The sequence below is a fragment of the Bemisia tabaci genome, chromosome 4 (assembly GCF_918797505.1).
Source record: "Bemisia tabaci chromosome 4, PGI_BMITA_v3".
Classification (NCBI taxonomy): Eukaryota; Metazoa; Arthropoda; class Insecta; order Hemiptera; family Aleyrodidae; genus Bemisia; species Bemisia tabaci.
Window position 1 is genome coordinate 17,174,509 of NC_092796.1, and position 72,089 is coordinate 17,246,597.

Here is a 72,089-nt window from a genome sequence, read left to right on the forward strand (position 1 = left end):
GGGCCAATGAACGACCTCAGCTCTAGACTTCTCACACAGACCTTCCTCACGCGCGAAGGTTTCGGCCTTCCGTTCAAACTATGCCTCAAATTCTGCAGTTCTCTGTAGATTAGCCTAAGTGCACCCTTTCATCATGGCAAGTTAGGCCCCCCCCCTTGTCTTGCCACGCGGTGTAACCCTCAAAGCGCTCTCTGTGGTATTTTCTGAGCAACTTCTGGCTATATTTAATACTCGTAATAAATAAAAGAGAAAGAAGAAGAAAAAAGCTTAGCATGCAAAATTGGACGCATTTAAGTTGAAAGGAATTGTGTGAAAATGAATTGATGAATCAAAAGTTATTTTCAAGAGTTTTTAAAAAGTGCTTTAAAGCGGTCGGTTACTAGGGCTGCGTCGTAAAATCAAATTTGAAGAAGTCACGGTTACTTATAGATTTCAACCGTCATTGGGCCAAAAAACGTCGGAATCTGACATTATAGATGGCAAAATTTAGCAGGAATTCCATCATATAGAACGAGTTTGGGTTGGGGTGAATCTCTACGTCGAAGAACTAAATAATTAAATTACAATGTCCGTCTTGCTTTCCCTAGAACATTTATTAGTATTATTATTAAAGCCGTAATTTTCAAGGTTTACACGTATCTGATCATGAAATTTCTCCCTGCGTAACCAAGCCACTATGTTAAAAAATTGCCCCCCCCCCTCTCTGTCTCGCATATAGCTGCTTATTATCCGTCGAAATTTTGAACTGTATGTATTGAACTCCGCCATTCTCAACCCTATTTGCGCATCGTGTTAAACTTTGCTCAAATAAGTGCTGGTTAACATATCCTTTGCTACCTCTCTGACTGGACTCATCATCGATTGTAGACTTATCGTTGATTATTAGACTTATCACCCGGATGATACGAGTGCCTTGTTTGTTAAAAATAGTTTTTCAACTGAACTTAAACACTCAATAAGTTGTGACGTAGTCCGTAACTGCTCGATTGTGATCCTTCGATCCAGTAGAGAATGGAAGCCAGTTTACATAGTGATAGTCGCAGCCATATTGACCATATACGAGGGCTGTCCCAAAAGAAACCGGACTTTTGTCATAGAAGGCGAGCCGAGCGTCGTAATGAAGTTTTCTTGGGCTTGTTTGAAAGCTGATAAGCTACTGAAGATGCTGGTTTTTACAGAATTCAAAAATTCGTCTTAGTAAGGAAACTACACGCTTTGGAATGAAGGAAAGTCAAACTCGAGTTGCGATTTTTATTTTTATTTCGAGAAAAAATTAGATATAACTTAAAGGAAACCCAGGTTTTAAGTTATAAACTTCGTTGCTCTCTTATTCAAATGCTTAAAAATAAGGAAATTAACATTTTAAGCAGCTTACCAAGTCATCACCAATCCCCTTCAAAATACTCGCCAGCTTTGTCGATGCATTTTTGCCACCGTTTCTGCAATTGGGAGAAACACTGTTGGAAATCCTCAGGTTTGAATGATCGCAATTCCTTCGAGGTGTTCTCTTGAATTTCCGGAATGGTTTGAAAACGTCGACCTTCCGAGGTAGATGTAAGTCGTGGAAATAAGAAAAAATCACACGGAGCGTGAATAAGGGGGACGAGGGAGGACACTCATGGCATTCTTTGCACAAAATTCGCCAATTTGGAGGGATGCATGGGCAGGTGCATTATCGTGATGCAGAAACCAGGAATTCTCTCTGCAAAGCTCAGGCCTTTTTCTGCGGACATTTTCGCGTAGGTAATCGTCTCATAAAACCATTGTATAATATTCGCGATTGACAGTTTCGCCTTGAAGGGATTGCGATCATTCAAACCTGAGAATTTCCAACAGTGTTTCTCCCAATTGAAGAAACGGTGGCAAAAATGCATCGACAAAGCTGGCGAGTATTTTGAAGGGGATTGGTGATGACTTGGTAAGCTACTTAAAATGTTAATTTCCTTATTTTTAAGCATTTGAATAAGAGAGCAACGAAGTTTATAACATAAAACCTGGGTTTTCTTTAAGTTATATCTAAATTTTTCTCGAAATAAAGATAAAAATCGCAACTCGAGTTTGACTTTCCTTCATTCCAAAGCGTGTAGTTTCCTTACTAAGACGAATTTTTGAATTCTGTAAAAACCAGCATCTTCAGTAGCTTATCAGCTTTCAAACAAGCCCAAGAAAATTTCATTACGACGCTCGGCTCGCCTTCTATGACAAAAGTCCGGTTTCTTTTGGGACAGCCCTCGTAGAAGTATCATGATAATGATGCGAAACTGCATAGGAAAAAGAAAATGATTAGTATTAGTAGACTATGTAACTTTGTATTTGGTTCATAGGAAATTGTGTGGCCAGTACCTGACCGTCCTTATGGTGTAAACCATATCTGTCTAGTAGATTTTCTACGCGCAAAGTTCGCCAAGAAAGAAACGCTAGCTATATTTGATTTCTTGCCGTACAAAGTAGCAACACACAAATAGTCCTCCAGGCAGACAGTCTCGTAGCCGTTACAATTTTTTTTATCTGTTTAGGTTTCAGGGAGATTCACCTATTTCTAAATTACCTCGATTGTTACGGAACGGATAATTGTAGGTTTTTTTTCGCCCTTGAATACGTTCCTGTAATTGACTGCTGTACGAAGCGTACCAGCCGTATCATCCACCTTTTAGTGCCTTATTTTACTCATGAAGGTAATGGCGCATAACGCCCCAGGCGCGAAGCCCCCAAGTTAGTCAAGTATGCTTCCTAAAGCAATGTGGATCTTCCCTTCCCGAGATTGATCGGATTAATCATTCAACAAAGAAAAAAAAAGAGAAAATATCAAGTTTTTATTGGCAACAAGCATGGTTGAGCTGAGGAGAATACTTGAGAGAGGGCACGCGCTTTATCATACCAAAGTATTTGAGTTGTGACGATGGAATGGAGGTTCCGTTGCAATGAAATTTCGTTGGTTATCACAGCATAAATAAAGTATTGCCCCAAAGAAAATTTCGCTGTCACAACTAAAATTTTACTCGGCGTAGCGAGTTTTTCCCTCAATGCAACCAAACGTCGACAAAGAAACGCTTTCTTTCCTTTAACGCTCCCGAATATTCTGACTATGAGTTTGTTGCAGTAATTTCGTCCTCCTGGACGAAAAGACTTAACTCCATTCCAAGGTTGCAAAATTGACTCAAACAATTCAATATTTAACAACAATAGACCTGTGCAATTTTTTTCGAAAATTGGTCTGATTTTTGCATAAAATTAGAAGAAAAACCAGTGAATTTTTCAGTCAGGAATGCCCAAAATTCTCCTGGTAAAAATGCAATCTGCGCAAGGTAATTTGGCAACATTGAAATTCAGTTACGTTCCTACGTGCGGGAAACGACGATTTGACTTATGCGTGGGCGATTCCACAGAGTGACGTAATTTCACCTTATCAGTGTTAATTTTTATCAGGGAATCAATACGCAAGCGCCAAGTTTGAATTTCCTCTCCCGGCGCGGATGACGCGACGAGGCAGTGCGTGTCAACACAAATCGAAGGAAAGTCCTATAAATTGATTTATTTCCGGAGCAGATCCAGCTTTAATGCGTGTCAATCGGTGAACTGTGAAACTGTGAAACTGTCAAGTGCATACGGCTTTTCCACACGGATTCGTGAGGCCACAAGTGCCTCGTCCCCTGCTTCTTGTCGAGTCGATTTTTCGAACTCCTCCCCGTTATGTTGCGCAATTTAACTAGTTCGTGCGCCGCGCCAAAGACCCAAGTCCTCCTTGTGTCCCGATAAACTATAGTGCATCCCTGCAGTTATTTGGATTAACGTTGCACCGGACCCTCCTACTTAAAGCGGCAACATGTATATGCGACTCAGGTGAGTTTGGACGTTTTTTCGACAAGTTTTTAAAGGTTCAGTTACACGACCAAATTGAGCCATCAAACTGAAGCTCTGATTGGTGGAAAAAGACCTGAGGTGAGGATGCGACCAATGAGAGGCCCAATTTGATGGCTCAATTTGATCGTATAACTGGGCATTATCTGTATCGCGGAACGGTCTCGTTAAAGCGAGTCTCGAGGAAGAATTTTTCTCTGTTTTTCTGCCTACTCTTCCTCCCTTCCTCTTTGCTTTCTTCCTCCGTTTTTGTAGTTTCTTCCTTAATTTTTGACTGGATGTGAATAAGTTTGACAAATCGTAAGATTCGTAAGACAATCGTAAGAAGAGCAATTAGTAAGAAATGTGCTTTCAGAACTACGAAGCAACAACCGTACGACTACTTATTTCTTTGCAGAAAGATGATGTATTGGCTGACATTGAATTGCAAAGAGCAAAAGATGAGGAAGAAAAAGGAAATTCCGAAAATTTTGCCGTGTTTGTTTTACATTCTTTTGGTTTTACATTCTTTATTATCATGTCGTGTCTAGCGCGCATTACGGTTCTATGTTCCTGGGAGTCATCAAGATTCCAGTTTTCCCCATTATATTGTTCCATTTCTTTTATCTTGGCCTTGTTTCGCCAATATTTGTATTTTGCTTCTCATTAAATTTTGTCACCCATTTAGGTAAATGTTTTAAAAAACTGTGCTCCAATTGGAGGGGGAAAAACCCCCTGCGTGTATCAAGCTATTAAAAGTGAAAAATGCGAGTGCATGATGAGTACAGTATTGCCTTTAACAGCTACTGTGTCACTAACTTAAATCATTAGTAAGTCCCAATCAAAGTATATGTAAATCATAATTATTTGCGTTTTTAGTTGAATTAAAATAAATAGAAACTCGAGCTTTACCTTGATTATTATCTTTTTGCCGAATATGTGAATTATCTTCATTACTTAAAGTATATTTAACAAAAATTAAGTGAAGCTTGGAAACTAAAAGCATGATTCTCGGGTTGAAGTAAATTATTTCAATCGTTTGTATCGCCTGGAGATAGTACGACCTTATCGTGTAGTCTTCAAAAACTGCGCAAATGTATATTTACTTAACGGAATGAATGCTGAAGGATTTTAATCAAGGTATTCTTAAGTGTCGCCTGTATATGATCTGCGAAGAAGTATAGAGGGCTAGTATTCCTTCACTCACTATAACCCGCACTATTTCTTGAATTTTTAATTTCGTTGGATACATCTTGTAAACAGGCGAATCAAATCACAAGCAACATAACGTTCTAAAAGTAATTCCATCCAAAAACTCGGAATCTGTAAAGAAAACCGCCTTTTCTATATCTGATTATCACGAGAACAATATTAATTTTTGGTTCTTATCAATTGCTAAAATTCAGATGATTACTAAACATTGCGACAGCCTTGACTTGAAAAAATTTGTGTTTCTCCGTTTCCCAACCACGTCGTTTCTAAACTGCCGTTGACCTTAATTTAAATTTTTAATCACATTTCCGTTTTGATGACCGTTTGTTCATTTGTTTCACGAATACGCTCTATGATGATCTTTCTCAGCACATGCATGCGAATGCATAGCACAGCTAACTGCGTTTAGGCAGAAAAGCGGACAATTCGGTTTATTCACATAGTTTTACAATAAAATATTGTCCCCGTACTATCAGACATAGGTTGTTTTTTCACATAATTTTCAATTTTAGAGTCTCTTTGTACAGAAATAGACCACCGAGTGTCTCTCTGTTGTGATTAATCGTAAGTCTGAAACTTTGACGCTATTGGATGTTTGAAAAGGCTGGCCAGTTGGGGTTACTTAAATTGTGACAGTAGCGTTCATTCAAGGGATAATATTGTAATGCCTGACTATGTGCGGTTTCTCATCTAAATGTGCATTTTTCCAGAATTCTTTTTTAAAATGATTGTACACAAAATTCTTCATACAAGAAAGAAGCACTAAAAATTACTCAAGTCTGCTACGAATGTTCTAGGGCAAATGTTTATCTAAATGTATTGTACGCGCGTCACATCTGTTGAAACAATGCGCGCCACAATTTTTGTTGACACTACCTATCAAATGTAAATGTAACATATTTCATTTATGAAGTGCTTTCGATCTTTAAGTTGATAAACTCGGATGAAAGTCATTCTATATGAAGTACAACTATACAGCACAAAATCCATATTTCCTCGCGGGTTTACCCACCTTAAAATTGACCAAACTCGCAGTGTATTTTCCTCCTTATTTTGTATTCTTTCTGGTGGCAAGTCAACCAATTTCCGAAGTCCTTCTTCTGACCCTCAGGGTTACAACTAATGTCCTTTTCATGATGGTATGTCAAGGATATCTCTATACTGCCGTGCTAAGGAAGAACACCGTATGATCATTCATGCGTTTTCAAATTTCCTTTCATAAAACGGGAATTTCCTGGTAGATTTATGAATATTTTCCTCCCAATTTTTCGGATTATTTAGTTCACAATTTTACCTAAAGGTTCTGAAAATTGAAAGGAAAAATATTCGTAACTTTCCTGCAAAATGAACTTTTGATCGAAGGAAATTTGGCGACTCTCGAATGTTCATACGGAGTTCTTCCTTAGCACGTGGCAGCATAACTGCATAAACCTCCCTCAATCACGATGTACACCATATCGATGCCTTAAGTGCGAAACCACATATCTCCGTTTGCGACGTTGCAAACTTCTTCTCATACTTTAATTTTCCCCTGAAAAACTTGTCAACGTAATTTCTTGAAAACTTTCTTGATTATTCTCTCTGTTAGCAGAATATTCTGTACATATTTTCAAGCTCTGAAATTGACTTGTTCCTCTTTGAAAAAATCAACCAGGAGCGGAGATTTTTAACCATTGCAATGGAGATACGGGGTGTCTCACTGTATAGTCATCGATATGGGGTCTTCCAAGGAAAGGAGCAAGGTTGCCACAGCCAGGGAATAACGGAAAAAGCCGGAAAATGTCAGGGAAAACCTTGGAATGTGAGGGGAAATGATGAAAGTGTGAGGAAAAAATTAATAAGGAACCTTTATTTGCTTTATAGAAGGGGGTTGATGACGTTTGGAAAGATATTTTTCATGAAACCTATGTCTACTTGTGTGTTTTTGAGCATCTGGCATAACTTGAATTGAATCAGTGAGAACGCAAACACACTAACTCGGAAAAATGAAAATGATCAAGGCGCACAAAAAACTGCACAGTAGGTGAAGAACTTAGTTTAAGAAGAAGATTTTTGCTGCCAAAAGACACGTATACTTATAGACACTTTTAAAGGTCCAAGTTGGAACAGACGCGCTAACCTCAATGGCTTTATGTAACTGTTTTTAATGGAAATTGAGCATTTTCGAGTTACCGAGTTGGTGTGTTTTCGCTCTCACTGATTGAATGGAGATGTTGCATGTGTGAGGAATTTGCGATTTGACTATTGATTCTTATGTAAAAGTTTGCAAGAAACACGATGGTGCCACTGGTTTTCTCTGAAATCAACTCCCAAGCTCAAAAACAGCTCTCAAATTGAGGCCAAAATGGAGGGGATATCCCACGCTATCCTGAGAGTCCACCTCTACATCAAGATGAACTCTCCATCCAAGGATAGGGAGCAAATACATTGACAGGGCTGCCACTTTATTTGGGGACTCTAAAACTGAAAACACGGCATCACTGCCAATGTATTTGCTCCCTATCCTTGCATGGAGAGTTCGTCTTGGTGTAAAGGTGGACTCTTAGGATAGCGTGGGATATCGCCTCTATTTTGGCCTCAACTTGAGAGCTTTTTTTGAGCTTGGGAGATGATTTCAGAGAAAACCAGTGGCACCATCGTGTTTCTCGCGAACTTTTACATTGGAATCAACAGTCAAATCGCAAATCCCTCACACATGCAACATCTCCATTGTCAGGAAATTTGCGCGAAATATGTTAGACAGAGCAGGGAAATGTGAGGGAAATGAGTCTTTGAAAGTGTGTGGCAACTCGGAAGGAGTTCCTCAATGAACGGCTATGAGTAGGAGCCCTAATGGAAGACAGCGGCACAGCCCATTGCCTAACTAAGGCAGAAATGCGCTTCTAAGTGCATGGACTTTATTCCCAAGCTCCGAGGCGAGCGGCACTCACTGGGTTCTGCCGGAGTGGAGGCGCGATCCCTGGAGGAACCCGAGGGCGACGTTGCGGGCCTCTCTCCGGCCTCGACGCCGACCTCCACGTCACACGACTCAGAGTCGCTCAGACTTGTCTTCGGCTCGGTCGTCGTCCTGCGGCCGGGGCCTCGTGCCTCAGATTTTTGCTCCAGTTTCCCAGTCGCCGCGCACAGTGGACCGAGTCATTCGGAGAGGTCCGATAAAATGTGCCAACTTTCATAGCTTATAACTCGGTTTTTATAAAGCTTTGAGGTTCTGAAAGTAGTTCCATTGGTTTTCTCGTAAAATTTTCTTGCAGAAGCACCCTTGAAATTTAAAATGTGACGAAATTAAATTTCAAGGGGTCCTTATCAATATATAAAAATTTCACGAGGAAACCAATGGAACCACTATCCGGACCTCGAAGTTTTATATAAACGGAGTCATAAGCTTTTAAAGTTTGCAAATTTCGTCCGACCTCTCCTATTGACTCGATCCACAGTGCGGCGGGACACGCGCCCGCATCGTCGTTGTGCAAACACAAGACCCCGTGCCCGAGCTCACAATCAGCTCCGCCGTGCTAACGAAGAACTCCGTATGAACATTCGAGAGTCGCCAAATTTCCTTCGATAAAATGTTCATTTCGCAGGAAAGTTACGAATATTTTTCCTTTCAATTTTCAGAACCTTTAAGTAAAATTGTGAACTAAATTATCTGAAAAATTGGGAGGAAAATATTCATAAATTTACCAGGAAATTCCCGTTTCATAAAAGGAAATTTGGCAACGTCTGAAGGTTCATACGGCGTTTCTCTTAGCATGGCAGAGCTGTTCCCTCCAACTCGATCCAAACATAGTCAGTTGTAAAATACCCGCAGCGCGCAGCGTCTAGACCTGCCTCCAGTTACGTCATATAGTACCCATGACGTTCTCTCGCTTGAGCGTGACGTCACTAGAATCACGGCTCCATCAACGACGTAAACTCCGACTCGGTTCAGCTGTTGGGAAACTCGCGCGCGTAGAGTTGATTGACTTGATTACGCGGAGGCAGAGGGGCCCACTTTCTTGACCCTCCCCCGAATGACACCTTTGCCTATACGACCTCTGGGTTGATTATTGATTTACATAGATAAAGCGATAGACAAAGAAAACGAAGGGGAAATGGAGCTATCCAGGTTGAAACGGGTGGTTGTTTTAGTCTCAAGGATGGACTAACTCAAGGGTCTTTCGTTGGTTCCCGCAATTGGACTACATTTTCCAGTTAGGAATTATACTATTTTTGACTCATATCTAAAAAATGTTTATGCCCAGGTAAACATCATTTTGCAATAAGGAACCACTATCTCTGGCTCTCCCATAAAAGCACGTATCTGCATAGGGAAACCAATGGCATGTATGTTGTTTCTAAAACGGGCCAGAAATAAGGGTTCCCTATCGCAAAATGTGATCCAACTAAAGGTGTATAGTATACGTTATCTCTAAAATGAGCCAGATTTGCAGTTCCTAGTTGAATCTTAGGAGTTTAGTTCGTATGGATTAGCTACCGATCAAATTGACTACATTTTGCAATTCGGAACCATAACTTCCATAGCTCATTTGTAAAAACACTTATGTTCATAGGAAAACTAATGCCACGTACGTCGTTTCTAAATTGAGTCAGAAATTATAGTTCCTAATTGCAAAATGTGGTCCAAATTTTATAAACCTTTCTGGATGTCTATATGAACATAATTATAGCGAGTGTTCAGACCTCATAGCATGACACGATTTGTGTCACAATGCTTTCAAAGTGTTGATTTCTTATTGAATAGCACTTCATAATGGTGCAAAGATGGATTGAAATATCTGAAGTGTTGTTCAGTCATCTAATGTAAATATGCGCAGTAAATCATTAGTGGTGGTAACGATATTTGAGTATTCTAATCTAGACCCCAGGGGATTTTTCTGTTGCAGTCGTATAGATTGTTGCCGTTATGGGCAAAAGTTCTATCCTTTCATAAATACAATCTGCATCTGTGACAGAAAATTGTCAGGGCCCAAGGAATGATCTCTCAAAACTAGTACAGATTTCTTTTATTTTTTATTTTTTTTAATATTTATAGATTAATGTTTATTTAGTCGGTATGCTCGGTGGCTCTATAACAGTAGAGTTCTTGCTCTTTTCTCGCCGTAATGGTCTTTGATCCAGTTTGATTCTGAAATCCTAGCTAGTCAACAAAAACTTGGTAATCAGGAGAATTGACAGAAGAGGATAAATATAATATAATAGAATAAAATATTCGCCGGGAGCCAGGCCAGATAGTCATTCTCGTGATGTGACCGACCGACATGCTTCCTTCAGGATGGAGAGCTCACTCAACTCATGGACAGACCTTGAACTCTAGGCGTGGCTGAAATCCAAAGATGAATTTCGTACGCTCTCGCGAAAATCAGTCATAATTCTGACACTCGTAATAAACTGAATCCATTCACGATGGCTGGAAACTTGTTATGCATATTCTCATTGCTGGAATCATGCACATTTATCTGCGCCTGGAGACATTGGTGAAAAAATAGTGCGTTTTCATGCATATCTATTGGTCAGTTAATCTCCTGTATTGAAAGAGACGCGTGGAAATAGACAGGTATCGTTGGACCGAGTAAACAGGGGCGAAGCGTGAATAGTCGATGATCGATTTTCCCGTTTTGAAGCTGTGGTGGAGAATCCATCATTCAGGTGATCCTTGCCAATACCTGTTTATCGATTCTTTTCATAGGTTTAAATGACAGATCAATCGATAAATGCAAAACCATACCTTGAATTTTCATGCCCGCCTTGAATTTGGAATAGCTATGATCGCACGCATAAGCTTTATCGATATTTTTCGTACCTCGCACAGGGTGAGCAATTGAGCATCCTCGAAAAGTAAGAGAAAATTAGGAAGTCTTCTCCAAAACCTGGAAAAGCGAATCAATTTGAGGGGTCAAGAAAAAAAGAAGAGACATCGGAAAAAGGGCGAAAAATTTGAAAAATTTAATAAAATTGCACATTCCAAGAATAAAGGGGAAGGCCCAAAGGCCAAAATTGGTCTAATCCTAGAATCGTGAGATTCCTCGATTTATTGCAGTTAACGAATATTTTTCGGGAATTTTAAGGTTTTAGCGATACACTCGTCTGGACTACATTCTGCAATAAGGAACTACGATTTCTGGCTCATCCATTGGCGGATCCTGCAACTTGGCAACGTTGTTTATTCTCCTTTCGAACCTATGGAAATGTATCGATTCTTGGAGGGGCCAGGTGCTTCGACAAGAATCGATTATTTAACATAGGATTAAATGTAGGAAAGCCGGGTTGCCAAATTGCTGGATCCGCTTTCGGGCTTATCCATAAAAGCACTTACACACATCCTTTGTTTTCAAAATTAGCCAGATAGTTTAGTTCCGTACTGAAAAAAGTTTTTTTTTTTTTTTTTTTTTTTTTTTTTTTTTTTTTTTTTTTTAATTTTCGAGTCGGAGGCCCGAACTTTGGCTCGAAGGCCAAAATCGGCGAAAATTAATGTATTAATCATTCCCTGCTTTACTTTTCATGCTTGACCCGAAGGTGACAGTCGATGTGCTTTAGACATGCTGTTAGAGACCTTTAATAGTGGCAAGGCGTACTTTGCGATTTATCGATTGATCTGCCTTTTAAACCTATGGAAAAGGATCGACAAACAGGGTGTTCGCCAAAAACGCCTTAATAATCGATTCTTTACCACAGATTTAAATGGGGAAATATCGGTAATCGATCATTCACGCCTCGCCACTGACCTGTAGGACGTGAAATGTGTGAAAGACGGTCAACTTGACTTCCTTTTTTAGTATGAAACGACTATTTCAGGCTCATTATAGAAACAACATTTGTGCCTTTAGATTCACCCTGCAGAAAGCGCTTTTATGAATGAGCCCGGAATTGTAGTCCCAGCTTGGTTTCATTTTGCAATATGGAACAACTATATTTCTGGCTCATTTTAGGAACAACATATGTGCCTTTAGATTCAACGAGCAGATAGGTGCTTTTATGAAGGGCCTTATCGGTGCCCTCCTTCGCGCTTCGCCGAAAAATGACATACTGCAAAAAACAATGGAAACAGTGGAATTCGAGGAGTAGCGTGAATAACCGATTGTCCATATTTCTTCAAATAAAGCCATGGTAAAGAATTGATTATTAAGATGTTCCTCGCCAACACCGTGTCTATCGATCCTTTGCCATACACTGAAAAAAAATCTCTGTGTATTTACTAAGAAAAGGGTAAAATTTCCAAGAATTCAGAGTTCTATTTGATCCCAGTTTTTTCTTGGTAAAATTACCATTTACGGAATTGGTAATTTTACCGCGAAATCTTGGTAAAATTATTGACTTTTTCGGTAATTTTAGTGGACCCCGGTAAAAACGCCAATATTTTTTATCGACTGTGGTAGAATTACCGAGATAAAATGGCAAAGTTACCGGGAATTGATTACCAATAAAAGTGGTATCCTTACCTGAAAAAAAAACAGTAAAAATACCGGTTTTTAGGTAAGCTTACCAGTCTGTCTTGGTAAAATTATCAATAATTGGTAAAAAAAAAGTGAGATGGTAAATGTACCAACGGACCTTGGTAAAAACGCCGAGAATTTTTTTCAGCGTAAGTTTAAATGACAGATCAATCGATGTATCGCAAAGCACGCCTCGCCACTGAACTTGAGATCAGACAGTGGAAGGTCAGCGCCGGGCTTCCAATAGTGCAAAATGCACCAAGGTGACGTCAAAATGATTCCTCAGCTATTTGCCTAGGTTTTTTATTGCTGCGCAGCGGTTTCTGCGCAGCGAGGCTCTTTGGTAGTTTTCGCAGCCAATAGGGAACTCGGAAAACTGGACTATTTGCTTTTGAAAGTCAGAGAAAACAACTCAACAGTTTGTTCGCACTCATCCTCCCCGGTGCAGTCTCATTTCGGTGGTTTTTCCGGTGGACGCTCCCCTTCATTGCGACACCGAGTCGTTTTAAATTTTAATCACGTGCTTCCGTTTTTTTTTCAAACGAATTAGACTGTGCTCTCACAGAGTTTTAAATTTAATCCAATCAGGGGCGGAGAACAATTTAAACGGAAACTCGTTCTCTTTACCACCAGGAATCGGGTTCTAAACTGTAGCGTCACCAAACAGAAATTTAATTTTTCCGTAGCACTCGTCGGTTCAAAGCGCGTTTATTCTAAATTTTTATCGTTTTAAAGTATCAGGTTGCTTCATTCGGTCGATATGGATAGAATCCCTTTGATGTCGCGTTTTTCACGTGAATTTCCAAAGTACGAACTAATCACCGAGGATTCTAGATTCTCCGAGTAAGAACTGATTTTAATATATTACTAAATTTTGTCACAATTTATCTCGTTTTTTCCGTTTCTTATTGTATCCGAACACAAGACGATTTTTTTATTTACAAATGTGCAGTTCAAGAGTCATGTGCATTTGCATCCATCAATGTTATCTGCCGCACCATGTTTGTTGCACGTTCTCATTCATATTGGTTTTTTTCTTTTTTTTTCCTTTTTTCTTTTTCTTTTTTTTTCTTTTTGAGGAGAATTCCACAAAAATCTGTATCAATGGGATTTCCGTTTTTAAGAAAAAAATGGTTGGACAGCTTCCCCGAGGTTCATGCATCCGTGTAAGATTTTAGATCACAAAAGTTGTTATAAAATAGTTTGCCTTGTGCAGAACTTAACTCAGCATTTTCCAGAGGTTTCCTTGCATTGTTGAAAACAACTGTGGTATACTGCCGGGCTAAGGAAAAACGCCGTATGAACCTTCAGGCGTTGCCAAACTTCCTTTCATAAAAGGCGAATTTCCTGGTAAATTTATAAATATTTTCCTCTCAATGTTTCAGATAATTTAGTCGACAATTTTACCTAAATATTCTGAAAATTTAAAGGCAACATATCCAAAACTTTCCTCAAAAATGAACATTTTATCGAAGGAAATCTGGCAACTCTCGAATGTTCATACGGCGTTCTTCCTTAGCACGGCAGTATAATAGCCGCGCAGAGTGTATTGAAATATTACAATACAAGTTAAAAATCTAATCCCGCAGTTCTCTTTAATTTCGAAAGTCAATTGTTTCATCGCATTTTTTGATGTCCATTTCGTGGCACATGACCATATTCTAGATTTTTCATAACTTAAAATCCACCAGTGTCTTCACGTCTACTCTCGACTCCCAGCTTGTTTATATGGAGAGAAGGAGTCAGTATCAGTTCCTTTTTAAATTTATAGTAAATTTATTTGTCCTTTTTCAATTTACTTTACTTAATTTCATCATCACGTCCGTATATTTTATCGGATTTTCGTCCGCCATTTTTCAATTTAACACGAATCATCCCTCAGATCTTGCCAAGTTTTTATTTTTCGACTCCAGTGCACGATACATGTTGTTCTGTCTTATAAAAAGAACAAGGATTGTGAGAGAAGTTCTTAGGCGGTAAAACATTGTGACATTAATCTGGCATCCCATTGACACTATAGAAGAAGTCGGACATGAAATTTTTGATGACAATTTTAAAATTTTACGTTTATCTCCTCACAATTTCAATTTTACGGGATGCTTTTTACAGAAAATTTTACGAGAAAAGCAATAAAACTACTTTCAAAACATCAATATTGCATATTAATGGAGAAATTTGAAAGTTTCAAAATCATATCCAACCTCACCCATTGACTCGATCTACTGTGCGCCGTTGTGTTCGTTTTCATCAATTCGCGACTTTCCGGCGCGGCGCAGCGCACAGTGCATCGAGTCAATCAGAGAGGTCGGACGTGAATTTTTTGACTAAAACTGCAACTTTTGTGGTTAAATTGTCACATTTTACATTTGGAGGGACGCATAAAGAAGAAAATGTCACGAGTCAACCAATGGAACCACTTTTAAAACCTTTAAGTTTTGTAGAAACGGAGTTATAAGCTTTCAAAGTTTCCAAATTTTGTCCGACCTCTCCCATCGACTCGATCCGCTGTGCGGCGCGGCGCGGCGGTTCTGAGCCTGCGGGATTTACGCTGGACCCCATTTTCTGGGATTTTACTCACCTCCTCTATCGGCCATTATGGCTTCCTCGGATGGAATGAAGGATTCCCAGCGCTTGGGTTTTCAAGTTAAAGTCTATCTACGCAGGATAATGCCTAAGAGAGCTCAATAGAGCAGCAACGGTGCCGCGCCGTCACGCGTCGACCAGAGCGCGGCGAGGAATAACAGTCTATTCAAACGTAGCGCGAAAAATTCCCGTCAAAGTGCACCTGGATTAATCAAAGTCCACGTGGTATCGTTGCAGGATGTCAACAAACCCCAACTCCGATCATAAAGTCTCTATTTGCAAATTCTCATGTATGTATACAGAGTGTTTACTAGTCCGGAAATAGTACTTATTTTTGAGGGCGGTCCGCGCGGTTACTGAAAAAGCCTGGAAATTCCGCAAGAAAGTCCGGAATTTCGTTTCGTGCCAGTGGTGTTTTGCTCGCAGTGCTAAGGAAGAACGCCGTATGAACATTCGAGAGTTGCCAAATTGCCTTCGATAAAATGTTTATTTTTGCGGAACGTTATGATTATTTTTCCGTGGAATTTTCAGGCACTTCAGGTGAAATTGCGAACAAAATCATTTGAAGAATTGGAAGAAAAATATTCATAAGTGTACCAGGAAATTCGTGTTTCATCCAAGGAAATTTGGCAACGCCTGAGGGTTCATACGGCGTTTTTCCCTAGCACGGCAGAGTTGGTCTTGAAGCTACCAACCAATGAGCTTTAATTTCCCGAGTGCGTCAATTTTGTCGCCATTTCCGTGTGAATTTTAAACTTTTTGGAATTTTCCCACTTACAGGTACTGTAAATGAATGGGACAAGAGTCAATTTTGTATTTATTTCGCCCAAGCTGGGCATGCAAATTAAGAGATTTTTATTTTCTTTTAAATTTCTAATTTATTTGTTTCCTGGCATTCGACACGCCAAGGATTTAAAGAATTTTATCATTTCCCTTGATGGTTGCATAATGAGGCCGGGGCATGATAAGCGGTTGTATAACCAGTTGCGTAACTGCCAGGCCAGTTATCACCTATTATGTAACCACCCTTATAAATACCGCGGCAGGAGCCACTTTGAGTTCAGTTGCTATTTCTCTTTCAAGCACTCACAACGAAGCACGCCCGTCTAAGGTTGCTCTAGCACGCCCGTTTAAGGCTGCTTCTCTATGCTTCAAAGGGCACGCCTGTCTAAGGCTGCCTTACTCATGCTCTACAGGGACACGCCCGTCTAAGGCTGTTTCCTTCCACTGGCACGCCGTCTAAGGCTGCGATTCTACTCACTTCAGAACTCTTTTTATTTCATTATATTATTTTCTCCATTCGTTTCTCTATGATGAATTTAGAGTTTCATTTCTATACGGGCTCTGTTACTATCCCGTCCTTATTCTGAGAGAACTTTAACAAACCTAGCAAATTGATCCGGCAATTTCATTTTCAAAGGAGCCTTGAAAAAAGGCCCATTCCGATTCAGTAAAAATACGAAATATTCTGTTTATAAGGCTCTGCATTCTTAGGGAAGCATCGAAAGAGTGCTGTAGAAGTACCGGTTTTTTTGCCATCCAGTTTTAATAGACACCCTGGCATTTCTTTTACACTTTGCGACTGGTTTTTGAAAATGAAGCCATCCATGCCCTTCTAAGTCTTTCCATCGGGCGTCCGAATTCCGGAAGTTTTATAGTCTTCAAATTTTAGAAGAAAGGTACCAAGCTTATGGAGAACGTAAAGGTTCGTTATTGTTTAGCTTAATTAATAAACGCACTTTCTCACGTTCTGGAAATCTGTCTCCAACGATAACAGGGAAAAAGGCCGAAAGATTAGATAGTAAACTCGAATGAGATTGGCTCCTGTTCGAATCCTCTCTGCTTGCGATCGTGTTGCATGCATCCGGTGAAGCGCAGTGGCGACCTTTGATGATAGCTATATAAATTTAACACGCCTGGGATTTTGATCACTCCGTAGGAGGAAAAATTTAACATTTTCGATCGATTCCCATACTTGCACTTTTTCTTATTTCTTGTTGCTTATTTCAACCGTGAAACAAAGAAGCGTGTATTTCTCAGTTTAGCTTGTCAGCGTGTGGAATTTTTTAAATTATATTTCCCTCTTTGAATAGACGACCAATCACCCTCATTCCACTTAATTTTTGAGCGTCATCATGAAAATCTCAGTAGTTTTCAGCATTGTTAAATTATAGAGGAAATTCAGTAAAAGTTTTAACGAATTCCCTGCATGTGCCTTAATAGTTATGAAACGTTAACGAAGAAATGCCTTTCCGTACGCAGCACATCAGTTATGCAAAAAGGAGCTATGTGCAAATGAAAAAAAAAAAAAAAAAAAAAAAAAAAAAAAAAAAAAAAAAAAAAAAAAAAAAAAAAAAAAAAAAAAAAAAAAAAAAAAAAAAAAAAAAAATTGTGTAGCCCGCTAATACTAGCAATTAACCCAGTACTGACTCAATTCATTTTCGAGTATAGTTTCCATTTGTATACAAATTAAAATCTCTTCTTTTAGCAGTTATTTTTTTGTGTGGGTTCCTTCTTGCCGATGTGAACTTGGTCCAATTGTTCTCTCTTGAGCAAGTTTGACCTTGCCCAGAAGCCGGTATTTTTGCAAGAGCAAGGATTAACTAACTTTTAAACATAAGCGCACGGTATGGAGCAGCTCCACAGCTTGACAGTCTCCTTCTTGCTCACTGCACGAAAGCGAGCGTAATTTTGAAGTGAGCGGCAACCGTCACTATCATGGCGAGTGGAGACAACTATTGCCGCCTCTGGCGTGGTGGCGCCCTATAAACATTGAAGTAACTTCTCATCGTCCACGAATGTTGCCTGTCGAGGTCTTTTGACCTCCCCCCCCCCCCTTTATAGATATAGAGTTCATTACTGTTTGCCGCTCTCCATTACGTATTTCTAAGTTGACTCGAATAAATGCACTCATTCAAACTTGTCATCGTATGTCCAACTTGAACGCCGATTCGTTGCTGTGAAGATTTGATGAACATTACATCTCTATTCTTAGCAGCTCATAATTAATTGCAGCATGTATTATTGGCAGTTTCCTAAGTAATTGTCTCGATAGGAGTGAAAAAAAATTGTCTTGCTGCATTGGCACTTTGCGGCGCACTGTGGATCGAGTCAATAGGAGAGGTCGGACAAAATTTGGAAACTTTAAAAGCTTATAACTCCGTTTATATAAAACTTTGAGGTTCTGATAGTGGTTCCATTGGTTTCCTAGTGAAATTTTTATTTTTAAGCACCCCTTGTTTAAACATGTGACGAAATAAACATCAAAATTTGCAGTTTTAGTCAAACATTTCATGCCCGACCTCTCAAATTGACTCGATCCACTATGCGGCGCGGCGTTCATAGTAATCGGAGCACGCCCTACTCGGCCATCGCTAGGTGCATCTCTAGACAAACTCGTCTCTCGACATAGTTATTTCCCAGTAGATGTCGACACGAGAAGACGGAAGAGTGCGTGATCATTTGCGGAGAATACATGCTAGGCGGAATTCACTTTGCTGCATTTTAAGACGATCTTTTGGGGAAACCTCGGTCAAAAGAACCGTTTACTTGCCGTCCACACTGACAGCATGCTTCTATCGAAGAGGAGGAGAGGTGGTCAAAGGCCGTCTGACATGTACCTGAAAAGGAGGAATTGCATGCCGGTCAAGCTAAACCTGACAGGCTCAGGTTTCTAGTGACAAAGCTGCCCGAGGCCTGAAAATTTTGAAAATTCAAGACGTTAAAAGAGTTGAGACTCTCATAATGACACCAAACAAGGCATGAAGAAAAATGTCTCGGCCGATAATGGAGATGTCACATGTATGAGGGATTTGCGATTTGACTATTGTTTCTTATGTAAAAGTTTGCGAGAAACACGATTGTGCCACTGGTTTTCTCTGAAGTCAATTCCCAAGCTCAAAAAAGGCTCTCAAGTTGAGGCCAAAATGGAGGGGATATCCCATCCTACCCTGAGAGTCCACCTCTACATCCAGACAAACTCTCCATGCAAAGATAGGGAGCAAATACATTGTACAGGGCTGCCACTTTATTTGGGGACTTTAAAACTGAGAACACGGCAACCCTGCTAATATATTTACTCCCTATCTTTGCATGAAGAGTTTGTCTTGATGTAGAGGTGGACTCTCATGGTAGGGTGGGATATCCCCTCCATTTTGGCCTCACTTTGAGAGCTTTTTTTGAGCTTGGGATATGATTTCATAGAAAACCAGTGGCACCATCGTGTTTCTCGCAAACTTTTACATAAGAATCAATGGTCAAATCGCAAATCCCTCACACATGCAACATCTCCATTGCCTGAAGGAATAATTTTTGAGGGGGCCGGAACTCTCCTTGTTTGGATAAGATTCTTATTAAGATAATCATAAGCTCGTTGGAACAACGGGAATTCCGGTCCTCTCTTGAATTAATCTGGAATTTTTTAACTCGACATCCCCACCGGCGCTTTGGGAAATCGTTCCTCACATGGTGCGGGTGACTGCTCCCATTTCCAAGAAAAATCCCTAATTCTTCTGAGAGAGTTCCCGGACTTTTTCTAGGAACCCCGGTGTCCATTCCTGATACTCAGTTTTCCCGGGAAACTCGATTCAAATGAGGATAGACCGACTGCAATTTCGCGATTTACGACGACTTTTTACCAAAGTGTGGCGTACTTTGCGATGTAGCAATTGGACTGCATTTTGCAATTTGGAGCTATAACTTCTAACTCATCTGAACAATCACTTATGTGCATGGGGAAGCTAATGGCACATACGTTGTTTTTTAACCGGCCGAGATTTATAGTTCTGAATTGCAAAATATAGTCCAATTAATCCAACATTCAAGCCTACACTGCCGTAAGCAAGAACGCCGTAAATCCATGAAGATTTTTCCTCGTTTTTTGGAACTTAACACTTTATAAAATTGAAACTGTTTTACTCATGCACCTCAAAATTTCAGGTTAAGTTTTTGATGATATTTGTTAAAAAATTCTGTAAAAACATTGCCCCAAAGGTACACAAGATTTTCTGCGGTGATACATTGATTCCAAAAATTGTAAGCTGGCGTTTACGGCGTTTCCGCATTGCTCGGCAGTATATATAGATAGGATGTTGGCAACGAACACAGTAATAATCGATTCTTGACCAGGGTATCAAATGGGGAGATATCGATAATTGATCATTGACGCCTCGCCACGACTTTTTACCCCACTCGCCATTGTGGTCGCAAGAAACCAGTGGCGAGTCGTGAATGATCGATTATCGATATTTCTCCATTTGAAGCTATGGTAAAGAATCGATAACTAAAGTGTTCACTGCGAACGCCCTGTTTATCGATCCTTTCCCATGGGTTTAAATGGCAAATCAATCGATATATCGCAATTCACGCCACGCCACTGCAAGAAACATCTTGGATGCCCATTCCTAGCTGGTTAATCGCTGATTCTCAACCGTTATATAATTTATTATTTTTAATGTTATAATTATATTTTAAATTGTTTAATATGATTTATAAGTTTTATAATTTACAATTTTATAATTTTATGTTTCAGGGAAGATGAGGACCCGAGGATGAAAAAGAGAAGGAAGAAGCGGGAGAGAACGAGAAGGCTGAGGTGGTCATAGGAATAAACGGAATGAAATGTCAGTCATGCGTTCGGAAGATCACCTCAAATCTCATGGACAAAAAAGGAGTGTCAGAAGTTACAGTAAGCACCTTCGCTCTTTTTCCAAACTGTCAAACGTGTGTTTTTCTTCCAGTCTGTCGGCTGATTATTGATTTTGTTAGACAAAGAAGTAGACAAGGAAGGCAAACTGAAAATAAAGCGATCCTATTGGTGGAGGCGGGTGGTTGCAATGGACGAAGGAGGTAAGTGATAGACTAACTAGCGACAACCCACTAGAAACCCTGTAGTTAGTCTATCATTTTCCCCCTTAGCCTATAACAAGCACCCGTTTGAACAAATAGGAGTAATCCATGTCTCCTGTGTCTTCTACACCTAAAATAGCTTTGTCTATCAATTTCAAAAATCAGCCCGCCGTTTAGATACAGACCAAGTGGAATGACAGTGAGCTCAAATTATAAAAATCCACCAAGTCGTATCAAGTTTAAATGCCGGAAAAGAGGTTTAAAGTTTTAAAATACCCCCGTTAGGCTCTATGCTAAGGGTGAATTTTAAGGACAGCCTTACTCGCCAAGAATATTTTTTCTTGAGTTTGAATTTTATGAGAGGATAGAAACGATGAGTTGGATTGAAAACTTTTCCCAACTTATTCCCCTGGTAAAAATTGGCAGTAGAATGTGTGTTAATAGACCTAAAGCCGGCTGTAAGATTTCCAATAGCTTTGTAGCCAGCTGTACAATTTCTTATAGCCCTTTATAGCCGATGGCGATTAAACAACAGCCAGACGATAAAGTTTATGCTAAACGTTACTAAATACGGATACTAGGACTTAGTTAGTTTTTGGACTACCGCTCTCTTTTTGTGCCGCAGTATCTTGATTTATTTTGCGAGGGAAGCTCCGTACTTTTGAAGGATGCCTGTCATTCTTAATATGTTGGAGCGCCTTCAATTTCGTATGATACTGTGCAATACATCTGGTGTGAAATAGTTGCTTCAAGCGCCGTGCACGCTATGCGGCGCGGCGGAGGGCAGAGAGCGCAATGCGCAATGCGTGAAGTATCCCTGTTAGGTTTGTAGGCGCCAGTGCGTCCGCCGCTCTGCTTTGTCTAATATTTAATCTCGCGGAGTCAGCGTTTTTCAACTCATGATTTTGAAATGTTTGCACACTGTGTGTGGACTATTCTCATTTTAATTGATGAAAAAAAAAATATGTTTTAAAGGAAAATATAATGTGTTTTGTAAATATTAAGGTAGTTTCGTATCAACCTCAATGATTTCCAAAGCACACGAATTTCTACACAATTTCTTATAGCCTTTTATAGCCAATGGCGATAAAGTGTAAAGCCCGGCGATATAGCCTTTTATAGCCAATGGCGATAAAGTGTAAAGCCCGGCGATAGGAACTGTAGCCCGACTGTATAGGTACTTTTTATAGCTTCGTATAGCCCGGCTGAATGATTTGCTCCGCTTTCTACAGCCAGCTTTATGATTTTCAATAGCCTTCTTTAGACGGCTATAAAAACTCCTATGGTATTTTGAAACGCAGCTCCTATCGCCAATTTTTACCAGGATCGTTTTCATAACTCGACTTGGTGCATTTTTGTCGAACTTGGTCCAACTGGGACACTATAGTATGCAGGGTGAGAACTTAATACCTTGCCCTGATAAAAAATAGTTAAGACGGTGCGGACTGGTCGAAAAATTTCCTAATCCATTTAATTATTTGTAAAACACCGTGAGTCGATTTTCGGTGAAAAGGTCTATAGGTCTATCAAATTCGACCCTCTGATTTGAGTCCAAAATGAATTTGTATTTTTATTTTTGGAATAAAAGAGGTATAGTGATTGCAGCCAAGTCCACAAAGTTGCTCTGTCTTGTAGATCAACTTCACTAAACTTTTCTGACAGTATCTATTTCCCCCTCCACTCGGTCACAAAAATTATTACTTTCTCGCGGGAAAAGCTGACCCGGTCGCGCTATGCTTGTGGTCGTCTGTCATTTTCTCATATATTACCTTGTAATATGTTTCCGTCAAGCATATAAATCATGTATAAGTATAATCATTCATAGATTCTCGATTAATTTCGAATATGGAAGCACGAAACATCCTACCGTTCAGCGTCCCGAATTTTTAATGCAAATATTTACTCTAGAACTATGTCGGCAAGACCACTGTTTACTTAGTTGTTACTTCTCCCTGGTTCGAACCATGTGCTGTTAAAAATTATCCGATTAAATTTTTTTCATGGTCGCCGGTCATACCGTAGGTACACAGATGTTCTCTATCTATTCAACTCTTGAAATTTTCTTCGTAAATGAAAAAAAGGGAGACGAATAGAAAAAGAAGAAGAAGAAAAAATCACCAATTACTCAGAGTGCCCGATAACGTAATAGTTCATAGTTGTTCACTTATAACGTGGTTATCTGAATTATATGTAATTACTTACATTTACTCCATAATCATAATCAATTGCTTTGTCAAATACATAGATAAAAAATAGCGTTAGTGGTCACTAGATACCCGGTTTTTATGACCTGAAGGAAATCTCGTAGATAGTACCCAGATTTTCTGGAGATCATATCGATGACCATGGTGTGAAACCATTTATTTCCGTTTGCGACTTTACAGACTCTGTCAAAATGTATTTCTTCTTTGGAAAACTAGTCAACGTAATTGCACGCATACTCCCGTAAATTCTTTTCTGTTAGCAGAATAATCTGTATAAATAAGCTACACAGTTTATTTATTGCTTCTCCTCGAAAAGGTAAAATACCGGACGTTTGAAACATCGCAATGGAGATATGTGGTTCCGCACTGAAGCCATGGATGTATGTAGAAGCAGAAATCCAGTAGACCAGTAACCATCAACATTTTGTCCCCGTGTAGCACCTAAAGTTTATCCGCGAAAGATGGATGAAACTTTGCAGGTCCAAATCAGGTCAATTAAAAAACAGGCCAACATGTGTTTTTCGACGCCTTGTCTCTTGAGAGCTTTCTAAATGTTGCGGAAACCCTACTCTGCCGTGCTAAAGAAGAACGCCGTATGAACTTTCAGACATTGCCAAGTTTCTTCCAATAAAAACAGAATTTACTGGGAAAATTGTGATATTATTTCCCAAATTTTTTTGACAGTTTCGTTCGCACTTTAATCTAAAATATCTGAAAATTTCAAATATAAGTGTGCACGAATGTCGTCAAAAATACATGTTTTATCAAGGGAAATTTGGCAACTCTCGAATGTTCATACGGCGTTCTTCCTTAGCACGGCAGTACTGCCATCCTAAAGGAAAAACGCCGTATGAGCCTTCAGGCATTGCCAAATTTCCTTCGGGAAATCACGAATCTTCGGGAAAATTTGTAAATATTTTTCCTCCAATTTTTCAGATAATTTTGTTCACAATTTCACGTAAAGTTCAAACATTTCAAGGGAAAATAGCCATGACTTCCTTCAGAAATAAACATTTTATCGAAGGAAATTTGGCAACTCTTGAATGTTCATACGGCGTTTTTCCTTAGCGCGGCAGCCTATTCCACTCGACGGCGACGCGACGTTTCCTGTTGTTTCGGTTCACACGGATCGAGGTGGTCGCTCGATAAACTCAACGAGCTTAACCTGAGATAAAGGCAGCGCATCGATCGATAAATCGTTATCGATCTATCGAATGAACTCGATGGATAACTCCCTATCTTCGCAGTGCTTTATATCGATCAAGGTCATTCGATAAGGGTTCAGCAATCGACTCGGAGGGCTGAGTGCGGGCGCGGGCGGTCGTAGAACTTACACCCACCAGTATCGTGATCGCTAGCTTTGAGCCCATTTATGCACGCGATTTGTGTCGCCGTGTCGCCGGCGGCAGTTGTCGCCGCGACATTTTTTTGGAATCGCGCGATCCATATTTTTGTCGCCGCGGCACCTTTTTTCTGCCGCCGCGACACCGTTTTTTCTGGAGCGCAAAAGGTCCAAAACACGTGCTCAAGAAGTTCAATTCCAAGCGGCGGTCGCCGAAATTTGTCGCGCGCATAAATGCGCTCATATGACTCCGTGTAGTTACAAACCGCGGGCGGCAGGAAATCGCCGGGCGGTTTCTAACTACAAGCGACATGATCTAGAAATCGCCGCGGCAGTTTTGCCGCCGCGATTTGCTGTCGCGCGCATAAACGCTCCATAGCCTCCCGTGTAGTTTGAAATCGCGCGATCCGTTGTAGCCGGCGACACGGCGACAAAAATCGCGTGCATAAATGGGCTCTTAACTTTCCCTCTCGGAATAATAGTCCATTGACCACGACCCAAAAATGGCAAAAACCCTGCAGTTTTTGATTGGAACATGCCGCTTTCAGGGCTCATTGGTGGTACTCTCAGGAGTAATTCTGGAAGGGCCCTAGTAGCAGAGGTTGCAACAACTTGCAACAAAATCGTTTGATTCTTGCAACCAATAGATTGATGTGCAGATTGCATACTCTCTCCCCCGAAGGAGCTATCATTGTTGGAACTAGTTGCAATTAAGTTGAATCATGGTTTAACTTCAAAGTATTGCTGGTTGCCTATCTTTAGATTTTAATCAACTTTGGTTCAGCACTTTTGCAATCTCAGCAGGTTGCAACTTTGTCTTCCGATCAGATCGCCGAAAATCGGCACTCATTGATCAAAAGTTGACCGAAAGTTACAACTTTTTTGCTACTAATACCAACATTGTTTCAACTTGTTGCAACTTTTGCATTCAAAAAATTCTTAGTCGGTATCCTGAAAATAATTTTTTGTATTGATTTTTTGGGTTTCAGGTCAATCTAGAAGATAGAAACGCAAGGATATCATTTAACTCTAAGGTGACAAACCGGGAGCAGCTTAGAACCTATGTAGAGGAATTAGGTTTTGAAGCATCCTTACCAAAGGAGGATTTGCAAACGATTATAAGCATTTCAGGAATGAAATGTCAATCCTGCGTACGAAAAATCGAGTCAAACATATCAGAAGTGCCGGGAGTGAAATCTATCAAAGTAAGTCCTTTATAGAGCAGAAAGTGTAAATAAACTTCAACAATAAAATTTTATCATAAACCGAATAAATGGACTAAGTACATTTTGCAAATAGGAACTTCAATTTCTGGCTCATCCGTAATAACACTTATGTACTAACTGTTAGTAACTTATGTGTTAGCACTTATGTAAACTAATGGTACATACGTTGTTACTAAACTGAGCCAGAAATTGTCATTCCCAATTGCAAATTGTACAAATATTCATGAGAAATTATCCTTAACAGTGTGACATGTTCTTGGAGAGTCAGGGTAAACTTGTCAAAGTCGGGGAATATTGCTCAACGTTTAAAAGTCATGGAATGCTGCAGAACCTTGAAATTCCTTTCAGCATTTTCAAATTTTTAAAACAATATTTCTCACTATTTGTTAACGATGCTTGTCTTTTTACGTACCCACTGCTTCCCTGTATCAAAGGACAATGCTTTTTTCGCCTCTGTATTTAAAGTCTGCTTTTAACGGTTATGTTTCAGGTAAATTTAGATAAGAGGATTGGTATTATCTCATACGACTCTGAGCTCACGGACCCAGAGCAAGTTAGACAAGCTGTAGAAAACCTAGGATTTGTAGCAACATTGCCTGATTCACCGGAGCATGAATGCTTAATCGAAATTTTAGGAATGAAGTGCAATAATTGTGTTCAAAATATAGAAGGTAAAATTTACTTTCATTTATTTGCGTAATACTGTGATAACAGAAATCATTTTTAACTCATAACTTTGGCTTAACTGTGACTGCAGTGAAGTATGTTGACACGAGTTCTGTCTGAAGCCCCTCAAATTGTCCTAACTCCTCTTTTGCAAACAAAGATTCATCCTCTTCTCTGTATTAAGTAACTAAGCTTTTGTCCTTTAGGCTTTGAAAAATCAAGACTCCCATCATCCTATAAGTTTTGAGTCTTGTCCACCTTCAAAATTTGTTTTAACCGCAGTAAATTCAATAACAGTCCTAGCTCTTGACTTTTTTTTCAAACAAAACTTGGCTTATAACTAGCTAAATTAGATACATATACTTCATTTATGATTAAAAATTAGTGCATCAGCTCAAAATCTATAGCTGAGCTCAGTTATTGTCCCTTTCAAGGCAAGAGAAAGGAAGCACCATATGAACTTTGATGCTTTGTCACGGCACATCCATAGAGTAGAGTACATAGAGTTGTAATGTAAGTGGGAGAACTAGCGCCACTTTTAAGCATTTTCCAGGTCCCAAACTCCGCGACTCCTGTGCGACACCGGGTCACTTTTTCGATGCATAATTGATTGTCTTCGATACATGGGGACCTGGCCATCCAATGTAAACAAAAAAGATAGGAATTACTACGCATTCCACACCACCATTTTGGATCGAACTTGCATTAAAAAAGTGACGCAAGCTCGGCGCACTCCAGGCTTGGAACTCGTCGACCAGAACATGGCGCCATTTACATTACGACTCTATGTACTCTATGGGCACATCTTAAATTCTATTTCATTTTTAATTAAAACTTCATCATACTTTCAGAAAGGTTTTAGAGATTATTTTGATCATATTTTAAAAAAAAAATTGTTGCTTGGACAAATTTTCACGTTTTGCATCAGTTTTTTGCAAATCATTCATGTTCAACAATTTAGTGCTAAGGTTCAAATCGTATGTAAAATAGATTGCATTTAGCAGAAAGGAACCAGCACAATTACAGTGTTTTCAAAGCTGTGCAACCTCTTATTTTCTTTTAAAAATACGTAATATATGTACAGTTTTAAAATTTACACCATTATTTTCATTTATAATTAAAAGGTTTATGTTAGGAAGCAAAAACTATCTGCTACTCTGCGACATTTTTTAGATAAATATGGAAAAGCAACATTTTTACAACACTGTAATCGCACTGATTTATTTTTGCTAAACGCGATCGAAATATTGATGGCCTAAGTGCAAAACCTTGTATCTCCATCTACGACATTCTCTACCTCCTGTCATACTTTATTTTTTCCTCAGAAAACTAGTCAACATAATTTCTTGAAAACCTCTATTTTTCTTCTCAGAATCCTCTGTTTTTTCAAGCTTTGAAGTTGATTTATTTCTCTTTAAAAAAAATAAAGTAGAAGTGAAAATTTTGAAACATTGCAATGGAGATACATGGTTTTTCACTTTGGCCGTCGATATTTTGCTTAAAAGTAGAGGGTGTATCATCTCAAAACTGCGCAAATTAATTATAAAATAATTAAGGGAACAATCATTAAATTAAATTTAAGAAATAAAATTCTATACTAACAACTTTTCACCACTTACCTTAAGAGTTATGGGAGTTTCCCGGCTTTGAAACCACACATGTCTGGTATATCCACCATAATTATTATTTCCGCTGCAGCTTTAACAACTCTATGCTCTGAGTCTTTACTGATTCTCTCTGAAAGCTATTAAAACAATAGAATAACTGAGGCAAATGGAAGAGGCGATGAGAGGATTGTAAACTAACACAGGAAACCACAACTCTTGATAAAAAATCTAGCAGGCATGGAACAGTCACTCATTCTGTTTAAAACTCATGGTGGTCTAGTTTTTGCTTTAATTTTCTCTTGGTTAAAGAAATGTTTTGTTTGGCGATTCATTGAGTTATTTTTGATTATTCATTGATTAAGTAGGAAGTGGGTCAGATGTGTTTTATTAAGGAGTGGAACATTGAGACTAGTATTCAACAAGGACAAAGCATCCTCAAGAATTAAAAAATTTTGAACCTTGAAATACCACTCCTGTGATAAAATATATTTATTCAACTGCATTTAAATCAGGTTTTTTTCTTTTGTTTTTTGTTTTCTATTTTGAATGTTCCCCGATTTCAATGCATCTTGTTCTCAACGCATAACTCTGGTTTTGCCTGACAAAACGTCTCTAGCTACATTTGTTTGTCACTATCTTTCATGAAAAAATGGGTGAGAAAAAAGCTAACCTATGATTTTTTAAAAACCAAATGTTGTGTTTAGCATTTTCCCCCTGTAAATTCTTCAAATCAGGCTTTATTTGTTCAGTCTACAATGTATCATTTGTTAGGAATAATCAGTCATGAGCAGGGTATCTCTAAAAAAATTTTCTTCCTTTTTCTCTTGTCTCTAAACCACTTCATGACCCTGTAAAGTCTTAGACTTAGCTGCTCTGCGACCTCCTCTGATCATTTTGAGCAATGTAACTGCAGCGTAAACACTCGTGTCTGGTTATAATGAGCAGTCTTGCGGTCACTGTGTTGAGTTATGGCAGTGAGATAAAAATTGATACGTTACCATGAATTTGCTGCGCTGGGCTCAAATATATCACGCGTCCTAGTTATTTTGTCCTAAATTTTGCTGTTCTTCATAGTTGCATTTATAGCAGCGCACGCACAAAAATTTGTAAACAGGAAAAGAATGTTTTATTTTATTCTAATTATCTAGCATTTGCACTAGAGGTTACATGGTCATCAGATTTATCTGTGTCAATGAGGGGTTTTCTTGACCAAAAACTGCAATATGAGCCACCTACCTAAACAAATAGATGTTTGCTCGAACGAATTATCTAAGAAGTATAAACTTCTGTCACTCCACCTGTGTTCATCATCTAGAGGAAAAGTAGCTTTATTAGCAATTAAGGTTTATTAGATAGTAATAAATGCAGTTAAATTAATGTAGTATTACATCAAAGTCACTGAAAACAAATAATTGTGCACAGAAGAATGAGGCAAGGACTTCAAAGTATATTGAGGTGTAAAATATGCCAGGACATTCTCTTCAATACAGCATTCAGAATCTAGATATTTCTTTTACTGTTAGATGGATTCAACTAGTATCAATCTAACTGAATTTCATGTTGGCTAATGTTCCCTCATGTTCTATTTTTTTATCTTTGAATTAAACTCCCTCATGCTTTTACACTTCTCATAAATTTATTCTAAGTTATGAAGAATATCGTCACAAAATTCAAGTTTCAGTGTTGTTTGGTTTTCTGTTTAAAAGATGAAACATGGGAAAAAATCTGGCAAAGTTTGACATAGTAAGGGAAATTTTGGTTACATCTGCCCAATTGGATTCTCAACACATTTCATGGAGCCTTGAACATACTTTACATTGACTACGAGAGTATAAATTGCTCAAGTTTTTTGTCACAGTTTTGCACTTTGACAGTTAATTGCTGCTTCTTATCCTGTTCTTGTGAATCAACGCTTTTTTAATTGTGTTTTTTTCTTCTTATCAAATTTCTTCTCTCTCCCTATTTTGCAGGAAAACTGAAAGAAAAACAGGGTGTGAAAGATGTCAAAGTTTCTTTGGAACAGAGAAATGCCACCTTTACATATTTTCCGGACGAAGTCACGCCAGAAACCTTAGTCAAGTACCTTTGTGATATGAACTTCAACGCTTCTCTATTGGAAGTCAATGGAGTCACCCAAAATAGTTCAATTCCAGGTATGTGCGTGGCCACGTTTTAATTTAATCTCTAGTTTTCAGAATCCCGTGAAAGTGTGCACTAATCACACCACAATTAAGAAATCTTTATTGAAGTAAGATAGGCTTTCTAGAGGGAAGATTAATGGCTTAAGAAAAAACAAATGATCCAAGGCAATGTGCAATGGTATATTCCTCCTCTAGTCTCCACTGCTTCAACCGTACTAGCAGACAGCTGGCAGGACTGGTTTCGTTTGCTGTAGCTTGACCCTATCTAGCTGCACTTCAACAAGCAGGAATCAGCCATAACCTCTTTCCATGGACTGGACGTTGCTCAGTATTTGGTCAAAGTAGAATTCAGTTTTTCACATCCTTTTACTGTACCCCATTTTCACGGGTAGTAGTGTGTGCCTTTCTTTTGAAAACAAAGTTATGCCAGTTTGCAATGAAAACATTATTTTCTCCCAAAATGAATCAGCAGCTTCAAGCTTTTTTTTTCTTTTTTCTTGTACGTTTCAAATGCAACAAGTGCCCAGTATCCTCTGAGTCTCACTACTGAAAGTAATTGGTTGCAGTCAAGAAGTTTTCAATAAAGTGAGTTCATATGCTTTCACTAAGTGGTTGTATCGACCTAAAAATGTCATTGTATTTTATTCTACCATAGGAACTAGTCTCCTCGTTTTTAACGCTTAACCCTTCGAAAAACAGCCGAGTTTACTTGCAGTAATTTTTATGCTTAATCCAATAATGCAACATGTTTGTTTTCCTTTGATTGCAGAAAAAAATTCAGATAAAGTGGGTAATGGCAACCATAATAGTAGTTTGCATATCCCCATAGATGATATGATGAAAGGGGAAAAGTGCCTTTTACATATTAAGGGAATGACCTGCGCATCCTGTGTAGCTGCCATAGAAAAACATTGTTTAAAAATGAAAGGTAAGGACAAAATTGTGGCCTTGATTACTAAAAAAATTTAAACAAGTCTCTCTAAGGTATTTCCTCCGCAAGCATGCTGCAGCAGTTGGTAACCTAATATGATGCTGGTTTCATTGGAGATTCAGTGAGCATTATCTATCACACTCAAGATAATGTATACTATTATATGAATGAATCAATACATAGAATTGTTATAAGGAGTATAATTTGGACGTATTTCTATCAACCGGACCTAAGCGCCATAGGGTGAGGAAGGTAGAGAGGGGCTTGGATTGGCGGCGGAATCGGACGTCCGGCTTATTCCGTCCTATAATCGCAATGCTTTTCCATGGCGCTTAGGTCCGTTTGACAGAACGCGCTATCCAGCATTCTAAATTCTTCAAAAGGAACTCAAATTGGTGCTTAGTTCCGTTTGATAGAAATACGTCCATTTTATACCTTAAGAAGTGGAACATTTCTTGTAAAAAATTTTAATGAACATCTCAGTTTGTATCTTTTCAGCTCTTATAGAACACACTCAGCATAACAAAAATAACTGAAGTCAACCCTTAACTGAGATAATGATGTTTTTAGTATACATTGGTTGTGGAAATTTCTAATTCTCCGCTTATAAGAAAAACAAATCAAAACCCTACAACGGTCTGGGCATATTTTATAATCAATCAATGTTCCTTTCCCGCCCTGCATTGTTCTAAGTATTGACAGTGTAGAATACCTAAGCCAGAGCATCAAGATTGAGGTTGCCATATCATCTCACCGTAGAGACTGTTAGGGCTGACTCGAATAGACTTTTGCTCTTTCATGAACGGAAGGTTTGAATTTATGTATTAGAAACGTTAAATAGCCAAAATTCGGAACATGCCCACTTTTAAAAAGTCCAAACTCTTGCAGGAATTCCAAACTCGCCAAAATGGTGGGAAAATGATGGATGTAACATACTACGGCAGTCAAATCGTTACCTCCTCTCATTTTACACTCAAGCTTGTTAAAATAAAATGTATTTCAATGTAGAATTGTTGCTTGTTTACAGCTCATGATGAATCATAATGAATGATTTGATTCTTTTAATCTGAGGATATAATTTCGACTTTCATATTGTTTTCATACAAGAGGAGTAGAAAGACATTTGAACGTATTTCTATCAAACAGATTTATGTGCAGGTGAGAAATGTGGGGTGTGCTCGTCAGTTTTCTGGCCTTAAGAGTGAATGAGAATAATAAAGCGCCCGTGACATCAAGGGAAATGGATGTTGTCGTCACGGCTCCTCGTAGTGCACTTTAACCCATGAGCCCTGTCCACAAAGCTCTTGTGCCATGCCCGCAGCTCACATATCCCGCATTCAGTTGGCACGTAGTTCTGTTTGCTGAATTTAAAATCCCGCTTTTCCAATTCTTCAAAAGGAATCACGCTCACTGACCACATTGTTTCTTATCCACCTTTCTAGAGCACACCTCATATTTCTCACCTGCACGTAGTTCTGTTTGATAGAAATACGTCCATTTGATGGAGGTCATAGAAACCTGTGCTTGCTTCTGATTGGTGCCAGATGACATCATTAGGATCGGCACAAAAGCGGGGCGTTTTAAATTTGCAAAAAAGTTGCGCTTCTTGAACTGCGCATTTCTCGGTTTCTGAGTTACAGTTTTGCAAGTTTAATGTACGCATCAAGTTCTATGCGTCATTTACCTCCAGAATTATATTTTCGCAATTCAAAAGTTGCTCATGGTTTAGTTACCCATTGGTTTAGAGGCATCATTACTAATGTGTGTCCGTTTATTTTTTTTTTTGTTTTCAAGGTGTGAATTCAGTTCTAGTCGCTTTATTAGCAGCAAAAGCCGAGATCCAATATGATCCAACATTAATACAGCCTGACGCCATAGCCAACTCCATCACAGAATTGGGATTCCCAGCTTCAGTCATGGATAGCAGTAATATGACGGATAGTAAAGTTGAATTAAAAGTAAGTCCATAATGTGGAATTTCATGCATTTTTTTTTTTTCTTTCAAGCGCTCCTCCTCTCCCCCCCCCCCCCCCCACTTTTTCTTTGACTGGTCCTTGAGCACCAACCAAATTCCTCCCCCCCCCCCAAAAAAAAAAAAAAAAAAACCATTATGTTAGTTTATTATGTTCCTTCAGTGAATGGTAAAGGGAAAACATTTCCTGCAAAAGCAACCTAGTTAGTGGCACATATTTTTCTTGATTGATTCTCTTGAGAAACTAAGGGAGTTCAGCTCCCTGTAATTTTCCGGAACCTTTTGACTTGAAATGACAGAAGAACATGATTTTGAAGTACCCAAAATCCGGACCCATTTGGAATGATATTTTGGTGGTGTGTTATCATGTCGGCAGGCCATAGAGTCTGCACTTGTTGATTGGCTAAGGCCACAGCCTCTGGTTCCCTAGATTTGTATGAGCTTTTTCCCCTCAGAAGTGTTTTCTTAATCTTTTAACAGATTCGTTGATTTCTTTTATGAAGTTTGATGCTGGGAATAAATGTCAGGTACTCTGCGAAAATGTTATACCATTAGCCCATTCTGAACTAGGATTAGATCTAATTTTGCAGCACGTGATTCATTTTATCATATTTAATTTTGCAGATCGGTGGGATGACGTGCGCATCATGCGTCAACAAAATCGAGACTCAGATTAAGAAGCTACGAGGAGTTAAATCAGCCGTCGTTGCTCTGACAACGCAGCGAGGTCGAGTAGAGTTTGATCCTGAAGAGATCGGACCAAGGGACATCTTGGATGCTGTAGAAAAATTAGGTTTTTCCGCTTCCGTCATTTCTAACAAAGATAAAGACTCTAGACCCTATATTGATCAAAGGTATGTGAACATTTTTAAAAATATTGTTTGCATTATATGACATAGTTCAAATTATTTTAGTACACACTATAAGAGCCTAAACGAGCGGTGAGAAATATTTAATTTTTATGTAATTTAAATTGAATTAAGTGGCAATATATTTTTTCTCTCTCTCTTTCATAGTAGGAAAGCCAATTAATTTACATACTAATGTCCTACATTCTCGAAGGAATTTTGCACATGGTGAACTAAGTTTTTTGATGTCAAGTTGTTTCCTCAATCTCTTTTTTGTTCCAAACGTCTTCTCTCTATAATTTGATCTGATAATTTTCCAAACGATACAAATGCTAAAAACACAATTTCAAGAAAAATTGTATTATTTGATTGTAACTGATCGGTTTTGATGAAAACTGTAAACTAAAAAGCTTTGTTGGGGCCTTAAAATTTGATATTATAAATATTGCTCTGCTGTAAGATGCATTTTAACTTAGCAAATGATTATCCTTTAAAACATCCTTTTTCATACATTTTGATGCTTACGCCATTGAGAAAGTAATTTATTCATTTCAGCATTGCATCCCTTTGCTGATCATTTCTAATCCTTGTTTTTTTTTTTCAGGGAAGAAATTTTAAAATGGAGAAATGCGTTCCTAATATCTTTAGTTTTTGGTGGACCATGCATGGTGATCATGACCTATTACATGTGGGGTATGAGTTTTGGTTGGGTGGACCATGAACACATGTGCTGCGTGCTTCCAGGGCTGTCATTAGAAAATTTATTGTTATTTGTGCTCTCTACACCAGTCCAAGTAAGTCACCTTCCTCTGTTCTCAGTTGTCCATGTTAATACTAGTGTTTTAACACGCATTTTTGTAGTTTCACTCTCGGGTAACTACTTTTTTACTAATTAGCAATAGCTTCATCGCATCCAGTGTATTTTGCAAATTAAAAAAACCCTGTACCTTATAACCGGTGTCAGACATTATAACTATTTTTTTCTCACATATAGATCCCTTACTTACTATGTCCAGTATGTAAATGAATCAGTTTTTTTTCAAAATTTTCAGTTATGTCACTTTGGCCCTTAACTACATATATTATCAGAAAATCCAATCATGAAAATCATGGAAAATTGTTGTATCGTTATAATTGATTTATTTTTTTCCCCTCACAGTCAGCCTTAGCAATGGAATCAGTTACACTGAGATCTTAATAGTTGCTGAGATTTCTGCATGCTAATTTCTCTCTTGTATTGTTTTTTGTATTACATTCACATTCTTATTTGAGTAAATTAATTGTTTCAAGTTTTTTGGAGGCTGGCATTTTCATGTAGCGGCTTGGCGAGCTATTAAACATGGTACCTCCAACATGGATGTTCTCATCAGTACTACGACGATGGTGTCTTATATTTACTCTGTGGTTGTGCTTGCCATTGCAATTTATCTGCAGCAGCAAGCTAGTCCTCAAACTTTCTTTGACACCCCACCCATGTTGTTTGTTTTCATATCTCTTGGTCGTTGGTTAGAGCACATTGCTAAGGTATGTCCTTTTTCTATTTTTATTTTATTTTAATCATTAGCTTCTTCTTTTTTTTAGTTTATTAGCTATAATTAGTTGATATTTAATGAAGTGAAAACATTAAAACAAGTAGCATTTGAGAAAAAGTCTGTTGCTTGTGATATTTGAGGAGTTCCTCGAATCAAACACTCATGCTCAACCACAGTTTTAGGAAAGTATAAAAAATTGGAATGTTTGGAACTCGGCTCTCTATCATTACTTTTTACCAACTTACACTGGAGTAAATTTATCTTTAACTATTGGTGTAGGCTGCAAAGGAATTAATAGAATTTATTTTGATAGCCTAGATCAATTGAATTGCATCGTGCGAGAACTGCTTTTGTTAACATTTCCAGTATGAGTTTTTTTGGGTTGATACTTTTCAAGGTTAGATATTATCATGAAAATTGTGTCTTAAGACCTGTCTCAGGGTTCTCTTACTTCCATAACGAGTCCTTAAACTGCCTTCATGATTGTACATATCGGCTTCTGAAAAATATTTGTACACACAAAACTCAAAGCTGGAAAAATGGACATCAGCTGTTTTTGCAGGAAGCAATTCAATTTAAAATGAGAATTATTGTTATTTTGATGAGAAACAGTGCAATTTTCAATCAAAGCTGTTTCAATTTATGTTGTATTCATGAAAACTAGCCCATAGAAAGTAGTATGTCCCTTGAACATGTTTAATAGATTATTTATTTTGTTTTGGTGAATCTTCAATTTCATGATTTTTCATTTTTTTCTCAGGGTAAAACGTCTGAAGCACTCTCTAAGCTGCTCTCTTTGAAGCCTACTGAAGCTTTATTAGTTACGCTAGGCTCCAACTATGAAGTCCGGACAGAAAAGCAAATTAGTGTTGATTTAGTACAGAGAGGGGATGTTTTAAAGGTAGGTTGATTTAAGTACCTCTCCAACTTCATTCAATGGAAACTGTTTGTTTAAGTCATAACAATTTTATTCAATCTTCCTATCTTCATTTTAATCCTTTCAAAGTACTTTCAGGTATGGTGTACAAGTATGTTTCATTCAAATGAAATTATTTCAATTCTTGTAAGAAAAGAAAAAATAGACACCGAAAAAGGTTTTTCCTGAGATATTATTTTAACTCAAAGCGTTGTATTTTGTCGGCAAAATTTGTTTTTTTTTAAGTTAAAACCATGCGGATTTAACTTAAAGCCAGTTTTTGTGAGTTAAAAAAATGTTGCTTTGTTATTGGTTTTTTAAATTAAACTTAAAGGTAACAAAACGACGATTTTTTTTAACTATAAAAAAAACAATTTTTTTTTCATAAGAAACAATGTTTTAAGTCAACATAATATATATCTCAAGAAAAATGTGTTTCAGTGCAGCACCATCATATCTCAAAAAAAAATTTCATCATGTTTATTTTAGTGTGTGTGACAAAGTAGGTCAATTTTCTACTTATTTCTAACATCCTTAGTTTGACAAAAGCACTCTTAATGATCCGATGACTTCATTCATCCTCCACCTCCATGAGCATCTAAAATATTTCTTTAATTCCTTCTTATTCACTTGATTTTCAATAATTAATTTCTGTTTGCCTTAGGTTTTACCCGGTGCTAAAGTCCCTGTGGATGGGAAAGTTCTCTATGGAAATTCGACTTGTGATGAGTCTTTAATTACTGGAGAATATATGCCTGTCATAAAAAAACCTGGTAAGTTTACATACCAACATTTTCTGATGTTTGTGGCTTTCATTATGTAACACAATTGTCCGCTGAGTTCAATTACACCAGTACCATGACAAGTACGGATGTTAACTTACAATAATTTAACCTTTCCTCAAAACTATTCTTAAAGGAATGAGTTATTTTTCATTTGAATGAATCTTTGGTATTCAAAATTTATCAGAATAACTCTGTCAACTGCATGCTCACATGTGGTAAGGTTGTTTTTTCCACCGCAAATACCAAAGCGGTATTTATGTATTTACAGTATCACATAACATCCTATTTAATTTACCTCACTCAACCACAAAGTGTTAGTAGCTTCTTGTCCAACCATGTCTTATTTTATCAAGATTTCTGGTAGCTACGAAAATGTGGAAAATCAGGTAATTTTGCAAGTACATAGCGCGTTGGCTCTGCAACTTCAGCTGGTGCCTTTTGAGAGAGTGCAAACAACTTCTAAAAGCTTTTTTCTTAACTTTATTCACCTAAGATGAATATTTCATCTATAGTTAAGCAAAAATCAGTGTTAAAAAAGAGAGAGAAAAAAAAGGGGGAAAAACCAAGTGTGGAGTTTGAAAATTTTGGAGTCAGGAAAAAGCAAGAAAAAGTCAAGAAAAAGTCAGAGAATAATGAAATGGAGAAACTTTGGAAACCCTGTTTATTTTGATAAAGAGAGCATGTAAAAAAATCCAGGAGACAATAATCTTATTTTATGACTCTACAAACCATGATTAATAGAAGATTATCAGTACTGAACATCTCTAAATTTTATATGAGAGAGGAACGAACAGGAGTTGCAGTATTTCAAGTCTTTTGCTGGAAAGAAACCTTTAGGAGACATTCTGCCAATAGTTTTGATATAAATTAATTTTACTCATTATGCGCAATCTGTTATCAGGAAAGACTGTGATAGGAGGTTCAATCAACCAAAATGGAATGCTTCTGATGTTAGCAACGCATACAGGAGAGGCGACAACGCTGGCTCAGATTGTGAAATTAGTGGAGGAAGCTCAAACATCCAAAGCTCCAATCCAACAGTTAGCTGATAAAATTGCTGGCTACTTTGTGCCGTTTGTTCTGATAGTTTCTACGATCACATTAATAGCATGGGTCATTTTTGGCTACCTAAATTTCAGCCGGCTCCCTGTCAGCGTAAGTTCCAGTACTTTAAATTTTCCTCTATCTTCAAGTCTGCCAGTCTGAGTCCCAACGTCTTGTCCCCATTTCTTTTTGTACCCTAATTTTATATGGTTTCTGAACAAAATTAAATGTGTGACATTAAATGGGAAATAAAGTCAATAGCTAAAAAATTGTAAAACATTAATAATTGGTAAATGTAATTCCTCCCACCGATAGGAATTAGAATGAAAGTGAGAAGAAGCAAAGAGGATCCTCTCAGTGATTAATATCGACAGTGAACCTGCCAAAACGCTAGTCTTGAATGGGATGTTTCAAAATCTCCGCTTTTATTTCCATTTTTCAAAGGACACTGAACGGACGTCATAGCTCGAAATTTTCATAGAATATTTTTCACTTTGAAGAGAATAATCAAGACTAATTTTCAAGACATGACATAAAGTAGTTATCTACCCAATAAATGAACTATGATAGCAAGTCTGCAGTACGACAAACTAAGATACCCGTCCCTCCGGTTTCTCCGTCCATGTGCAAGAGTTTTTATGTCATGTCAAATGATGCTTAACTCCAAACTGTCACTCATCGGCTGTTATCAGTGAAGTACCAGTACTATGTCATGAATAGAGCTCTCTGTTCATATTGAGCTCTCTCAAAGAGCAATACTTTTATATTTTTTGCAATTGGAGTTTGAAAGTATGGCTTTTAAAATAATTTAATTTATAGCACGCAAGTAATTTCTCTTCTAGAATATCAAAAATCAACAGCCTTTGTTCATCTGAATTGATAGCTATCAGAAATAACAAGGTTAGTTCGATCAACGATTTAAGAAATAACCTTAGATATCCGAAAATTATTTTACATCAGGCTTTCCTTTTTTTGTACAAAACTTTGAAAAGTAAAGTTTTCTTCCATTAATGTCAAAGTAGTTTCATTTTATGCTACCTTTTTTTGTATTTTAGAAAGCGGAATCATTCGGATTAAGTCAAACAGAAATCATATTCTCCTATGCGTTCCGTTGTGCTTTGAACGTCTTGGCAATAGCATGTCCGTGCGCTCTCGGTTTGGCTACACCGACAGCCGTTATGGTCGGGACCGGCGTAGGAGCTTTAAATGGAATCTTGATCAAGGGAGCAGAGCCACTTGAAAATGCACACAAAGTAAGCAGTAATTTTTTCTTGTCTTTTATGGTCTGGGCAGTTTTGTCTCTATAAAAGATAATTTGTGACTCATTCTTACTAGAAATTCCTGGACTGTTCTAATTTCTTGTAAAGACGTAAGGAGCACAGTCATATTAAATTTTTTGAGTTAAATAGTCTTGTTTAAGGAATTTGGAATTGCATTTCAGGGTTTTACTTTTATGTTTAAGTGTGATGTACATTTTAATAACAGTGTTCCAGATTGCTGTGCATTTTTTTTACTGATCAGTTATTGTTTTATTTATTTGCAAAACAGTTGAAATCAGCAAGCTTGGGATTGTATAAGAGCAGCTTATTTTATTTCTGAGATGACAATGCGGTCCTCGAGAAGTACTAAAAATAATGCATGCATTCAAATAATTTCTTTCATTCCATTTTTTTTTTGTCATCTAACACATTCCTTTTATTATCTTCATTTTTTGGGCCTCTTTTTCAATATCTGGTCGAGCTCTGGAATAATTCCACTCACAATGCAAGGAACAACTCTCTTTGCTTCTTTTTTCCTGATAAAGAAGTGATATAGATGTTAACTTGGATCTTTTCATCTTTTTGTTTTCAGGTAAAATGCGTTGTTTTCGACAAGACTGGAACCATAACTCAAGGTGTACCCACTGTCTCAAGGATATCTCTCTTTGTAGATAACAATGTGTGTTCTATCTCGACTCTTTTGTCTGTCCTTGCAAATGCGGAATTGAATAGTGAACATCCAATAGCTTCAGGTACTTTCTGTTTAGTAAAATGAGAGGTATATGGGTGAGAAATTGATAGTGTTTAATTTAACATTAGATATGATCTCTTTTTCAAAAACAGTAGTGTAGAATCTTATGATCAATCTTAGAATGAAAAAAATAATGTAAGTTAAATTTCTTAAGTTGAGATTCATGGTTATGTAATCGTATGATTTACATTTAATAGAGTGGTAACATACTCATTAGAGCTGTGCAATCAAGGAACTTTAGGTCTTATACAATTTTAATCATGATTGAAAAATTAAACGCAATAATGATTAAAGTTTGATTAATAACACAGCTCTATTCGTAACACACGTGTAAGCACTCTGTACACAAGAAAATCAGAGGCACTACTGTAGAAAGGTAGCAAATTTTAGAAAATGCTGCATGGATTTTCAATTCAAAAGTTTGCCAAGAGCAATAATTTTTCAATTTGATCATGATGACAATAAAGAAAACTAAGTATTAATTAAGATTAAAATTTGATTAATTGTCCAGCTATAATGTTTACTTGTTCATAAAGTATATTGCTGTCTTCTCATATTCATTCGCTACCCAGTCATTTGAATTTTGTCTCTTGCTTATGCTCAGTTTTTAATTAAGTTCTTCTTTTTCGCTTTTTCAGCTGTCGTAAAATTTGTGAAGGATGCCCTTGAGATAGACATCATAGGTAAATGCAGCAATTTTCAAGCTGTCCCTGGATGTGGTCTCAAATGCGTTGTATCTCACATCGATGATATGGTCAAAGCTGCCAACAACAATGAAAAAATCATTAATTACTACAATCAAACATCGTAAGTTGTTAATGTGCTCTTTATTTTCTGCTATCAAAACGTCAGGATCTGCTGTATTAGTCATCAAATCAACATGGCATTCAGACCGTTCCAAATGAAAGTGGAGATCTGTTTATACAATTCTTCTGTAGCTTCAGTGTTTCAAGCATGGTTACACTGCAAGTGTCCTCTGCATTTGTCTGTCAGGTTCCTCAGTTACTCATTAAAATATGGCATTATACTCAATGACTATCTGTGGAAAATGTGTATTTCAATTGTATGTATTTCTACCAAACAGAACTAAATGCAGGTGGAAAAGATGGGGTGTGCTCGTTAGTCGAGGGCTGTAAGAATGAATTGGGATAATTAAGTGCCAGTGCTGTCAGTGGTGACGATGACGCCAAAGAGCGATGATCTGGCTGATTAACTAATGAGCCCCGTCCGCATACAGTTGGCTCATAGTTCCATTGGATAGAATGTAAAATCCTGCTTTTCCAATTCAGCAAAAGAAGCTATGTGCCAACTGTATGCGGGACTCATGAGCCGTGGGCATGTGTCTAGAGCGTTGCGGACAGGGCACAGGAGTTAATCAGTCGGATCGTCGCTCTTGGGTTTCATTGTTGCCGCTGACGGCATTAGCGCTTTGTATTTCCCGTTCACTGTTACGGCCCTTGCCTAACAAGCACACCCCATCTTTCCCGCCTACACATAGTTCTGTTTGGTAGAAATTTGTTGAATTGTGGGAAAACTAATAAAAATGTTTCCTCACAATTCTATTTGTGGAAAATGTGTATTTCAACTATGAGAAACTTAATAAAAATGTTTCCTCAAAATTCTGTGCGATTGTTTGGAATGAGTCTAAAAAATTTAACAAGAACTTTCAGTTAGTTTTCCTTTATAATAATGAAACATAAGTGGAGACCTATAACATCACAAATTGAAATACACTTTTTTTTACTTCAACCATTGACTTACAAGAAGCTGTTGGGACATACTTTTCTAAAACATAAAAGTAAGCAATACGTATGTTTTGACCAATAATAAATTTAATTTGAACACTTTTCAATTTTGTTGAAATTTGATTATTTCTTTTTCCAGAAACGGTGGTTTACTATCACTCCATTACGCGACTGTTGACATTGTGAAAATCAATTCCCCGGAACTTCAATCTTTTCAACTTGAAAAACTGCTACACTTAGATTCCAACCAATCCTCTGAAACATATCAAGTAAGAATTTATTTTTAAAATGAACCAAAGCAAAATTCTTAATGCACGATTCCCATGCAGTAATCATTTGTAGATGTAAGTTAAATTGTATACCATATTATTATACAGGATGCTGTCTTTCATGCAAGCACCTTATCATAGGTGTTCAGAATATTGTTTTGATCTTTTTGAAGAACTCTCCCTCTTAGTATTTGTCAGAAAGTTCATCGCAGAGAGCTGAGACCTCCATAGTAATGACAGAATGGAAATAAAAAGACATTAAATAATGAGACATAGTATCTTGCATCATTAACACCATTTTTGGTCCTTCCTAATATGATTCAAGTAGTAACTTGAGTTCTGCCAGAGGTATCTAGAATAGGAGTTTTTTTGTCCATACTATGAGAGAGCTATTCCCGGCAGTAAGGGCACTTTTATGTTTTATCTTTGTCATTTCCACAGTAAAATTGTATCTATCATCGAGCTGGAATAATAGAATTAGATTTTCTTTAGAAATACATTTACCCCATTGTTTAATCGTTTTCAGAATGAAAGGAATGCGTAGTTTGTCGGCCTCCCGTGGTTTAGTGGTTGTAGCGCTGGCCCTATAACCAAGAGGTCCCAGGTTCGATTCCCGGCCAGGTGACCTGAGTTTGATGGTCTCAGACAATGGTCACCTGGGGCTGGTGGTAAGCGTGGGATTAGCCAATAGGGGCTTTTTGAACCTTGTGGGAAAAAAAAAAAAAAAAAAAAAAAAAAAAAAAAAAAAAAACAAAGACACAAATTAATACTTCATGAATTACAATATTCTATCCATAATCTCTTGTAAATTGAAATGATAAATGCATCACCGAAATTGTGCATGTATTCATACTCCAATTATTTTCCTTTTCTTGCTGTCCAGGTTATAATCGGGAACCGTGAGTGGATGAAACGCAATATAATAGATGTTCCTCTTGAAGTTGATGGTCTAATGTCAGATGAAGAAGAATTAGGACACACTGCTGTATTCTGTGCCATAAATGGTATGAAATAAAATTTTACAAAGTAATTCTGTTTACTCTGTGAACGTTGTTGTTCAGTAATCTTGTTTGGACTGAGTTTAACAGAAAATCAGAAAATTAAATTTTTGAAAAAAAAAAAATGAGAGTAGTTTCAAATTTAACCAGTCGTAACTTTTCTCCTGTCAAAAATTTAATGTCGTGAAACAACAGTTGGAACTTGAAAATAGTTGTTAACCCATTGACTTATGATTTAATTTGACCCTGCCGGGTCAGGAATTGCAAGGCGCAGTTTTAACAACAAGTTAATTTTTTAAGGAGGCTGATATTACTGTCCTGGAAGATACTCATGCTGCTTTTGCTCCCACGGAAATTGAACGGAATTTTAGACTTACCTCACAATCAGCTTAACGGTTAGACATTTGCCCGCACCAAATTATGAGGACTATTTTTGAGCTTTAGAATTTCATAAGCTAATATATACAGATTTATTCATTATTTATTTTATAGAATTATTCATTTTATTTAAAATGTTCTTGCAGGTGTCCTGGTCGCAATGGTCAGTGTTGCTGATGTTGTAAAACCAGAAGCTCACTTAGCTGTTTATACTTTGAAAAAACGTGGACTGGAAGTCATCCTTTTAACTGGAGACAACAGGAAAACTGCCGCAGCAATTGCAAGACAGGTAACAGTAGGACTTAGTTTTCTGTGCCAAGAAAACTCTTGACAACTTTTATGCTAAAAAATAAACTCAAATGGTATGCCCTAAGACTATTGATTTTAGATACTACCAATTACATTGATGCATTGGTTTTCGTAATTTCATTTTGGTATTTGCATCAGCATCCAGGAACAGTAAGGAGATACAATTGATCAGATTCAGAGGGAGAATCGGGAAAAGTCAAGGAAATAACAAGTCTTAAGGGCCAAGGAAAACCTGGAAAGTCATGAAAAAGAGGAAGAAAATTCTGCTCAACATCCTGCAAGGTTTTAATTTTTATTTTATGTGAAAAAATTGAGCATTGAAGCTGACCTACGTAGGTGAACTGATTAATTTATTATCAAGAAAAAGCAAAACACTAAGAAATGTGACCCAAATTATGACGTATTTAGGTGGTAAAATAGTGCTGGGTCCACACTATTTTGCAATGAAAGCAAGGCTAAAAAGTTCAACAATTTTCAATTATAGTAAAACAATTTTTATCTAGAAAGTAAGAATCAGTTGAGCAGTAGAGCTCAAAATTTTTTGACTCCAATGGAAACTTTTTGGCGTTAATAAATAGTGTGGACCCAGCACTGTTGATTCCTTGTTATTTTATTACCTATCTTATTATGTTGATTGATTTTTCTTTTTTTAACAGAACAATATCTATAATTTATTTTTTAATTCTCACTTCCTTTTAGGTTGGCATTGGTCGAGTATTTGCTGAAGTTCTGCCATCTCACAAAGTTGCCAAAATCCAGCGGTTGCAAGAGCTTGGTTATCGAGTTGCCATGGTCGGAGACGGTGTGAATGACTCGCCTGCTCTGGCTCAAGCAGATGTTGGCATTGCCATTGCATCGGGCACCGACGTCGCAGTAGCTGCAGCGGATGTAGTATTAATGAGGGTGAGTTTATTTCTATGTTGGTGGGTAGGGTCCTTTCATTTTTTTCCAAGATAGGAAAGTATTATACCGCGTTTTTAAATGTGTGTGCATAGGCCATTTCTCCTAACAAGTCATGTTATAAACTGCTTTATTTCTGTTTCAGAATGATCTTTTAGATGTAATTGGTTGCCTAGATCTATCTCGAAAAACTGTCAAGCGAATCAGGCTCAACTTCCTGTTTGCCAGTATGTATAATATGATTGGGATTCCTCTAGCCGCAGGAGCTCTCAGTAGTTTTGGAATCACTCTATTTGTAAGTATCTTCCTACATAGATTACTTCTATTCTAGCAGCTGACAGCAGAGGTTAATCAGATTTAATCATTTTAATTTTGTATCAAAGCATCTAGAATGCCTTATTCGAAGGGATGTTTCCAGAATGATCAGTTCGGTTTGATATGATTATTATCTTAATTCTTTGATTTTTTTTTTTTTTTTTTTTTTTTTTTTTTTGGCATTTGCATTATTATGAACTGCCTTGAATTTTTAAGTTCATGGATCACTTATACCTATTTGAACGAAAGAAGTTTTAAGCTTTGATCTCCTTCTTCAATGGAATGCACATAAGAATTTGAAGTTTTTAAATGGATAGTTATTTCCTTGTATACCATGCCTCTTGCACAAACGTCTGCTTACTCATTAAGCCATTTAGTGCTGCATAACACATGACTCAGTCACTCTTTTCAGTTTTTAATCATCATAACCATTTTGTATGTTTTTTTTTTTTTTGTATTTTTAAATTAGAAAATTTCATGCTTGATTAATTCAATGCTTGATTTATTTACTTTTTGTCCTACAGCCGTGGATGGCCTCTGCCGCAATGGCTCTCAGCTCAGTTTCTGTAGTCTGCTCATCACTTCATCTCAAGTTGTAAGTGATTATTCTCTAATTGATACTTAGTCTGCGTGTTGGCACAAATTACAGATTGTCTGATTCAGGACGCTCACTCAAGGAAAAATTGTAGGAGTACATATTGTAAATCATTCCACTTAAACTTGGGCACAATCAATTTTAAAAGGATTGAGCATAGAGGTCTAGGGGTAGAGGAGGAGATTAAACCAATTGGTCAAGAAAGTTGAAGAGTAAAATTTAATTTTCAGGGAAAATATCTCTTACATCTCATAGTTTTATGTCAGAAAATCTGTTTAAGTCATTTCAGTGATGAAACATCAGAAACGCTCATACCTTTAAAATGATTTAAAATCTCAGCTCTCTTTTTATTTTAACAAAAGAAAACGAACCAATGCTACTGCTTGAAATTTTTGCTGAAAATTTTTCAGACAGAAGAAAAATCTGGCAATATTCCTAATAATGATTTTTAGCATTTCTTCATTTAGAAAATAAAGTATGATGACAGGATGTCTGCAAAGTTACAAACCAAGATAAGCACTCCTGCAGGTTCTGTGTTGTTTAGTATTTTTGAAGAGAAGAATTTTCATTCTCACTACTGTAATGGGGGGGATGAAAAGATCCAACGCACGTACTGAAATGGTAGAGCTGATCAATATAATCGATATGACACACGATAGACACTGGATACACTTGGCTAAAGTGATATCTCTAATCGCGGGCCGATGATATGACCCTGAGCCGCGGGCCTCTCAGAGTATATATCTTGGTAGCATCCGGAAAAGCATGACGTCAGAGATGTGTATGTAGTAGATACTCCGGTAGATACTCCGAGATCGCCAAAATGCACGCGCGAGCTTGCGCTCCCAAAATCATGGCCCTGCATCCAAGGCATTGGATGCATCATGAAAATGCGGACATAGAACTATAGGTTATATGGAACGCCTTTCCATGACACTACTTATATAAAATTGCTTTAGTATGAATTTATAGTATCAGTATGAATTTTCTCTTGAAGTAATTCATTCAAAGTGGCACTTATGGGAGAACTTTATTTGCAGGTTCCGAAAACCAACGCAGGAGTCTCTGACAACACCTGAGTATCGTGCAGCAATGGAGGCCAGTAAAGCTGCCAAATGCGAATTGGATACAATATCCATTCATCGGGGACTGGACGACAACGAACCTCCTGTATTCACTCGCTCCACTAGTAGCGCTCTCGAAAAGTAAGCATCAAAATTTGATCATTTTTCCAACACATCTTGCGAATTACTAGATCAAAAGTAAAAATTCATTTTATTGCATTGTTAAGCAGCTTAATGGTGCCGGACCTCCGCAAACTTGATTTATTAATCACTAGTGGCTAGCAGGTGCTTCTGTGAAAAGTGAATATTTTATCCCCTCTCAATTTCAAATGCCATTTTTTTTCAATTTCAATTTGCAGGCATTTTCATACAGAGCACCAGTAGATTGTACACATTTCATTTAGAAAAGAAGAATTAGCTTTTATGTACTTTCTGAAGGGTAGCCCTCTTTTCTATTTTAACTGATTAAACTTCTCTGGTTTTTCCAATGGTCTTTTAAGTTTCCGTAATCTCAGTCAAGTATATTTCTGAGGTATCAACTGAGATTTTTTTGGTGATGGTTTTTTGCTTGGCACTTTGGTTTTAAGGTCATTCAAGAAGGTTACGGTGTTATTTTATCATTATCTGGTGGTGGTTTCTATCCTTTATCAAGGAAGATTTGCTGCAGTAAATTTTTCTGAAATCATTGTGAATAAGTACAATTATTCATTACAAGCATCATTCTTTTTCTAGATTAACATCAACAAATTATTCTTAGAGTGAATTAATCATAGTTCCAGAAATGAACAACTATATCTTAGGTTATCAGATTCCATAGTTTTTCAATCATTGATGAACAAGCCTTTGATCCTTTTTATCCTTACAGAGGCATTCCGTTTACTTTGAGAAATCAGAATAGCAATGATTTACAGTACAATAACGCAACAATTTTTGTAAAATTCTTTCAACTGTTTCCAATTTTTAATTTTTTCATGGTTTCTTTATTTTTGTTTTTATTCATTATAATCACGAGAATCAGTTTCCTTTTCATTTTAATTTATATCTCATCCATTGTTTTGCTTTTTTCTGTTTACACCATTTTGAAAACTATCTTCTGCCTTTCATCTAATTTTGATCTAGCTTTTGGAAGTCTTCTTGCGTTAATTTGAAGTCCAAACTTGATGAAGTTTCTATGGCTTCAAAAATGGGTCGTAAGTTCCTTTTTACAACTTTCTAGTTTGTTTCAAATAATATTTTGATCAAGTAGATTTAAGTATATAGACATACTGCAGGCCACAGGTTTATTATTCTAATGCCAGGCAAGGTTTGGAAGAATCTTTAATATTCACATATCTATGGACTTGGTCGGTCCATTATATTAATGTTAAACGGTGGTTTTGTTTGCTGATCCTTGGAGTAAAATATTGCAAAAATCCTGTGTGCGATAGTAAATTGAACTATGAGAAGGCAAGCCTGTCACAATAAAAAAATGCATAATTGATGTCATCAATCAGTAACATCAAAAATATTTATGTCCTTAAAATATTAACCTAAATAGTTAACTTAGGAAATTAAAAACTCTCAATCTCTGAATCACCCTTATAAAAAATTAATTTTCAAACTTGAATTATAACTTTGGATTTTTTTTTTTTTTTTTAAAAAAAATGTTTTTCAGTGTAGATCATTAATCTAAAAATCTTTATTTTGAAATTTCTTTCTCTCATTCCAAAGAAATGAGGTTATTTTATTTTGCGTAGAATAGATCTTGATTTGAAGTCAAACACATTTGCTCAGGCTTACCAAGAGCTCACTTTATGTGATTAATCATCTATTAAATTACCAGTGTAGTTTTCCTTGTTAGTGTGAATTATTGCTAAAAAAGGATTTATATACTTTTTTTATTGCTAACTTGTTTTGCTCGTCAGTTTGATTTCTGCACTAATTTTCAAACATTTCAATTCGTTACCCTCCTGATGTAAGGGTGTAACTGCTTTTGGAGTCAAGCCTCACTGTCCATATAATTTCAAGCGTTTAGCAATTGCAGCATGCCCTTGCGTCAGAGGTTCAATGAATTTTGCTTTCATTTTTGTAAATTAATTTTTTGTCACACATAGTTTTTTTTCCATCATAAGTTCATAATCTTTAAAATCCCTCTTATGATCATAGATTTTATTGAACATAATATTGATTTTTTTTTATTTATTCAAAGATAAAAAGGTTTTAAAGGTCCTATTTTTGCAAAGTAACCTGAATAATAGCGCTGAATTCTATCCGTGAAGTCTTCACTTAATGAATAAAGAAAACTGAAAAAACCGGGCTCATGGGCCTAGAATAGTTTTTGGCACATGCAGATACTTTAGCCCTTAGTCTCCAGTTTTTTCATTCTTTGGTTTTGACGTAGAGAGAGCTTTGGAGTAACTTACCGGCTTCTTTTTTAAACAAACCGAACACCATTCTGTAAGTCCTATTAGCTTATTGCTTTGAAACAACCTTTAATAACAAATTTAGGATATTGAACTTTCACTGTGGAAATGATTGTAATTCCATAAATCCAATTTTATTTCGACTTGTGCATGTCATTTTAAATTTTCAATAACAGTTTGGTGTGGGGACAGCGGTCGCTTTATAAACAATACATATTTGCGCTTTCTTAGTATGAAATGAGAAATGGCCTGTTTCTGTAAGAATTATGCTTTGAACCTGTAATTATTTTGCATAAAGGGCAAAGAGTCGGTCTACATTTCAGTATGAGCCTCCATAACAGTTTTATGATGGTGAAACTTAAAAAATGTAGCTTGTTTGCAACATTGTCAGCCTCTTGCCACAATTTAATACGTAAAATTTCACATGAGTTTAGTCGCAATTCAAAAATAGTTGGGGTGGGGGGCTACTCATTATTTTTGTTAAGAAGTGGAATAAAAGAGAAACTTTGAAACACAGAACCTTAGCGTCAATTTTTTTTTTTTTTTCATTATTATTATTTTTTGTTTGTTTTACCATTACTCTAATCCTTTTCCACCATAAAAAACTCTCTAAATGTTGATAGTCCTTTGTTTGCTTGACATTGTTGATAAAATCTTTTTATCCGTAATTTCTCATGTAATACTATCTTACCCTCTGAACAGGCAAGTTAGTGACGTCTTGTTAATATAGGTTGAAATTAAAGGTCACAGCTTTTGAAAATGGTTATAGTTGGGTAATAGGGAGCCTTCAAATGAGAAAAAATCCCTAGAAATTTGGGTACCCCAGGGCTCAAAATTTTGAAAAATTCCGCGGCTTTCCTCAATCCATATTTTTCTCAAATCCTTCATTTTTCCTGATTGTTGAATCAGAAAGATAAATCAGAGCTTCAATGCTTAAACGTTCAGATAAACATTGCTTCTCGCAGAAAGACTTGTAACATGGGTTTGCCTCTTTGCAATGCTGCCAAGTTAAGGAGATATGCCGTATGAACATTCAAATGTTGCCGAATTGACTCAAATAAAATTGTTATTTTTTATTAGTTATGAACTTCTTTTCTAGTAATTTTCAGATAATCTAGATTAAATTGTGAAAAAACTTATCCTAAACATCTGAAAGAAAATATTCACCAATTTCATAGAAAATTCGCGATTTACGGAAGGAAAGGCAGGATCAGATGGTTAATACAGCACTCTTCCTTAAGATTGCAGAATGGACCCCTGTCATACATAAAAAATATCCTCTCATTTTTTATGTGCATGATCTCATCATCAGCTTTACATATAACATCAGCTTCTATAGTTCTACCTCATTTTCAGAAGATTATCAGAAACATACCAACCAATTGTTTTTCCTTCTTCTTTCAGAATCTTTGGATCAAGACCCAAACAAGAAGCTGAAAATAGACTGTTAAGCAACTCGGATGATATGGATGATATCGTCGTTGATTACTTGAATGTAAATAGTAAATACAATGGTGGAAATTCACTGACAAACCTGTAGCCAAAATCATGTTTGCTTCATCTGCAAAATCAGCCATTACTTATGTTAACACAAATCATGATGTTTCAGTCAATATTTTAAAACAAATTTTAACTTTTATTCTCTGTAACTGATTTTCAACATTACGGTCACAAACACTCTAATTTTATTTATCTATTTTTTTTCTCTTTTTTTCTTTTCTTTTTTAAACTCATTAATGTTGATCGATTGTGTTTGTTAAGATTTGAGAATACTATTGCCATACTATCTCATTTTTGCCTGCCAATTTTAATTGAGAGTTAGAATGTAATCTGAATTGCTAAATGGGTCAACAAATCTTAAATTTACTGCTTTAATGATCATTTTCAATTTAATTTTAAAATTTTAGCCTCTTGTATTGTATGTTGAATTTTATGGCTTCTAGCTTCTGAGATCCAGAAAAGCAAAAAAAAATCATTGTCACTTGTTAAAAATTGTCCAAGTAATTCAATTTGCTGTGTGTAAATGTTACAGAAAAGATATCCTACATTTGTTTTAATTGAGTTCTAGAATCTCTTTTTAATCGTATTTTATATGATACTTTTTTTATCCTTACTTTTTAATTGACGTGACTTGAATCACCAAAGTTTAGGTTCTTCTATTATCTGTATTTTTCTAAGCATTTCAATTGTTGTAGTTTCCAGTCCTCAATTCAATAATAATGAATTCAAAAGGACAACCTTTTGTTGAAGGACAAGCTTCCAAGGAAAACCTCAAAGACTGCACTTTACTCCGTAACAGTTAAAGCCTATTTAATGTCTACTTAAACATTTTCAGCCGAACATGCATTCAAATAGGTAACTGAATCATGAAATATCACTTTTCGGTTTTTCCATGGCACTGTTAACAAAGGTGGACTAAAATGTTCATTATCCATTCCAGAAATGGTGGATGCACATTAATCAAAAGAAAAAGTGTCCAACAAATTTGATTTTTTCCAATAATCATTGGTGGACCATGTGAGATCCTTATTAAGTTGATGTATGTAAAATTCAATTCCCCCCTAGTTATCATCAAATATTTGAAATCTGTTTTAACATACAGCAGGATACACTCAATGAAACAGAGCCTAGGATCATTGAAGGAATGAATAATCAATGATTCTACAGGGTTACAAGGGATCTTTAAATCCTGGTATAATCAAAGATTCTCTGCACAGGATTCTTTCTATATGTGATCCTGTAAAAAACTTTCAAATTTTAAAATTACATTTTTTTAAAATTTAGGTACACTGTTGATTCCTTAATGTGAAAAATAACAAAATATGAATTTGTTGCCAAGACTTTTATTTTGCTTGGAATGGCAAAAAAATTGGTGGTAATTTAATAAAAATGACAGGATAAGTATTTTGTTACCGATTGTTTACCAACCACCCTGAAGCTCAGAAATCACACTAAAAGTTCCCCAGATCCTCGTAATTATGTCTGAAATTTTTTCTCCTATTTTATTGCAGTACGGCTAATTAATCATTATTATTTTTGAATCGCTGAATATTTCTCTGTTGTTGATTCAAAACTAATTTCAGGAATTCTAATTTACACAAATTTTTTCTTAATTCCGTTTGCCACAAAATAAGATTAGTGAAAACTTTGGGATACAGTGGTCAAAATACCTGTTTTCCTCATCCCATACTTTGGATAGTGGAACGAAAAATTTCTGAACTGTAATCAAAATGTTACTAAATATATTTGCACTTTTTCCTCCCTTCATTTTTTTTTTTTTTTCCAAACCCTTAAATTGAATGAAATTGAATTTTTGAACAGAAATACTTTAAAATACACAAAGAAAATTTTGTTAAATTACATGACTCAAAAATGTTCAAATTTAATCAACTTTCATTGATTTTCTACCATTATAATGAAAGTAACCCGAAATTTGCAATGTTGCACGCCAATATGCACAGTTTTTCAATGTATCAATTGATTTATAAGAATATTTCAGAAAGTTGGAATGAATTATTCTCAGTAAATGCATTTCTCTAAGCACAACTTTTTTTCCAAAGAGGTGGAAAAAAAAATTCGGTGAAATCAAGTTTTTAAAGCATTCATAAGCCTTGAAAAGTCATCGTCAATGTTCAGTGTGTGAGCCAAATTCTTTGAATGTTACTGGTTCATCCAATTTTATATCCTAATGCTTGAGCGTATGTTTTTTATCCTTATACTATAAAATGTATCATTTTTTTTTTCAGTTTTTCCGGCTTTTTTTTTCTCTATTATTTTTTGTTTCTCTATCATTTGCTCCTCTTGTTTCAATTAGATCTGCAATATATGCTGATGCTCTGAGAGTTTTATCTTTTTTCACGTGTTATCTCTCTTTAAAGAATTGCTGGTGTCAAATACATCCAGTTCCTTTTTTTCGACTCTTCCTCTTAAAATACACTTTTGATAAGAGTCACAACCTGTGTTTTGAGGTCCGTTTTCTTTTCTTCAAGTTGGAGGACTTCATCACTAAAGAGAATAGGTTAAAATGTACCTGATAGAAAATTAAACTTGTAAAATTTTATCTCAAAACATTTTTTTTCCAAGATTGTTTTCAAGGCTGAAAGGTACCTGATAATAGTTGCCACCCGACAATTCTTAAAACGTGTCTCTTTTCATTTAATGATGAAGCTGGATTTCATGCAGCCTTTGTTTTTTTCTTGTACATTTTTGGCAATCCATACTTACTTTAAGTGAGTCACATAAATTTTGAGCTCTGTCATCTTTGGAAAGGGAGACCAGTTTAATTTTACATTTTTCGTAGCTGAGAATTACTGCCTTCACATCTCTTCTTCACAAACTGTCCCTGGGCAAAGCTTAATTTGATTTTAAATCCCTTGCGGCATAGTCTACTTAATTTTGATTCCATGTCCTGTAAGTATTTTTAAAAAAGAAATACAAAGCTCTCCTGGCCCCTAAAATATTTGTATTACTTTTTTTATGTCTTCAACTCAGTTTCTGATTTTTTTTTTCTTTTAAACTAAGCATCAACATTTTTAAGGAACTGAAGAAAATTTTTACTGTATGTTCATTACATACTCCTCATATTTTAAAACTAATCCATTAAGTCACCCACCATCTATTTTTATGTACCTGGTTACTTCCATTTGTTAAAAATCAAGAGCTGTTAATTGCCTCTGAACTTTTTTTTTTTCATGTGTTTTCCCCCTTTTCTGTGGTGAGGGAATAGAGGATTTTATCCTTATCTGTATAAGAAATTAAAATTTTACTTTTCGCTATTATTTCCACCTCCGAGATGGAAGTTTATTCTCCTTTGTTTTAAATATTGTGATTGATGTTAGCTGTGTTTTTCACATAACTAACAAAATTAATGTAATTACTCCCTCCATTTTATTTAGTATGAAATTGCCCTGACTTGACAACATGTTTTTGATTTGCATTGTTACTCTTGAAATCCTATATTTATTACGACATATTTTGTAAGTATTTTTATACTTGTAAATTATTCCATGTATTTTATTGTATTAAAAATGCAAATACAACTCGATTTAGACTTTGCATCATCCAATAATTCTCCCTCGAAAATTTTTATCCCTCCTAATGAAATTGATTCAAGTAAAACTCATAGATAGTAAAACTCTAGTAAAACTAGTAAAACTGAGTAAAACTCATAGACTCAAAAGTAATACTCATAGGGCCAGAAATTTCTGAAATGAATAGTTCATATTTGTATCTTTTTGAGCTCCTCAGTAGATAGTATGTGGAAAAAATTGATCGTTGGAACCAGCAGCGGTGCTGGTTGCTAGGAGTGGAGAGGGAAAGCAAAGCGACAGAGCGTTAGTTCGCAATTACATGTCTCGTTTGCGGTGTCTGAAAATCTCCGCCTCTTTGTTATTTTTTTAAGGAGGACAAATTGACATCATTCCTTGAAGTTTATGCAGAATCTTCTTCGTACAGAGAAGAAAAATCATGGCAGTTTTAAAGAATTGCCGTTGTGTAGTTTTCCATTTAAAAAGTAAAGTATGATAGGAAGTCTGCGACGTGGCAAACCGAGTGATGTGATTGCCAACTTACACCATCGATGCCCCCTTTGAAGCTAGGGAAACCTCCCAAACTCTCCTTTGAGACTGGAATGGTGGAGCCTTACTGATCTCCCTTGATAGGTTGTCTTTTAGTGCCCCCCCTCAGACCCCTCCCCCATCGCTTACCCCTCCGGTTATTAGTGGACCCCTCCACAAAAAGTTCCTGGTTCCGCACATGTCAGAGAGAGGAGGAACTTTGAATGGAACTTGACCATGAATAGGGTGAGAATAACAGCAACACGTGAGATATGTTAGGAAATTTTCAACATTAACTCTGAATTCAAAAGTAAAACCAACTGCTTTTTCACAGTAAAAATGGTCGATTTTAATTCCAAAATTTGTGATCAAAAGAAAATTGATAAAAGCTCGAAGTGGTCATTGTTATGAAAAAGAATAATTATTTATCGATTGTCGACCTATATTTTATCAGGATTATTTTTACAAATTGAAAAAGGCATGGTAATATTTCATTTTATAAGCAAAAAAAATTGCGCTCCAGGGGTAATTTTCAGAATTTTTCCTATGGAGAATCTTGGGTAGGCGGACGGAGACTATGCTCAGACCCGTCGTTGTCTCGTTAGCGCAAATCCCTCCCCCCCCCCCTTAACTAATGTTTCAGCCTTTGCGCCATCACCACACAAAACTCTGGCTACACTTAAGGCTTTTACACTACATTTATTCACTCGTAATTACCTAGAAGGTGGTAAGAATTTACGAAATCTATCAATCTCGGGCAATTTCATAATTTGAACTACATTTGGCGATTAGGAACTACAATGTCTTGCTCAATTTATTATGAAGGACGTGTATACCACTAATTTTCTTATGCACATAAGTGTTTTTACGAATGAGCCAGAAATTAATGGTCCTTCCTAATCGCTAAATGCAGTCCAATTATACTGTGATTGAAGTAAAAAAAAAAAGAAAAACAAGGAAAACAAAAAAAAACAATGCGTGACTGCATGCTCCGCTCACATTTTATTCTTCCATGAAAAAACCAGCCATTAGCTTTTATGTAAATTTTTGCGCATTTTTTTCTACGCATCGATAGGCTCACAGAAAAATCAGAGGCATTTTTACTTAGTTTTTATGAAGATAAAAAATATTTCAAAATGTGGTACTGAAGTTAGGTAGGTATGCATTTTTCGACCATGGACAGCCATCGACGTGCATGTTTTTAAATTGATATCGCAAACAGCTCAAGTGGTAAAATAGTGCAAAAAAGATAACTTCAGGCAGAAAATCGGCGTTCAAAGATTCTAGATAAGCGGATCAAATTGTCAGGTTTCGACGTTTGCACCGGATGCTCATGCTTTCCCTCACAAAATCGGGCGGCGCGGCGTGCAGTGAAAAGAAAATGCGAACAGGGTTCTTGCAGTCTGAGGAGGGGGGAAACAGACGTCCAGACGTCTCTCTGTCTGAATTCGGGCGGCGGCACGCGTTTGTAATCAGTTCTCGAAAGGAAAAGAAAACCAAAAGCCCAGGCGACACGACTCTCCGAAGCCAACACAGGACAGCCAGTCTGCAGGTACAGACACCCTCGCGCGAGCCAATCACAATCCGTGTTGATCGGGAGCAGTAAACTCCGCGCCCCCCACTCCATGCAGATTCCTTCATCAGATTTCGGCGGTCGGCACTCTCACTCTCACTGTTCGGTTGTTGGTCGCACGAGTTGGTTGCACTTGCAATGTCTCGCGTTCGGTCGGAGTGAAGCCCTCATGGCTGCAGTAATTTTCTTTTCATGAAAGGTTTTAAGACTTTCAGAACTCTTTACATACTATCTCGTAACTTACCTCGTTTGTTTCGCGAAAACTCTGCGGTGTATGTGGAAACGATCGTGTGAAGTAGTTCGTCGCTTGAATTGAGTCTTTCATTTTCTCGAAAGTCACTGACTCGTGCCCGGTGTCTGAGTGAATCGTATGAGGGCAACTGATGTCCAAAATTACCATCAATTTTCTTAGTTCTATATCGTATCGTCGTTCTCGACATTTACTTTCGCCGTGCGTGGCTCGGTGCCTCATGTGTTTCGAGAAAACTCTTTTAGTAAGTACATGCAAACGATCGTGTCATTCGCAATTTGACATTGAATTGGACAACGGCTGCCATTGAGAGTTTCATACTTTCTCGACTTTTTCGGTAATTCGTGCCCGGCGTTTGAGTGAACTGAATTTGGGTAATTGATATTTGATATACCCAAAATTTTCCTCGATTTGCGTAGTTTCCTGTGTTTCGGTGTGCCTGTATGAACCTCTCCATTTTTCTTTGAACAGATTCGCGCGGGATTTTCTTCATTTTTTGGTGTGCCTATGAATCTCTCCAATTTTCTTTGGCGCGCGGGATTTTCTTTGCCCTCGTGAGTGTTGTGCCGTGAGTCGTGTTCGTATTTCTGTGTGTGCGTGCGCGTTGCGGCAAGTGTTTCTTGTGTATCGGCTCCGCGTTTGAAGTGAGTCCGCGTCTCCTTTTCAATCTACCTACCACTATTAATTTGATTGATTGTTCCTTACCATTTGAAGGAGTCAGATGTCTGGCCACAGCTTCCTTTGGTGCGTGTACATCTTGGCGTTGGTCTGGATTCAGGTCAGATTTATTAGCACATAACTTACTTAGATTCTGCTCAGATTAGGTGTCATCATTTCAAAATTGTGTGTTACTAATAGTTTACTCACCTCTTTCTCGTCTTCCTTCACCTATTCATTTCCATCCTGCCTGTTTTACGTCTGTTGTGCTTCATTTTACAGTTCTTACCCGTCTGTAAATGCCAAGAGTTAGTTCATGGGTGAATCTTGATGTTATGTTCCTTAGTTAGGTACTTCTAATCCGTAAGCTAAGTACTGTTGCCATCCCATTTTTCTAGGCTTGCAGACAAGTGTCTTGTACGTGCAGACAAAGTAATAATTAATGAGAAAATCATTTTTAGGTGTTTGACAAGGAGTTGAACCCCATTCAAATAATTAGGTATCTACAGAGAGATCTGTTCTAGTCTTATTTTAGCACCTCTTTTTGCACATGTTCATAGGCTCAACAGATTATTGTTCCGATCTGAAATTAGTCGAAAATTCCAGACTTCTGATTGAACTGTCTTGAGTCGAAGTCGGTCAACACTCTAATTTTACAGGTTGAAATTTTCAGGTTTTCAATCGTTTTTTTACATTAAATGGTAATGATTCCACACTAAAGAACATGATACCACCAATTTCCGGATTAGTCATCGATTTATACTGTTATCGTGATTATTTTCCAATATGTTTCTAAAGTAGGCTCATCAGGTATATTGTACCCATACAGCAATCTGATTCATTCCCCTCTCCTCACCGCCCTGTGGTCCATGGAATTTTCTTGGCAAAGTGCACACTAAAAATATTTCTTGAGCTTTGGTTCCCGACTTGATTGGGGAACCAGATAAGTTTTATTATATCATAGGTAATCTTAGGCAGCTATAGCCTTTTCTGAGACTGGAGCCTGATAATTTTCATATGCACTCAATTCTTAATTTTCAACCTCCCCTCCCCCTCTTTTGCCACCTGACCACCTCATGCATGGACACGGTTTAATCTGGGAAGTTCCAAAGTAGATTTTCTAGGTACATGTAATTAAAATAATATCGCATATAGTCTCCTCAGATAATCTGCATCGCTGAAAGCAGTAGTTTTATAACTAGGATACTTTTTTATTTTCTCATTTCATCGCATATAAAGACGGGAAAAATCTTGAGATGGTTCCTATGAGCATTGATGGAGTTTAACCCTAGGTTTCTTTACGTATCACCTATTTTTTATTTTTAACACTAATTATATGAGTGTCCTCTTTCGTCGACAAGACCCATCAGGTGAAATTGAAGAGAAAAAAAGGAGCAAAGATGAAGTGGGGGCGGAGGAGAGAGCGAACATCCACGCCCCTCCGAAGTCACAAGAATTTTAACCTTAATTTTGCTTACGGCCTTTGGTGTGAGAGCGGCCTCAAAATGTATCTCAAAGATTTTTCCTGAAAATTTCTGATAAAATTTCTTCCGAAAATTGAGACTAAAGTGTGAAGAGCCATTTCAACTCAATCCTGGGAGGGGGGGGGGATCCTTGTTCGGAAGTGGCGAAATTTGCCGCCGAGAAAAATCTCAGGAAAATATCTAAAATGCTTAAAATCGATCCTTCAGGAGGGCCTTTTTTTCCCCTTGCCCCAGCCCAAATGACCCCCTTGTAAAGTGCGAGTTGTAGCAACTTGTATATCAAGTTATTGACGATTCTAAGGTCGAGAGGAGTCACCCATTGCCCCGCTCGTTTGAATACCTAATTTTAATTTGCTGTCATAAGGCAAAGTTATTTTTGTCTTGAGTTTGATGGTCTCAGACAATGGTCACCTGGGGCTGGTGGTAAGCGTGGGATTAGCGAAAAGGGGCTATTTGAAGCTTGTGAAATAAAAATTAAAATAAATAAAAATAGAAACATTTGTCCACGTCAAAGTAGTTAAGGCCACAGGAAATATATCTCCATTAGGTAGATTATTGCTTCTCTAATTTTGTAACAGTGCATCAATGGAAAGAGGATTTTCGTTAGGTCCGAGTGCAAAAGTGATTTTTTTTTAAGGAGAAGGGAGTAAAGATTTGGCGGGAAGCGAGATAAGCCTCTCCGCTCAGCTCACACCTGTGCCCGCCCGAACCGGATACCGAGGCACGCTCACAGACAAATCTTTCCCGGAATTCTTTCAGGCTCCGCAGATTTCAGCCAGACTTACGACCTCACACCCTTCCTCGTCGAATCGTTCTTTCATCGTTTGCCGATAACACATGGGTTTTTCCCAGCTCAACCTTCCTGCTAGTCTCCTTAGAGTCAGATAAGAAGCGTTTAATACTTCCTCCCCTCATATCTTTTCCCCTCACCCCTTTTCCTTTTCCTTGTTTCTATTCAATCATGGGATGGCACTGTTCGGATTTTTAACAATTTACTGGTAGCCCCCCCCCCCTTCCCGTAGGCGTGCATGTCTTACTTCTCTCCCTTAGCCTCTTTCTTTTCGTATTAAATGCGACTTGATGGACGCCATATTTTGTGTCAGAGCGACATGCGATATATCGCATCGATTGGTTGCATTTTCAGCCACTCGTCATTTTTCTCGAATTTTGATAGGTATCGCAATTCTGTTGTCAGGGCACTAGTAAATTCACTTAACAATTTTGACAAACAAATTCAACGTAATAAAGGCGTGGTGTTTTTAGAGGTCAAATATCGCATTCGAGTGGAGTTTCGATATCAGAATCGAATGGGATATTTTTCTTCTACAAAAACAACGCCTTTATTACGTTAATTTGTTCGTCTAAATTGGCAATTGAATTCTTTAGTATCCTGACAACAGAATTGCGATCTCAAATTCGAGAATAATGACGAGTAGTTAAAGAAATGGAATCAATCGATGCGATATATCGCATGGCGTTCTGGCACTAAATATGGCGTTCAATATTTGCCATTCTCTACCTTTCCTATTCACTTTCCCCACTAATGGCAATTGACATCCCACAAAATTAAATCATTCTTGATTTTGTTTCTTTTCTTTCCTATTCTGTTCTTTTCTTTTTTTATCTTATGTCTAGTGTTTTAACTATTCTTAAGAAAAAATTCCTTTGAAGTAACTAATTAATTTAATCATGTTCTTGCATGCGTTAGATTTAAGTACTTTTCTCACTTCAACTAACTATAAAGAAAAAATTAGATACTTTGATGAACTACTTAATATTATTGAGAAATGTAGAAACACCCGAGGAATGAAGCTCCTGCATGCGTCAGGGATTTGAGATTTAAGTACCTATTCGTAAGTAAAATTTCGCTAGAAACACAATGGTACCACTGATTTTCTTTAAATTAATTCCCAAGCTCAAAAAAAGCTCTCAAAGTTGAGGCCTTAATGGAGGGGATATCCCACGCAACGTTGCGAATTCACCTCTATATCCAGTCTTTTCCATGCGAAGATAGGGGGCAAATACATAGGCAAAGTTGCCACTTTGTTTGGGGACCCAAAGTTGGAACCACGGCAATCCTGCTAATGCATTTGCTCCCTATATTTGCATGGAAAATTTGACTGGATGTAGAGGTGGACTCTCAACGTTGCGTGGGGCATCCTCTCCATTACGGACTGCACATAGAGAGTATTTTTAGGCTTGCGAATTGATTTCAGAGAAAACAAATGGCACCATTTTGTTTCCCACGAAATTTTACGCACAATCAGATGATCTCATTGAGATTAAGAGAGGGTGAATGTTGATCCCTCCCGCGTGGATGTTGTCTTAGAAGGGGGTGGTAGGAAAACGGGACTGAGAGAGAGTGAATGTGTTTGTTGGACGGTCGGGTGGACAGTTGGTCGAGCGATCTGTCGATTTGTTTCCCCGGAAAAAGCTTTCGAGAGATCGCTCGACCTACTGTCCATCTGGCGGTTTGACAAACGCTGAGTGCATGTGGTTTGTTGGACGGTCGGGTGGACAGTTGGTCGAGCGATCTGTCGATCGTTTTTTCCCGGAAAAAGCTTTCGAGAGATCGTTCGACCTACTGTCCATCTGGCGGTTTGACAAACGCTGAGTGCATGTGGTTTGTTGGACGGTCGGGTGGCCAGTTGATCGAGCGATCTGTCGATCGCTTTTTCCCCGGAAAAAGCTTTCGAGAGATCGTTCGACCTACTGTCCATCTGGCGGTTTGACAAACGCTGAGTGCATGTGGTTTGTTGGACGGTCGGGTGGCCAGTTGATCGAGCGATCTGTCGATCGCTTTTTCCCCGGAAAAAGCTTTCGAGAGGTCGCTCGACCTACTGTCCATCTGGCGGTTTGACAAACGGTGAGTGCATGTGGTTTGTTGGACGGTCGGGTGGCCAGTTGATCGAGCGATCTGCCGATCGCTTTTTCCCCGGAAAAAGCTCTCGAGAGATCACTCGACCTACTGTCCATCTGACGGTCTGACAAATCGCGAGGCCTCACCTGGCTCTCGTCGCACCATCTGGTTACGATCAGAAACTCCCATCATTATGTGGTCGGCGATGACTTCATTTTGACGGGAGAGCGCTCGTAACCTGTTGATGCGACGAGTGCTCTTCATGATGGTGACCTGGGAGGCCGTTTTCGTTTATGCACCATCCACTCTGGGTACACCTGCCGTCGAGTGGCAAAGTCTGCGGTTCGAACTCCCGCCGGCGCTGGCCTGCGGTCGTCGAGTTGGGCGGCTTTGCTGTGATTTGCACTTTGCGGCGAAAAGGCCCGGGTTCCGTTCCGGGGAGCCGGAACGGAACGCGGGTCAAACGGAACTTCTCTGGGGCCGAATGCACCTCTCACCCTTTACTAAGCATAGAGTACAATAGAGTCGCAATGCACGGAGCGCCGATGAAGGCACTTTTGGAGGCTGTTTTGTCCAGTACTCCGGAGACTAGTGTGCGGCGACTAGCGATGACCAAGGTAGATTTACACAGGTATGGACAAGTTGAAAATCTCCCATGAGCCTCAGTACGTGTCACATGACTACGTGACGTAGGTTAAGGGGCCCGTTTTTTAATTAAATTACAATCAAATTAACATTCAAACGTTTGTGCGTTTAGACGTTAAAATTAATATCGCATTATCAAAATTGTGCAAAAAATTCCACAAAATTTTGACAAACGATAAACCGAACATAATAAATCAAAATAATCAAAACATACAAAATGGCGGAAGTTGAGGGGCTCTGGAGAGCCAATCAGAGGCCAGTTGTTTAGTTCTGTCCATACCTGTGTAAATCTACCTTGAGCGATGACGCATGCGCTGAGACTAACGTCTCTGTCAACACACATTGAGAACCAGCTAAGTAGGCTGGTAATAAGTCTGAAATTGAGTCCATATTAGCATATTATCCAGGAGTAACATACATTAATGGATTCTTTATGGCTGTGAATATCTATTTCAAGCAAAAATTAATATCGATGGAATTAAAAAAAGCCGAAAAAACACAAGCAGTTGTTGATTTCTCCATAAGCCACCGTGTTAAGAAATGCCGGTTGGTTCACACATGGTATAAGTCAGAAATTAAATTCCTATATGAACAATATTATTCAGGAGTAACATACATCAATGGATTCACTATGGCTTTGACTATCTAATTATGGTAAAATTTGCACAAATTAATATCGATTGAATTCAAAAATGTCGGAAAGACACGAGCAGTCGTTTCTTTTCCCGTAAGCCGCCGTGATAAGAAATGCTGGTCGGTGTACACTTGGTTTAAGTCTTAATGTACGTCCCTTTTTGAATATTATTCAGGAGTATGATACATTAATAGATTCAACAATGGCTTTGACTACCTGTTGATAGCAAAATTTGCAAAAATTAATGCTGATTGAATTAGAAAAATGTCGAAAAAACACAAGCAGCTCTTGATTGCTCCATAAGCCACCGTGATAATAGGTGCCGTTGGGTTCACACTTGGTTCACACTTTTCGGAGCACAAGCGGCTCGGAAAGGCTCGTTCCTGGATTGACTTCATCGGCGCTCCAGTACATTGCGACTCTATTGTACTCTATGTTACTAAGGCACCAAATTTTACTTTCATAAAAATGCTGCATCCGACTTGCGTCCGTAGTTTTAACTGTCACACCTGTGTCCTAGGGAAAAAGAGCGACTCACTTGCGTCCCGACTTAAAAATGGGAAAATTCACTTGCGTCTCGCGGTAGATATAGGCTTGCAGCTACTCGCATTTTCCACTTTTGAACTCGGGACGCAAATGAGTCCTAAGTCGGATGCAGCCTTTGAAGAAATATTTTTTTAAAACATTTTATTGAATTCGTCTCCTTATTCCGACATTAATTTTTACGTAATCGTGTACACTTTTTTATACTGCTACTATTACGACTACTACTATTACTTACTGCTTACACTTACTCAAGGCCGCCGCCGCCCTAGAAGGTGTTGGCGGCGGGGAAGGGAGGGGGGCAAACGGGTATCTAATCTTGGGCCCCGGGGTCGAAGTGACTCCGGTGACTCTAAACTTTTTAAGGTACTGGTTTTTACTTTTTTTTTAATTGAACAGTTGTTGGAAGAGATTCGATTATCAAATGGCCCAACTTGCTAAAATTACTGTGTTTAAATGGAAATTGCCTCCTGATGATGTCGCAAACCGTTAAATTTTTTTCACTTTTAAATCTCGTCGCTTGAACTTTCCCGCGACTTAATTTCCGTTCCCGGCACTTGGTTTCCCCGGAGATATTGGTCCCTACAGGAAGTGGTTTATTCGTAAATAAAGATTAATGTCATAGTTTTTGAATGTAACCCATCTTTCAAGCCGCATACTCCAAAGATTATCTATCTAACAAGTCGTCTAGAATGAATGAGGTGACTGTAGAATCGCTCTTCCAAATCATCACAATTATTTTTCATTTTACGAGAATTTTCAAGTTTTTTCAAACTTTCGAGTCGTCCGCGACGCTCTTTGAGAGATTCATTATCATAGATTCCAGTTCAAGATAGTTTATTGGGTTCCCCATTGTTCTGGACCTTGACCAATGACGATCTTGTTAGACGTGAAGTTCATATGTTTTGCTTCTTGTACCTACTCTCCACCGAAGAGTCTCTTAGCACTACGTAAGTTGAAATTTGCCAGGAACCCATGGTATGAATACAAATATGTACGTTTGGCAGCACTGCATCGGGGACGGGGAGTGAGGAGGGCGTCTTTTTTGAGTTGGCACTCAACAGTTGGTTTGGAGACGTCACTCTGTCGGACCCAGCGTCTTGACGCCAGCCGGTAAATAGTGGCTCCCTTCCCTACCCCGCCCCCTCATCCTTCCACCCATCCCTCTCCGTTACCCCAACCCCCGGCGACTGATATAAGCGTCGTGAACCGGGGACGTTGCCTACATCCCTGGCGCAGCATGCTTCTCAGAGCCCTTGTCCCAGCTCAGCACCGCGTTGAGCTCTTACGGGCCGATTTAGTGGCTACGTCATCCTCACGATAATCGATACGTCTATGCTCGATGGTTTTAACGTGAGCAGAGACGTTCCGAACTCTATGTTTGATAATGATGTTAATTTTTTTATGAATTTGTCAATGACGACTTCATGATTCATCAAGTGGAGAGATATCAATGACAGGAAACGAGATATGCAAAATTTCATGAAATTTCTCGAAATTTTTTTAAACTTTAAGGGATGCTTTCAGGAGGCTAAAAAACGCCTAGACACAATAATTCTAGATTTTTACATATTTCACCCCAAGCCCAAAACATCCACACGTTGCAAATGTTTCCGTCTGCTTCAGAGGTCAGGTTGGGGCTTTTATCTCCAAAATCCCCTTTGTGCCCCCCCCCCCCTCTTCATAAGTAGCACCTTAGTAGCAGTTGCGTGGCGTGAACGATCGATTATCAATATCTCGCCATTGGAAGCTATGGTAAAGAATCGATTACTAAGGTGTTCGCTGCGAACACCTTAGTAATCGATCTTTTTCATAGGCTTGAGTGGCGTATCAGTCGATATATCGCAAAGCACGCCACGCCACTGCTTAGTAGGGTAGCATAATACTGCCGCATCAACGATATTGATTACCAATAAAAGTGGTATTCTTACCTGAAAAAACAGTAAAAATACCGATTTTTAGGTAAGTTTACCAATAATTGGTGAAAGAAGTGAGATGGCACAGGTACCAACGGACCTTGGTAAAAACGCCGAGAATTTTTTTCAGTGCGTGTCGAGGACTCGAGGAACAGGGTGGCATGAGCATCCAGACGTCGCAAAATTTTGTCACATGTATCCCGAATTTCCTTGATATTTTAACTATCTCTCCAGAATCTCTCGCGTTATTTTATTTTTCATTTAGGCTAGTACTTGTATATTTTTAACGGTAAACCTATTCATTTTTTGGTGGGGAGCAAAAGGCATTTGATATTCTGGGAGGTTTTTTTAATAATTATGAGAAAGCCACATTTTTACATCACTGTAATCGTGCTGGTTCCTTTTTGCTGAATGCCATCCATATATGACTGACCACGGTAGCTGAGATGTTCATTCTCAAGAAATTCAGAATTATATTATCGACTTAATAGTACCTATAGGAGTGTTTAAAAAAAAACGACTTGGAAACGTTGTCACCTTCCGACCTTCCGGCCAAAGTATCACAAGCGCCATGCAGCGTTTCAAAATTTCTGCAGCAATTTTATTTTTACAGAAAAATTGTTGGTCGAATCTGTTCGAAAATTTCACTGACTTTTATCGGCAGCACAATGAAGATTCAGTGAAAATTTCGGACAGCTTCGTCGAACAATTTCTCCGAAAAAAAATAAAATGGCAAGTGTCCATGTCAAATAAAAATATCTTACAAGTGTCAAGTATGCCATAGGATCAGAAGCACCATGAGACGTTTCAAAATTTCCGCCGGCATCTTATTTTTTTACAGAGAAATTGTTCGACGAAGCCGTCCGAAATTTTCACTGAATTTTCATTGTGCTGCCGATAAAATTCAGTGAAATTTTCAAACAGATTCAACCGACAATTCCTCTATGAAAAATTAAAATGGTGACGGAAATTTCGGAACGCCGCATGGCGCTTGTGATACTTTGGTATACTTGAAATTTGCACGATATTTGTATTTGACATGGACACTTGACATTTTATCTTTTTACAGAGAAATTGTTCGACGAAGCTGTCCGAAATTTTCACTGAATTTTTATTATGCTGCCGATAAAGTTCAGTGTTTCGAGCGGATTCGACCAACAAATTTTCTGTAAAAATAAAATTGCGGCGGAAATTTTGAAACGCCGCATGGCGCTTGCGATACTTCGGGCGGAAGGTGACGACGTCAAGAGCGCGAGCGGAGACACAAGAGCAAGCGAACGGAATCGGGCAGGACAAAATGAGGCAGAAAACTGAAGAGGGTCTCGCCTTGTGAGCAGTGACAAAACTCTCGAGAAAAGCTCAAAGTGTTTAACACCAGAAAACACCGAACGCAAAACACACAGGGAGCCGAGCCGCTAAAGGCGTGAGCAATCGATAGGAAGGGATGTAGACTGCCGCTACCCCGCCCCCGCCCGGTCCCCGCGTTGCGTCGCGTCGGGCTCGGGCCGCGGACCAGGTTGCTCCAGCCCTCGACGCTCCCCACCAACAACACGCTGCTCATCATAATTTAGGCACTTAAGTTGCTTGTACTTTTCAGCCGACGACGAGCGCTCGCGAAAATCACGGACGAGCACCGTGCAAGCAGCGAACACTGAGTCAAGTTGCAGATGCGACACCCTTAGCCGCCTCGAATTCCTACCCCCGCGCGGTCTCCACATCGATTCGCCGCGCGGATCAGCAACGTGTATCGATTCGCGACCTCACCGACTCCTCGCCGACTTCCTTCCGCATTTTGCACCAGCGAGCTAGGCAGTGCTCCCATTCCATGTTCGTCAAAGGTTCCGGGGTTCGGAATTTTTTTCGTTCCAATTTCTCCCACTTCACAACCGTCAAAAAATCCGGGATTTCTTGTAGAGTTTTTCGGAAGTTCTGAGAAAGTTCCGGAAAATGCAAAATATCCGGAACATTCCAGGGATTTCAAAAGTTCCGGGACTTTAGGAAAATCACAAAATTTCCGGAACTAGTTCTGGGAAATGGGAGTACTGAAGTAAGGGTACTAGTGGCGTGGCGTGCTTTGCGATATATCGATTGTTATACCATTAAAACCTATGGAAAAGGATCGATAAACAGGGTGTTCGCAGCGAACGCCTTAATAATCGATTCTTAACCATAGGTTTAAATGGCATAACAATCGATATATCGCAATTCACGCAACGCCACCAAGGGTACCTTCATGAGAGAGTGAAGTATGTAAAGACAATGAAGAGTCCATTTCTATTCGACTGCACCGAAAGAAATGGATTGCTGATTTAACGATTGAATTGTTAAAAAATATGTGCGACGTGTTTCAAATGTACATTTTACAATAGTGAAAAGCTATTTTAACCACGGGGTGCAAAACGGGCACGGGCACGGGGTGCGGGGGGTTAAATGCTCAGCATCGATCTGTGGCCTAAAATCTACAATGAATGATGTCGGTAAAATCTACATCAAATTATTTGGTAAAATGTTGGTAAAACCTACATTGAATAATGTGGAATTTTTTTTTTTTTACTACAAAATAGTTAAATCAGCAATTTCATTTTTTTCCGCGTAAGCCCAATATTCAAAAATTATGAGTAGTCTGACTCTAAATTTAGGTGTAGATAATAATAGAAAATTCTCCTATGAAACGTCTCGATTTTCATGTGTGCGACTTTAGCCTTGTTTCCCCAGTTCCGTGTTTCAGACGTTTATACCAGTGGCGTGGCGTGAATTGCTATGTATCGATTGTTATGCCATTTAAACCTATGGTAAAGAATCGATTATCAAGGTGTTCGCTGCGAACACCCTGTTCATCGATCCTTTTCCGCAGGTTTAAATGACAGATCAATCGATATATCGCAAAGCACGCCACGCCACTGGTTTAAACATATAATAAATGTATAGATCAGGTGTAGATATAGAATCAGCATATATGCTACGCCAATGGTGGATTTATTTGTTCCCCACTAAGAGCAAAGATTAGGTTGGGACAAAGATAATTGGTTACCATGGTCTTTCACGGGACTGTTGCTGGTTTTTTTCAACAGGGCTTAGTTTTTAACAGGCCTTTTTACGATTGACACTTGGAATTTTCTTTTTAATATTACGTGCAATGGCTAAAATCGATATTATTCGAAGCGGCGGTGATGCGCAAGCTAAAAAGTAAGGATCCGCCTCAAACGCTGAATATTAGCACCCTTGTGCGTAATAAAATTAATTATACTTCAATAGTAGCTCAAATTGCATAACCATCGATATGAAGCCGCATCGAGTCTTTCCCGCGGACCGCCACTCGTACACTATCTATTTTTATAAATGAATATACATGTTCATCTACAGTCTATTCTAGAGTACCTTTATAGCGAGAGTATGGACAGATCGCTTGATGGAGAGCTTAGGGCCCAAAAGTGCAGCCACCCTTCTGAGCAACTTCTAACACACGAAATTTCACTGCCAGCCTACAGATTTCAATTCCAACCAAGATGGCCAAGAATGTACATAAATGAGCGTTCTTTAGCAAAAATAAGTAAAATTGTGCACAAAGTAAGCCAATCACATGCTTCATAAACGACGGTTCGTAACAATTGTATTTGTAGATCGCTCTGGACATTTGAAATTCATAGGTTGGCTGCATTTCTGGGCCCTAACTTTATTCGCGGAGGCATCGGTGAAGTCCTGATGAATTTTCGGAGTTTCACATCTGTCTATACTCTCGCTATACAGGTACTCTAGTCTATTCTTGTATGGTTTTTCTAGGTTCTTCTCACCTTATGATCCTAGAAATTTCAGCCTCAACTAAAGTCTCTCCTACCAGAAATAATTACTCACAACATTTCAAAAAATCGTTTCAGCCCTGATGAGTCGGCACACTCTCCTTGTAATACAAAAGCTCGCAAAGTCCTGCTCTTTCCAGCCTGTTATGAAATACTTACACGTTTCCTGTCTATATCATCCCCTCGTAGCCCCTCTACCTACATAGCCGTCCTCAGACTGATTTAGTGGCTGTCCTTACCTATATCTAAATTACTCAAAGAATAAAATTTTAAATTCGATATCTGAATTACTGTCTCATGGTTCTAAAAATATAGCTTTGCCGTAGTAACGCCAAGTTGGTCCCATTCATTCAAGTGCTTCTTGCAGGGATGGCAAGTGAAATTTCAAAGGGCTCGAAAAGATTTCACAAAATTTGAAATTTTGTAGACAATTTTTTTTCGGAATTATTAATTGAACCTTCGGAGATCCGGAAGCTTTTCAAATGATCTTCCTGTTGATGCGGCAGTATAATGCTACCCTAGTAAGCAGTGGCGTGGCGTGCTTTGCGATATATCGATTGAAACGCCACTCAAGCCTATGAAAAAGATCGATTACTAAGGTGTTCGCTGCGAACACCCTAACAATCGATGGCTTTCTCATAATTATTAAAAAAAGCTCCCAGAATATCAAATGGTTTTTGCTTCCCACCAAAAAATGAATAGGTTTACCGTTAAAAATATGCGAGTACTAGCCTAAATGGAAAATAAAATAACGCGAGAGATTCTGGAGAGATAATTAAAATGTCAAGGAAATTCGGGATACACGCGACAAAATTTTGCGACGTCTGGATGCTCATACCACCCTGTTCCTCGAGTCCTCGACGCGCACTGAAAAAAAATTTTCGGCGTTTTTACCAAGGTCCGTTGGTACCTTTACCATCTCACTTCTTTCACCAATTATTGATAATTTTACCAAGACAGACTGGTATAGACTAACCTAAAAACCGGTATTTTTACTGTTTTTTCCAGGTAAGAATGCCACTTTTATGGGTAATCAATTCCCGGTAACTTTGCCATTTTATCTCGGTAATTCTACCACAGTCGATAAAAAATATTGGCGTTTTTACCGGGGTCCAGTAAAATTACCGAGAGAGTCAATAATTTTACCGAGATTTCTCGGTAAAATTTTCAATTCCATAAATGAAGACTTAGGTGTCATCAATAACGTGCTAAGTGCCAAGAAATGGAAAACGGAGTTAGCACTGGAAATGCATGCTATGTGCCATTGACAACATAGGTAAAGCGTGCTAAGTGTCATTGTACTTCGTTGCAATCGTTGCAATGGCACTTAGCACGCTTTACCTATGTTGTCAATGGCACATAGCATGCATTTCCAGTGCTAACACCGTTTTCGATTTTTGGCACTTAGCACGTTATTGATGAATTGATGATAAGTCTTCAAATGGTAATTTTACAAGAAAAAACTGGGATCAAATAGAACCTGAATTCTTAGTAATTTTACCCTTTTCTTAGTAATACACAGAGATTTTTTTTTTTCAGTGCGACACGGCAGTAAGGTCCTCTCTCGGAGAATCGCATCACATATCGCGTCACCTCGGAGGGGTTGGAGGGCTCCCTGGTGCGATTTCGATCGGCAATGATGGCGATTCGGGTCATGAATGAGAATTCAGTTTCCGCTTACGAACTCCCCGTTTCGCGGAGATAATGGCATTGCGGAGAGCTGCGAAGCGATCGACTTCGGTGCGGCGCTCGTTCCTCGATCGGAAAAATAATTGCGACATCCAGTCCGGCACGACGCGACGCTTTCCTCGCGAGAGGGAAAGCCAGGAATAGCTGGCAAGGCGAAAGTCGACGCCGAAAACGGAACACGGTCGAGCAGAAAATGTCAAAGACTCCCGGTCCCGAGTTAAGTGTCAAACCGGGCAAACAACTCTGCCGTGCTAAGGAAGAACGCCGTATGAACATTCGAGAGTTGCCAAATTTCCTTCGATAAAATGTTCATTTTTTGAGGAAAGCTATGAATATTTTGTCTTTAAATTTTCAGAATCTTTAGGTAAAATTGTGAACTAAATTATTTGAAAAGTTGGGAGGAAAATGTTCTTAAATTTACCAGGAAATTCGCGTTTTATGAAAGGAAATTTGGCAACGCCTGAAGGTTCATACGACGTTTTTCCTTAGCATGGCAGCTTTGTCTCCACGCCCGGCCGCCGCGCCGCGCCGTCATACCGTCGCCGCATACAGCTCGCGCGACGATCCGGCGAGAGAATCCCTATCCCTGCATGGCCAGCACCATCGCAGATTGTGAGGAGGAAGATGGAATGAGAGAAAAGAAGGAGAGGATGAGAGGAGGAAGAAGCATAAGAAGAGCATAGAGAGAAAAAGGAAAAGTTAGAGCAAGAGAAAGAGAGGAAGAAAAGTAGAGAAGAGGCACATTCGAGAAAGGAGAATAAGAAGAATGAGAAACAGGACGAAAAGGGTAAGGAGATAAAGGAGAAGAAGATAGAAGAGAGAAAAGAAATGAAGACAAAAGAGAAAGGAAGAAATAAAGAGAGCGAAGAAGAAAAAAAAGGAGGGAGGAAAAGAAAATGAAGAAGGAGAGAATAAGAAAACAAGATGACAAAAAGAGGAGTCAAGAGAGGAAGGCATGAGATAGAAATAGGAGGAAAAAATGGAAGACAAAGATAAGAGAAGGAAGAAGGAGAAAAGAGGAAGAAGAAGAAGAATACGGAGAAAGGAGAATGATGAAAAAGAACAAAAGAGAAAGCAGAAGAAAACAGTAAGAAATTAAGAAGGGGGAAAAAGTAATAATAAGAAGAAAGAGGAAGCAGAAAGAGATAAGTGGGAGAAAATAGGAAAAAGGAGAAAAGAAAACGAAGATTCGATAAAGGAAGAAAAGAAGAAAGAGAGAGAAAGAAGAAGATAATGATGAAAAGAGAATGTAGAGGAAGAGGATGAAGAGAAGAGAAAGAATAAGAAGGAAAAGGGAAATAGTAATGAGAAGAACTAGACAGTAAAAGAAAGAAGAAATGAGGAAAACTTGAAATTGGTGGTATCATCGTGACGTTGC

General features: G+C 38.1%; 1 protein-coding gene across 2 annotated transcripts; it reads left to right on the top strand.

The window, feature by feature from the left end:
• The first annotated feature begins 3,429 nt into the window (after positions 1 to 3,429).
• Positions 3,430 to 54,152, top strand: ATP7 (copper-transporting ATPase 1). 2 transcript variants are annotated; one of them, XM_072299429.1, is made up of 25 exons: positions 3,430 to 3,840; positions 20,593 to 20,748; positions 25,445 to 25,660; positions 26,172 to 26,352; positions 29,925 to 30,107; positions 30,865 to 31,023; positions 32,821 to 32,984; positions 33,623 to 33,852; positions 34,451 to 34,640; positions 35,137 to 35,370; positions 36,139 to 36,279; positions 36,959 to 37,067; positions 37,981 to 38,234; positions 39,179 to 39,376; positions 39,975 to 40,134; positions 40,772 to 40,940; positions 42,018 to 42,147; positions 43,031 to 43,151; positions 43,670 to 43,812; positions 44,532 to 44,735; positions 44,878 to 45,027; positions 45,572 to 45,642; positions 46,683 to 46,847; positions 47,826 to 47,896; positions 50,513 to 54,152. In XM_072299429.1, the coding sequence occupies exons 2-25, from the start codon at positions 20,677 to 20,679 to the stop codon at positions 50,557 to 50,559; spliced, it is 3,762 nt and encodes a 1,253-aa protein (XP_072155530.1). In that variant the 5' UTR covers positions 3,430 to 3,840; positions 20,593 to 20,676; the 3' UTR covers positions 50,560 to 54,152. The 2 variants fall into 2 exon arrangements, with proteins under 2 accessions (XP_072155530.1, XP_072155529.1); XM_072299428.1 differs by lacking the exon at positions 47,826 to 47,896 and having other exon boundaries at positions 3,432 to 3,840.
• Positions 54,153 to 72,089: the final 17,937 nt, after the last annotated feature.

What these genes read in the sequence shown, in the direction of transcription:
- ATP7 (XM_072299428.1), top strand. Translation starts at nt 20,677, where the DNA reads ATGAAATGTCAGTCATGCGTTCGGAAGATCACCTCAAATCTCATGGAC. An exon ending in GGTTAGAGCACATTGCTAAG is followed by an intron (nt 35,371 to 36,138) that starts GTATGTCCTTTT and finishes TTTTTTTCTCAG; the next exon opens with GGTAAAACGTCTGAAGCACT. An exon ending in TGAACATCCAATAGCTTCAG is followed by an intron (nt 40,135 to 40,771) that starts GTACTTTCTGTT and finishes TCGCTTTTTCAG; the next exon opens with CTGTCGTAAAATTTGTGAAG.